Genomic DNA, 61,818 nt, shown 5'->3' with positions numbered 1-61,818 from the left:
TTAAATATGTATAACGACTAGATATGCGTTGGTTTGTTTTATTCACCGATAGATGACTCTATGCACATAACATGTATTATACCATATATATATATATATGAAATATACATAGTATATTAAGTTTAGTCCCAAGTTTGTAAGGGTTAAAAATATTGATGCTAAGAAAAAAATTTTGGTATGGGTGTTCATAGAATCTTCTAATTAATTAAACTTAAACTTTATAATATCATTTAAGCTAAAAAATAATAACGAAAATATATGAAAATATTTTTTTGATAAAATACTTTTTAGGTAAACGAATGGATGTTTTTACTGTACCTGACAAAATTAATTTATATAAAAAATATAATACCAATTTTCTTAAAAAAATAATAAAAAATTAAATGATGATACAAAATAAAAATAAAAATATTATGCGCATAGAGTGATCTATTGGTGAATTTAACAAACCAATGTATTTTTTTGGTTGTAACATAATAAGCCCTCTGGAGGAATAGTTCAAACTACCAAATGGTGAGTTCGAATATGTGTATAAAATTGTTGTTCTATTATGTATCTGTATTCTTTGATAAATACCTATTATGCGCTTAGAGCCATCTATCGGCGAATATAACAAATCAAGGCATATCTAGTCGTTATAAACATGCCTGAACCCTCTGGAGGAGTAGTTCAAACTACCAAAATGATGAGTTCGGATACGCATATACAAATGATGTTCTATTAGGTACTGAATTATTTGCTTTTACATTTTATAATTCCAATGGATTTCTCCGACGTCTATGGGAAAATTTTGAAAAAAAATCTTGTTCTTTTATAAACAATAACATTCTAATAGATATTTGCCTCTATTTATTACCATGAAAAACTCCGCTAGGTACATGATAACATGGAGAACTAAGGTGATGTTTACTCCAACCAATTGTAGATGGCACTACTTGAAACAACTTGTTATCCTTGTAATGGCTAACATACATGGACGTACTCAGATTTAGTACAATGAGGGAGCAAAACAGAAATTTTCGATTTAGAAGGAGCAAATTACATATTTTTGCCCTAAAACTTTTTCAAAAATTTAACAGTATTTATGCATAAACATATATATTTTTCAATCAAATAAATCAATAGAAAATACAAATCCAAATGAAGCAGCTGCCCTGACTTGTTCTATCCACGGTACGTCCACATCTATGTATCCAACTGTTAAAAATTCAATTAACCCGTCGGCAGTGCCGTCAATCGTTCGGTAATCTTTAGTTGCGTGATGAGAAACTTGCCAAATGCGTCAAATATTTCGCGCGTTAAATATTCTTTAAAAATTCTAAATCAAAATAAATAATATTATATTACTGAGTACGACAACTAACGAAAGTACACGACAACAGGCCCGATAATTTCCGAAATTAATATGTTTTTGTTTATACTTTTACTCTGATGAGAGATATTCTCACAATTTCTAAAGGACTTGAAAAAAAGTATATTTTTAAAAACTGTAAATAGGTTAAAAAAAATCTGAAAAAAAACATAATTCGAAAGTAGATAAAATTATATGAAGATAGAAAATGTTGCAACCACATACATCATTTCAAAATTATTGATATAATTGTTATTTATGTTTTAAATCAAGCGTGAGCTAAACAGTACAGTAAAAAAAGATATTTTACTTTAAAAAAAAAAACCTAATGGCAGAAATTTTTAGAGGGGTGATTGGTTGAATTAGTCTGAAACTGAATTTTCGTATTATTGGTGGTAGAGGAATATACAACCCCGTGTCAATACAGGGGTGAGTTGGTTTTTATAAGTTATCTTTGTTGTTATCGCACGTACAGTCAAGCTATATACAACGTGTTCTGTTATTAACTGCAGAAACCTAACTCCCCAAAATAATCAAGAGCAACAAGAAAACTCTTTTCCAAATTTAGATCTGAGCCCTAATTTGGGAGCTACAGGTATGACAAAAATTGATAAACAATTTATCATTGGACCTAAGCAAACAAACCACACCCATTGTCACATAGTTTGTTTGTTTACGTACAATAATTTAATGTTTTTGCAAAATAATACAATCAAATTGAATCATGTTATAATTTTAAAAAATCCTTACCTCAGTTGAATATTATTTAAAAAAATTTACTAATATCTACTGATTATCATTGGTTACTGGTTATCGAATGATAGTCTGTGAATAATCAAATTTATCAATTTTGATTGTCTATCGAATGGTAATAAAGTCAATAAGTCAATAAACGAAAACTACCTCTCACATTTGACCTTTGACCGGCCATTGTCATTGACCATTACCATTCGATAGATAAGCAAAATTCCAAAAAATAATAAAAACCAATTCAGCTCTGTATTGACACGGGGTTGTATCTTCCCCCACCACCAAGAATACAAAACTCGGTTTTTGACTCGGGACATGCTCCCAAACACCCACTAAAATTTCAGCCATTAAGTATTTTTTTAAGTAAAACTTATTTTCGGGTCTTTATATTTCCTGTAGTAAAATGCTCATAACTGGAGTGTTGACGTTCTAATATATTATGACTTTATAAAATGTTTGTTGACAATCATAAAGATAGATCACAGATCACGTTAATATCTAATGTCTAATAATTAATGTTATTTTTATAAAAAAAATCATTTTAATTTATAAAAGTGATTATCGCGGTTGTAAGTTCATTAAATTCAAACTTATTCTAATACAGTATTTATACCATGTATATGTGAAATATATCAAGGTATACTAAGTTTAGTTTCAAGATTGTAACTAAAAATCGAAAAGATATATCAAGCTGAAATTTTAATAGCGTACTAAGGACGTAAAAATGGTGTGTTGCGTTCGAAAATGAGCAACATAGGTCAATTGGATCTTGGATCTGTAGGACCTATCTTGTAAACCGTTACTGATACAAAAAAAGTTTAAATGTAAAAAATGTTCCTTTTAAAAAATAAACTTTTGTCTGAAACATTTTTTCTTAAACATCACTGTTTACCCGTGAGAGCGCAAATTATATAATAGGGGAACATGGGGTAATGAGAGCCCGCGGGTAATGGGAGCGAGTCCAAAAGCGAGTCCACTGTTATACAAAATACAAAAGAATGATGTCCCAGGTATGCATTAAAATATATACGTTTAATATTGTATTTACGTTTATTATATCTCTAAATCTATGTACGACTATTGAAATTTTGATGGATTACGAGAGGAAATTTTGAAATTTTATTTTTTCGATTCAAGGTTAAGCGGGTAATGCGAGCTGTATGGCAACAGTTTGAAGTGACGATAATTTCCATCCCACCTCTTTTTATTCTTGCACGTCAATGCCACTCGCCTCAGTTCAAAAAAGATGGACCGCCGGGAGTTATCTTCACCTACTCCCATAATGGTTGGACAAACGAGACCATTTTGTCACCAAATGTTCCTATTGTTATTTAATTCTTTGGTATATAAGATTAGATTTATTTGTGACTGATTGAAATCAAAGATAAGACTACTCTAGACTGATTAAAATTTTAATGGCTCCCCTTCCACTTATGAGACATTTATTGGCTCCTATTTCCCGAACGTTCGGGTAATTGGAGCGAAAAACACAGTTCAGAATTTTTTAAATTTTAGCCAAGCTTTACTTAAGTTTAATATTTTTCTGTGATTTTCTGGTAACCAGATAAATACAGCTTACGTTCATAATAAATAAAAATTTAAATTATAGAAATTATGAATTTTATTAACAATATTCCTTAGATGGTGCCAATTCACCCATGCTCCCCTACTTGTTATATGGGAATATCAGTTATGTGTTTGTGACATGTATGTATGTGTGGCTATCTTTCTTTACTTGCATGACGTAAAAAACAAACGATTGCGTAATCAACACTGTCTATACATAGTCTTTCAATAATAACTCAGTCAATTGTTTGTTTTCACTTGTTTTTTATTTGAATTTTTACAAATGTTCTTTATTTATAACAAAAAAATTTATTAATGATTTCAATGTGTCACTAATTATGATTTATTAATACAGAGTGTGTCAGGACTAACGGTAAATAATTACAAAAAAAAGTAAGGCTTAAAGATACGGACTGCAGGCTCCCATGCTGACTCACTCGCCGAATCCGGACGTCTGACTTATATGTATAAAAAATTATAAATATTAGTCAGTCTCCGCGAGTCAGTGCTTGTGTATCTACTGTACCACTTTCACTACTGTATAGTATATGTAATGAAGAGGCGGATTTAAAAACTTTGAACCCGTAGGCTGTTTCAAAAATTAGCGCCACCCGTAATAAAAATCTGTCAGTAAAGACCTTTTTTAGTTATTTATTTTTTAGAACCTGTAAACTGCCGTTAGTTTCCTGGCGGAAATATTTAAAGTAAGAATAAGTCTTAGAAAAGTCTGAAATAGTCTTAAGAACTATCTGAACTTTTCGGACTTTCTAAGACTTTTTCAGAGTTTTATAAGACTTATTAAGACTTATTCTTTCTTTAAATATTTTTCCACCAGAATTGTTCGGGGTAGTTCTCCGGCTGAAACTATAATTGTTAAATAAGAAAGTATATAGATACATTCGTGGATACATTCATTTTGTCATCGTTACTAACATACTTGCCGTTTTTTGAACTTCTTCAGTCTTCAAATTGATTAGATTGTTTAAAAACGATAATTTACTGGCAAATTGCTTTAGAATTCTCGCCTCTTTTGAAGTTCAACCACAAGTCTGTCTATAATTACTAAATATTCTGTCACTCTGAATGTTTTCCAATCAGATAATGAATAAGTAATGTCTTCGGTAGATTCATTTGTTGTGAACTTTCTCCTCCGTATCCTCCTTGTGTCCTTTTTCTCTTGAGAGTTCCAATGCTTGCTGTTCATTTATTAAATTAATTAAAATTTTCCCTTTTATGATTTAGACTGCCATACATTTGAATAACTGTATAAATGTCAACGTAAACGGACTGGAATTTTTTGCACACTTACTTACCTCGACGAGTAAGTAAGTGTGCTTACGCGCGGCTCGGCGAGGCCACGAGGCTCGGGGCTCGGCACGTCAGTGAATACTGGCCCCTACGGCACATGTTTTTTGTGAAGAAAACTGAATTAATGTTTCTCGAGTCATCAATAAAAGGAGCAAATTTATCACAAAAATGAGATATACCGAGTAAATATCAGTTTAGTCAACAAGTTCAAATTGGTGAAATATAGAAATAATGGTCGTAAAAATACGTGTGATAGCTGGTTGAATTCGGAATGACGTCTAGAAAAATATACCAGCAGCGTTTTTCAGCACAAAATAATGTCCAAAGTTATAAACATTTAAAGATGAGAAAAAATTTCGTCTGTAGCCAATATTTCATAAAATTTTCATATTTAAGAAATTTAAAAAGAAATTCTTAAAAAGGAGGAAATTTTCAATAAAAAACTCCCACTCTCGGAAGTCTATTTCCATTATTTATAATTTTAATTGAACGCTGAAAATTAGTCTTTTTGCATTGGTTTTGCAAATAAAAAGCCACCAAAAATTTATAAAATCGGTATCACTGTACGAAATAACACAAATAAGTTTGACAGATATATTCATAGACATCTGATAATAATAAATATAAATACTTATTATCTATGGATATATGATACCCAGCTGTCTACACTGAACTAACTGATGGTCTATGACTCATACCGCTATGACATCACAGTAGCGCTTTCCCGCGTTTTAGGTCACGTGATATACAGTTTAAAAATATAGTTCCGAGAGTTTTTTATTACAAATTTCCTCCTCTTTAAGAACCTTTTTTTAAAATTTCTTAAATATTAATATTTCATGAAATCTATCTTTAGTTGTTTATAACTTTTGCAATTTATATGTGCTGAATAACGCTTCTGTCATATTTTTTTAGACATCATTCCGAATCCAATGAGCCATCACTCGTATCTTTACGATCGTTATTCTATATGTCACCAATTTGAACTTGTCGACTAGACTAATGTATTCTACTTTCAGAAAATTTAAAAAGAATTTGTTTTATAAAATTCTGTCTGCCCTTGTTTCCATTGTGATAGTTGCTGTCATGACCTTTACAGATTTTCATTCAGATTCTATGCGAAGCAAATGAATTTTATCATTTGTCCACTAAAATCAAACACAAAAATTTTGTGTGTGTAGAGGAAACTGGTTTTTCATGAAATATAACTCACGAATCTAATATTAAACATAGCAGGGGATCTTAGAAGCAGCTTCGCAAACTAACAAATTTTCCAAATCTAAAATTATTAAATACTAGCTGACCCGGTGAACTTCGTTTCGTCTAACTTTTGATCAGCTATTATTAATATTAATTAACCTGAAGCTCCAATTCATTAATAGCTATACTATGCTTAGCCTGTATAAAAATGTAAAAGCAGACTTGGTATCATAGCAAGATTTGAAAAAACGCAAAAGTTATAAGCATTCAAAGATTGTTGCCCGTCTCTTACTTGCAAAACTTCATTTTTAAACCTATCTTACTCTTTGTTTAATTAGAAGTTTTAAACATTCAATTTTTTTGTACTACTAAAGATTTTCAAAAATCAACTTCATTTTTCTACCCAAGCAGTAACGCAGTGACAATCAGAATCCTTCCTCTAAAGCGATAAAAACAAATTTAGGCATCATCAAAAACACAAGATTGATGCGGAAATTTTTTTTTCGTGTATGAGGAGTTAAAGATTTGGCAAAAATATTTAAGCTTTTTTTTTACTATCTCTCATTTTAAGGTGTAGGAAATCATTTATGGGTGATACTACTTTGAAGACAGTACCTATATTATACCATAGAACTCAAATCTCCCCTATATTTTTGTTGATAATTGAAAAATAAATTTAATTATAAATTATTATGTTAAAAATGATAATTCATTCTTAGAATTAAGAAATGTAATATCCAATTTTTAATCAAAATCAAAATGCCGTATTTCATAATTTTTAACACATTGTTATTTTTATTAACAATTTTAACATTTATAATATATTTATATTTAACATGGAATTATAATTATTGGAAGGAACGTAATATTCCATTTGTAAAGCCATCATTGATTTTTGGTAATATTAAAGATCAAATATTGATGCGAAAATCATTTAGTGATGTATTTCATGAAATTTACACGTAAGTTGATTTTCATTACTATGTGGGGTGTAATTTAAACTATGTAGGGGTCTCCCATAAGGGCCGCGTTTGGATATACCTAAAATAGTAAGTTATCACTATAGAGAATACAATTCTAAGTAGAAAAAATCAACCTTGAACGCTTCAATGTTAAATGTAATACTTTATTTTGAGACTTTTTGGAATACCTTTAATCAAATAAATGCATCAAAGTAAAATTTTTATAATAACCAAAGTTGTTAAAAATAAATTTTACTATAATTTATCATCATTCCAATTTTTTACTTTATTATATTATAAATATAATAAAGTATTGCGATCGAAAAAAAAATCGATATCGGGGTTTCAACGGAAATACACGTTTTGAGGGTCCCTGATTCCAAAAAAGTGGTTTTTAAAAAATGTTGCGTCCGTATGTCGATATGTCTGTAATCAAACTGGACACCCTTCAATTTTCAACCGATTTTTCTCAAACTCGGTATGTAGGGTCTGTTTGGTCATAATTCCAGACGATTTTTTCATTTTTTCACTAGGCCTTTTATCAAGGGTACTTCCCTCTAGGCCAAAACAGGATTTTCGGAGTTTTCTCAAAAACGGCTCTAACAATTATTGATTAAACTTGGCACAAGGCTAGACCTAGGCAGCAAAGGATTGGTATAAGTCATATATCCGGGAAAATTCGAGAAGACACACAACCTAGGGAAAACCTTTCCAAATACAGGAAAATGGAATTTTCTAGGGAGAGGCTGAGGACACAGCAGTGAAACTTCGTATCAGGGCTTATATCAACAAGGTCCTAGGTTTGATATAACTCCCCTCTGGGAGCCCTCCCCCTGGAGCCGTGAAACTCGAGGGGATGAAATCGTCAAAAGTGGTCAAATCAACCCTACCCAAAATTAATTAAATATAATTTAAAATGCCTTTTTAAGTAGCTTTTGTAACTTGGTAATCTTTGCTTAACCTCACCTTTACCAAACTACATTCTTCTAAATATTATATTAAATCCAATAAATACCTAAGCCTGTTCCTCATTATTTGTTTTTAAATAATTCTTACAATTGGCTGCTTTCAATAAAAATATTACAAGAATAATATATCAATTTTATAATATAATAAAGTCTTGTCTGATGTTTCTGGCCGTTTATTCTATTTATTAAGATATTTATGTTTAATGTTCGTTAAATGCAAAATTCAATCCAAATTATCGTTTTAAAAAAATTCATTAAGAAAAAAAAAAAATAATTTATAGAAATTTTAATGATTGCAAATATGTTGGATTTTATTTATGGCGAAAGCCAGCACTTGTGATTCGTGATCCAGAATTAATCAAAATGGTTTGGTCAAAACAATTCTCAAATTTTTATAATAATGCATGGTACTTAAGTGAAAAAGTTGATCCATATTTCTCAAAATCACCATTTTTTGAAAATGATCAAAAGTGGAAAGAATTACGTCATCAATTAACTCCAACATTAAGTCCTGGAAGGGTAAGTAAGCTACAAATAATTTTCTTTGTTTACTGTAGTGGTACATTTTTTACTGTTAGTTTAAACTTCGAAAAGGAATTTTTATTATTTTGTTTTTTATGTGTTGACTCATGCAAAAAAATAAAATATCGTCTAAGAAAGAGATGGTATAAGATCGAAATTTTATTGATTAATAAATACGTCTATGATAGCTTGTCTTCCAAAAATTGTTCATGGCTATTTTTAATTAAATGATTTTAATCAATTCTTTTTTTCATAATGGTTTTTTGAAGGCAAGTCTATCTCATTATTTTCGTTATTAAATTATCTTTCTCCTGGTACCAATTTTGATTGGTTAACAGATCGGTTTGTTACCTATAATTGACTTACCTGTTCATATGGTATGAACAGATCTACACTGATCTGTTATCCATTCGAAATTGGTATCAGATTACGAAAATAATGGTGTAGAACTAGTAATAGAACTATATAATTAAAAATAGCCATGAACACTTTTTGGTAGACAAGCTATCATAGGCGTGTTTATCAATCAATAAAATTTCAATATCTGGATGACCGAGCTTTGCTCGGTAATCTTAAAAAGACACAAATTTTATCACTAATAGAAGACCGTTTTAAATGTCTCCACACAAATACCAATTTAAATCATTAACTACGATATACACTAATAGATGTCAGGAAGAGTTATAATTTGCATTGTATTTCATTAACTACGATATACACCAATAGATGTCAGGAAGAGTCATATTTTGCGATGTATGTTTCAGTTTTTCATGAAAAAACGAATAAAACGACGTTTTTTTTAAAATGAAACCTTGTTAGATCGACTTATCGCCCCAAAAAACCCCTACATACTCATTTTCATGAAAATCGTTGGAGCCATTTCCAAGATCGTTGATATATATATATATATATACAAGAATTGCTCGTTTAAATATATAAGATAAAAATATGTCTCCTATGGTTATTATTAGATGGGTGTAGGTCGACCTTATGCCGTCTGCTTAACTTTCATTTACATGTAAAACTATTTATTTCTTTCTAGATTAAGTCATTGTTTCCTGTTTTTCTCCAAGGAATCGATGAATTACATAACTTTATTAAAAAAAATGCTATTAATGATAAAAATGAAATTGATTTAAGAGATTTATGTAGTAAATATACTACAGAAGTTTCCACGCAAGCTTTTTTTGGTGTAAAAGCTCATGCATTTGATAATGAAAATTCTGATTTTTTGAATGTTGGCAAATTAATATTTCGTAATTCTGTTCGTTCATCTTTAGAATCTATATGCATGATGTGTGATAAATTATTTGCGCATTATTTTCGAGTTAAGTAAGTACACGCTTCTACGCTTTCGAACACTGTTTTAAAATACGACGTATAATGTTTTAAACTTGTTAATATAGCCTAATGTTTAGGCCAAAGTAGTGACATAGACTATATATATATATATATATATATATATATTGCCTATACCAAGGCAGGATAATCCTCATTGACAGAATTTAGCTGAGATGAATGATCAGTTAATTAATAGGTTCTGGTATGTACTGCAAGCACTGTTCAATACTTTTAGGCTAGGTCAGGTTATGCCGTCATAAATAATTTTCTTATCTCAGTGTTTTGATCACGTGATCAAATCGACAAATCAGTTTTATCTAATTATAAATATAAATTAATTATTCATATAACCATTGAAAAGTCTTGAGTAAAATTTTTTTATTAATAAGAATTTTATGTATTAAATTCATTTTACATAAAAATATAACATTTTAACTAAATACAAATTTATATATTCTTATTATAAGTAAAAAAATTAATTATTAATATTTAATTACAACAATTAATACAGATAACAGAGAATTTTTTCTTGCACTAAATTACAGGAGTAGGTAATTAAAAAAACAAAATGTTCAGTATCACGTACTGAATATAAATGTACCAAATTTTTACAAATTTGGAGGGTGGACATGCCGCCTTTTTGAGTACCGCTATGTCAGTAACCGAGCACTTGCGGTCAAACATGCGGTAAAAGTCTTTATTGTAGATAATTAAATTTCTTATACTCCAATCATCTTAGAGTTTCACCTTGGAATCTAACGGAATAAGCTGAATGTTTGCACAATCTTTATTTTGATAGTAGAAATGTTGTCTCACATACAGTCCCGGGTACGAGTCCTTAGACATTCCAGGTCAAAGATAGTGAAAAGTAGTTTTTTGTGAATATCTCGTTTCTTTTGCCTTCAATCGCACTACCATTTATTATAAAAGTTGTAGAAGATTAAATTTTCTACAAATTTTGTCTGAAATTTTTCTTTGTACGTTGAACCGTTTTTGAAATAATGGGCGCAGAAAATGAAGCGCTGAACTTAACGTACTTCAGTGCTGGGTCAATATTTATAAATATAAGGTAATAAATAATTATTTAAGTAGCATTTACTGAATAATTAAGGAAAAAACCGCATAAGAGACTGGGATTCACGATTGACCCCGTCGATTATACGGTTTTTCCCTTAATTATTCATTAAATACTACTTAAATAATTATTTAATATCTTGTTTTAATAAATATTTCCTAGCATCGATGTACGTTAAGCGGAGCGGTTTATTTTCTGCGGCCTCTATTTCAAAAACGGATTAACGTATAAAAAAACCTTTCAGACAAACAGTATCGTAGCTATGCGTTCCAGTGCAGGGTCAATATTTATAAATATAATGTATTAAATGAATATTTAAGTAGTATTTAATCGATAATTGAAATCGAAGTGAAAAAATAATAGACAGGGTCAATCGTGAATTCCAGTCTATTATGCGGTTTTTTTCCTTTCTCTACAAAAACATTATTTAACAAAAGAGAAAAATATATAAATATCTTCAATAAAGAATATCATCAAGTACACGATTGCAGTTAATAAGCCAAAACGTTTTTTCTCAAAATGGCGACACTTCCACTGTTCAAATTTGTAAGGATTTGGGTATTTACATTCAGTACGTGAAACTGAAACCATTTAAATAACAAAAACACCTTATCAAATTTAGTGCATTATGGATAAGATACAGTATACTGTGCCTCGTTCCGTTTTAAGCAGTTACCAGTATAGCTGACTATGCGCTATGTGCATGAAGCCAAGTGGTGCCAACTAGTGGAAAGTGTAGAACTATTCACCCGTCATGCGGCCATTGTTTTTCTTTGTATACATTGAACTGCATGTAAAAAGAGCAGAAAGTTTTTTGCAATACTTGTTATAATTATTATATACTAACGCCAAAAAAGGTATTGTAATTATTAAATAAACATTCGTTAGCTATTTCAACTCATTCTCAATAAAAATGTGTATTAAATGTAGTAAAAAAGGTATTGTAATTATTAAATAAACATTCGTTAGCTATTTCAACTCGTTCTCAATAAAAATGTGTATTAAATGTAGAAAAATGAAATAGCATTATAGTATTTAGATGTGTGTTAAAAAGAGTACACAATATTTTACAACCACCATGTGGAATTGGTATCATGTTTTAACAGAAGTGTAACAAGGATACCAAATACACAAATATTAAACACTATATATTAAAGAGAGATAACAACTAAATAAAGATAACATTATACACAAAATGCACTAAAAATCTTTATTTTATACTTGAAGATTGAAGTCGATTGAATATTATAAAGTATAACGTTAATTATTAAACAAAGACACATATATTAACATCGTTATATTTTGTGTCCTTATTTTGATTATAAAAATTTATTGAGAAAATAACATTAATAATTTTAATATCTAAACTGAGATTAAATAGGTAGAATTCGAAATATTTACCAAAGTATAATACTAGTATAATATAAATACATTATACAATATATACTACATTTTGTACTCTATATTAAAAGTAATTGTCAATGTATTTTCAATGTCGGCGCGCCACGTGTACTGCCAAACCTAAGACCCTCCCCCTTGCACATAGCGCATAAAGGAACGATTTCGCAATATACTGGATTGATGTCATACTTTACAGTGGTCGCAATGTAGTGATACAGTGTAGGAAATTCGGAATATACTCACCAGTCATTATCTATCTCTATGAAGCAAAAAGTGTAATTATGCCTTAAATTCTAAGCAATAGTCAGGGCCCGATTTAGCTATTTAATCGCTCCAGGCAAAATATAATATTTGCCGCTCTTTATACTCATACCTACAATAACAAGGTTTAGTCTAAGATCCGAATTAGGGTCGACCTTCACCCATCTGCTTACCGAATGAATGTTATTTTTTATGAAGTATAAAATGTTAACAAATATCCCTGTAATGGGTTGCCTAAAGAAATGCGGTCAAGACTACTTTTAGTGAAAATATCAAGCGTAAAATTTTTTGAAATTTTTCTCTTACTTGCATATCTAACGAATTTTGGTCATAAAACAATAGTAAAAGCCTTAAGAAATATGCAGCGACTGAATTGTCGATCTTTTCATTCTCTATTATCCCATATATACAAGTTGAAAATAGTAATTACGTGCATCTATTAATTCATTGACTCGCATATCTAAATAAAGATAATTTTGTTACAAATACGGTCGCATATGATTGGGCACAAAATATTGGTCAAAAATAATGTTTACAAGCTTTCCAAGTTTTGATATTTATATTAAAAATAGTCTTGACCATATTTTTTTAGGCAACCCGTTACAGGAATATTTGTTAATATTTTACATTTCATAAAAAATAACTTTCATTCGGTAAACAGATGGGTGAAGGTCGACCCTAATTCGGATCTTGTACTAGTTACCTTGTTGAAATTCGATAAATAAATTTAATCGAGGAAAATGCTTGGAACGAAAAATATTAGTTTCAAAGGGACGCATCTTATACCGACATGGAATTCGATCTAAGTTTTCAGACTGTTTCGGAAAAATGTTTAAAAAAAAGTTACTTTTTTAATCAATAATACCTTTCAAATTTAAAGTGTTCATCTATCAATTAACAGTTTTTGAGTAGAGTGAGTTTAGAAACCTAGGCCAATGGTGTTTTTTCAGTGATTTATTTAATTTATAAATTATAATGAAATTTTCCATACAATCCCAGTTTTCGGAATAGCCCTGGTCTTATTGAGTCCCGATTATCGAAATTACTGTATATAATATTTTACGGATTTGCCGTCCCAAATTTTTGCGGTTCGGGGCTGTTTGCTGCCTCCCCCCTTCCTGAATCGGGCACTGGAAATAGTAGTGAAAAGGGAGATTGTAGTCTAAAAGACAAACGGTATTATGTTTGCATTTTGGCAAACCGTAATGAAATTGATTATTTGAAGTTGTTCATCGAACCTTTACTTTTGAATTACGCTAATATCTTCTTGTCTCATTTGACTTATAAATTTCTTTTTTTCTAATATAGAATAGTAAATGAAAAAGCATTCGATTTTTTCAAAAAATTGGCAGTGGAAATAATGGAATATCGTAAAACGAATAATAACTGCCAATACAATGATTATTTTGAGCATTTATTAGGTTTACGAGAAACCTACAAGGAATATGGTATTTATAAATTTTTTTAAAACAAATTCTAAATAAAATAAACCTGCCATCTACGAATTTACCTTTCCAAAGTTGTTAATTTGCATCTTCCCAAAATTCCAAAAAGTGTACAAAAAATACTAATGGAAACTACATTTGCCCTCTTTAGAAAATAAAAAAATTTTCTTCAATTAATATTTTCTTTTTAACGATTTTTAAAGGTTTATTTTATATTTAGAATTTCTAAATTGTTTTTTCAAAATTTCCTCTACAGAAATTTATGCTTTTTAGAGGATGTGAATAATATTGCCCGGCAATTAATTACCGTATTTTTCGATAGTGCCGATACTACAGCGAGTGGTATTACAATTGCAATGTTCGAAATTATAAGACATCCAGAAGTCTATAAGAAATTACGAAATGAAATTGATACAATTTTATTAAAATATAATGGGCAGCTGACAGTGGAAGCGATACAAGATATGAATTATTTAGATATGTGTATATCAGGTAATATTATTATCGTGGTAACGGCCAGAAATTAGAAAGATTTGTACCAAAAGATTGTGTTAGGCACAATATTTGCCTAACAATTTTTTATTCCAAAAAAATTTTATTACTCAGACGGCCTGCAAAATTTAAAATTGCGTGGCAGGTTTAAAATACATGAATATTTATTAAGGTAGTTCCTCCGCGACAGTCCAGTCAAAAAGTTTTGGACTAATACTATCATTCAGTGCATTAACTGTGCTGTGACTATTATACATATACCATAAATTATTTTCACAAGACTGTAGTTACTCACCATTATATCTCCTATACGTATACACACACACACTATGATATATACCTTTACCATTAGTTTTTATATCCTCTCCACAAAAAAACATCGCTAAAACGAGTTATTTATTTAAGTTTTTTATCGAAGCTATATGGTAAATAATTTTTGTTTTTTTAAATATATTTTCTAAATATAGTATTCTACATTATATTAGTTTTTCATAGAGATGGTGAACGTCATTCATTGATAAATAAATATAATATTTGTAAATTTGTGTATTTTTATACGCTTCTCCCATGTACACGTACAAATTGCGTCACTTTTAATTGCTAATATCTCATATATGACATGGTAAATCATCTTTTAATTTTAACAGCATGTGTATTATGAATTAAATATTTTATATTCTGAGTTTTGAGAAATTCTTGAAATATTACTTTCGTGTAGGTACTAGCGTTATTTTCAAATAAGAAGATAATAGAAAATGTAAAAAATCATTTTGTACCATTTTCATGAAAAGAAAAGAGTCCTTATATCGGAATATATGGAAAATTGCAATTTTTACGCTAATCAACAAAGTTAAGATATTTCGATACCGTAAAAATGAAAATGATACAAACAATATAAAATTTTATTTATCTATTAATCACTCTTTTATTCGTCTTCAAAATAAAAAATTCAGATCAATTGTTTGTACGCTTTCTGAGAAATGTGCTCCTTTTTTTTGGTAAACTCACTGGTTGCGACAGTTTATTTCTCAAATTTCAGATTTTTGGTAACACTATCGTTGTGGTATTGAAACCCCTTAATCTTACCACAATGGGGAATATTCATGAAATTTAAATTTGGTTCAAATATTTTTCTTCCGTAACTTTTATGACTGGACATTTGAACTAAACCATTATTTTAGTAATTAATATCTTTTTAATTACATAAAATGAATTAATAAAACTACAAATTCAGTGAGGACATTTAAAAATTTCTAAAACGGAAATTCAAATTGTTATTCCGGCGTGACATCATAGTACGCGCTTGTCAAATTTGTTGACATACTGTATGATATTAATTACTTACATTTTATATGGTATTTCTTTAAATTATACTATTCTACGGCTTTTTATTAGAAAACTTAATAATAACAAATGTAAATTCTGTGTTGTAAATCCATGTTTTTAAAGTGTAAATTATACATTTCACTGTCACCAATTGACAGGTCACGTACTTATACGTCATCAACAGAGAGCGCCAAAAAACTGCGTTTAAATATCTCAAAATTATTCTGTATTTTAAATATTTTTTACACTTAAATACATCATTTTTAAGGATTATTTATATTTTTTACTTTGTTATAACAGTGTAAGCAATGAATTAAACATATAAAAAAATACATGATTATTCCCTATTAGTCGCAACCATGAAAAGTGAAATTTACATAATTTAAAAAATCCGCGAAAAATGTTTCGAGTACGGAACCGAAAACTCTCATTTGATACATATCTCAGAATACTCTCCTTGAAATTACCTTTTTCGTTAAAGTCGTTTTCAAACTGAACCGATTTTGAAGATCATCGCCAATTTTTTAGTTTTTTTCAGGTATGGAACCCCAAACTCGTTCTTGAAACACTCTTCCTTAAATTATATTTCAAACGAAATAACAAAAATCAAAATCGGTTTATCCGTTTAGGCGCTACGATGCCACAGACAGACAGACAGACAGACACATGCACATAGCGGTCAAACTTATAACATCCGTTGTTTTAGTTCGGTGTTTAAATCATTCTAACTGTCAAATACTACGCATACTGCCTATTTTAGTGTTTTACTGCAATGAGAGGAACTTCGCTTATTATATATCTTACTAGGCTTTTTGCTCATATTATGCCTATATTTTTTTAAACCTCATGATAATAGTATCTCCTTTCATAATTTCGATTGTCATAAACATCTAAAACGCAGAAAATGATCAAGCTTTTTTTAGAAAATCATCTAGTTATTACAGCCCGTTTGAGGAAATTCAAGGAAATACGTATTTGTAGAAATAATTGGAACGTTCTACCATACGTAGGTTCGTTTGATGAATTCTTCGAAAACTTTGCTATATTTTATTGTTTAACACAAAGGTACATTAATTGTTACAAAAAATAAAACAATCTTGATTTCTAAATATATTCACAGCCAATATATTTCATAATAATTCAACATCTGCTTCTAACCAAAGAGTTTATATACATAAGAACGCAAGGGGTCTGTTAGCCTGTAATGGATGCGATATGAACGAGAGAGGAGACTACCAGTGAGTTCCCCTGTGCCCTCTTGTCATAGTCATATGTTATAATCATATGATGATTTGTATTATTTTTTGTATGTAATGGACAAGGGCACAGGAAAACTCATTGGCAGTCTCCTCTCTTGCTTCGCATATCGCAAGTTTTGAACCCTGGCGTTTTATATGTATTTAAACTCTTTGCTTCTAACACAACATTGTAATGGCGTCCGTTCACAACGACTGTCCTCTGAGGACTGATTTGTAATTTTACAGTACCCGTAACTACTGCACTTTTACATTTAACTGTTTCCATAAGCCGAAACCATGTACTATTTGTGTTAGACTTATTCGCATTCTACTAAAAACGACCTTCAAAGCTACTTACGGTATCAAGGTTATGTTCATCATCTAGGCTTCTACAGATCATTAAACGACCATGCCATAATTGAAAAATTCTAGCAGTTTCGGTAAATCATTCTTGCAGTTTACTTGTTTTGTCTTCATTTTAGTAAACCCTCAAATGCCCGCCAAGGTAGAAAATTAGACACCCGTATAGGTCTAAAGATATTCCAAAATTTTATTTAAATTATTTTTTTTAACGTTTCAGAGGCGTTTCGTTTAAATGTTCCATTATACTTTTCGTTACGAGATTGTACAGTTCCAACTGAATTTCCAATGCCCAAAGAAGCACAAAGTGATGGTAGCTTACTTGTAGAACCAGGTACTACAATAATTGTACCAATGCATGAAATACATCGTGATTTGAAATATTTCAACGATCCTGATGTGTATGATCCTGAAAGGTTTTCTGATGAACGTAAAAGTACCATTCAAAAGGGTACATATTTTCCGTTTGGTGATGGACCACGAATGTGTTTAGGTGAGTAAATCCAAATGGTAAAACCACATACAGTGTGATTTTTATGTAAATTAGTCGAAGTTGAAATGAATGTTCTTTGGATCGCTAGACAAAACTATCAATAAATTACAGTAGGGGAAAGTGTTACAAAAAGATCCCTCAAGATTAGCTAATCTCTCGTTGTTTTAAATGAACCATTAAAATCATTTACATAATAGATTATTATCGGTAGATCAAATTAATTGTTAAACAAACACTTATGGCTATATATAAGCTATTTGGTGTTTCGTAGCAAAAATATTAATTTTACTGCTTTTGATCTACGGTAATTTCAACGTAAAGTTTCTTTTTCGTGTGTTAGTTTTCGTCTACTGGTTGTTTTTCTCTTGGCTTTTGACTCTTAATAATATTATAACACGTTTTGATAGGCGTATAATGAATTTTAAGATCAGTTTTTATGACGAATTTAAACGTTATGTTATGTCGTTACGGGATAAAAGATTCTCTTTATATTGCTTAAAATGATCACTATTTTACGTGTAAAATTGTAATAGGTAAAATGATCCCCCATCATGTGGCGGGTCTTAAATGCGTTGTTTTAGATTATTTTAACAGTGATTTTTGTGTTTGGACCAATCGTTCATGTTAGGTAAAAAAATTAATTTTGGTGTCAACTGTTGGTAAAAAATGCAATGGGATCATTTTAAGCACCTATTCTTATAAGGTCAGTTAAATATAATTGAATAGTTCCAAAAATTTGAACAAATCATAAGAAATTGGCATGCAAATTTTGCAACACTTTAATAAAGAAACAAATAAAATAAAATTCAAACCAACGGCACTCTTACAAAATCGCGCTCTTAAAAGCATGAAAATTAGAAAACATTTTCATCTGAAATCGTTATGATAAGTAAAATCAGCATTAAAGTCGAGCGACCTCTAACATTAAAAAGTTTTCCGCAGGACGAAAAAACCTGTGTCTACCTCATTTGTCAAATTATGATAAGCAGTTTAAAAGTTTGGTGTGAATAGACGAAAATACATACAATTTTAATATATTTTGCGGTTATAATTTCGTCATAAAGTATAACAATATAAAATATATTTTTGAAAATTGCTAATTACTTTAGAGGGCGCTATTTTCAATTTAATGTGACGTCTAGTCTATAACCAGCGGACGATCAAGATGCCTTTGACGATACCTCATATGATAAGTAGAAGATATGAGAGAACAGATGAACATCATGCATACCGGTCAAACACATAGCCCTCGCCATAGTATAGTCGGGGTAAAAATATTTATACTTTGTACATATCTCGAATAGTTTGGCTATAAATTACATTTTTTCTTATCATTTAGGGAGATCATTTTGGAACACCTTCCCTTATGTGTGATCAACTCAGATTTGTCTGGATTGAGGTTTGTAGATGAAATGCTGGATTCGCAAACTTGAGTGTTTTTCTAAGAGAACAATAATATTAAGTCAAAAACGACTTTTTTTTTACATATTTTGCACAATTTTATTAACTTTGTTAATTAACACTCAGAGCATATTTTGCGTTGAAGAGTATCTGGGCTTTATTAATGCATGGATCCTTACTCCTTTTCTGTTAGCTTTTACCCAAAGTTGTTAAATGCTTTCCCGTTTGCAAAATTGCTAAAGTAAATCGCATTCAATCATTGATCACGAATCACTTAATATTTTCTTATAATAGCTGCGTTGTGTGGAAGAGACTTCGTGAAGCAAAGAATACTACCCACTTATAGAGTTACTAAGAACTATGTGACCGATTACTATGAGCGTTCTTTACTGCTCACAAGCGCTTTTTTTTTCTCAGCTAAACGTAGCGAATATATTAATTGTTTTGAGTGTTTAAAATTATAAAAAAAATTTATTTTTAGGTAAAAATTTTGCAATTGCTGCAATAAAACATTTTATTATTGCGTTGGTTCAAAACTATGATATTAAATTCAAACCAAATTCAAATTATACATTAACACCAAATGTTGGTATAATGTTAAATGTTGTACTTTTTAAACAAAAATTTATGATAAATTTTGCAAAACGTGGTGAATTTTATGTTGAATAAATAAATTTTATTTTTTTTTAATATGCTTTTATTTAATTTGACTTCACATTTTTCCGAAATTCCATCATTGGTAAGGTATACCTATACGTACATTCTTGATAGCTGCATTGCAATGCTTTTAGAAAATTTAGCTATTGAAAATGCGTTATGTCATTAACTCATCCGATTTGAATGAAAATTGATATCAAAATTAACTAAGCAAAGTGTATAATATGTGCAATAAATTTGAAAAATATATAAAAATATGCGACACCGATATTTTTCTGGAGATTATTGCATAACAACTGCAACTGAAAATTTTACTATTCGGCACAAAGTGACTAAAATAAATTGTTGGCAATATTAGGTTAGGTTAGGTTATATTGCAGTGGCGTCTTTACGACATTTTCTTAGGGGGGGGGGGTAATAACTTCCATTTTCTCTAGAATGGTCCAGAATAAACCTGTTTTATTTGATTTCCTGCACCAAAACAGATATTTCATAACGAGAACTAAGACAAATTTTATGACTAAAGAATTTTGTGAGAAAACGTTTTTGAGTCAAAAAAACTTGCTTCCGGTATACCAAGTTCTCTGAATTTTGGAAAATTAAATGCGCGGAATGGGAAAGTCGGAATTCTCGTAACAGACTTGGAAGGATATTTAAATCTGATTTTCGATACAATAATTGAATTATGACTCTGGGAACTAACTACTACCGAAGATTTGATTTTGTTTTCTCTTTAGGATCCATCTATTCCATTGTTTTTGTCAAACTTCAAATTTTATTTGAGACCCGATTTTCGTTTTTGTTTCCTGATTTCTGGGGGGGGTAGTTGCCCCTATTACCCCCCCCCCCCGTAAATACGCCCTTGTTATATTGACTGTCCACGAAGGACACACTTAGGCTATAGAGCCCATTGTGATACCATATATGTGTTTTACCACCTTTCCGCTGATAATTTCATTTATCAGCTCTTCAATTTCAGAGGCTGAGTGCACTTCCTTCATGCATATACCATACACTACACCAGCCCATCACAACTATTAATTTAATTAATTTTGATGCGACGGCGGGAATCAAACCCGCTACCCTAAGCATACCGCAGACGGAATTGATTACGCCTTAACCAACTGAGCTAATAGGGCGACTGACAATATTAGTGACAGAATAATTTTCTGAATTTTAGTTTCCACCTTACGGATATTAAGAAGGTACTCACTTCCAAGATCCGTTGACTACGTTTTACCCACTCCTAACTTTGGGACCAAGTTCTTAGTAAAGATTCAAAGGGCGTCGTATTTTATAGCGACGGATCTATGTTAAAAAGTAGGGTGGGTTGTGGGATCTTCTCAGAAAATCTCGATCTGCGTCAATCATTTCGACTACCGGATCACTGTAGCGTGTATCAAGCGGAATTGATGGCTATTCATGAGGTATGTGAATATATAAGACTGAACACCCTTAGGTACAGGGACATTACAATCTTCACCGACAGCCAAGCAGCCCTAAATCCTTCACCTCAGTCGATCTAACCTCAAAGGTAGCACAGGACTGCCGTACGTCTTTAAATGAGCTGGCGGTACAAATGAATGTAAACCTGGTATGGGTACCGGGACACACAGATATTCCATTAAATTGTGAAGCCCACGAGCTTGCTAGAAATAGCCCAATGCTTCCGGACACAAGCATCATTAAATATCCGGGAGTTCCATTTGCGAATTACAAGTTGCTCCTCAATGAGGATATCTTTAAAAATGTCAATTTAAGATGGAGGGAGGAACGTACTTGTGGTACTATAAGACGGGTATGCTGAACGCCTGGGAATGACAGTGTATCACGACTACTGCAGGAGCTGTAACAGTGGTGAGGAGGAGGAGACAATGTCTCATCTTCTCTGTTACTGTCCAGTTCTTGTCATGAAGAAATGGACTTACTTGAGCCAGCCTCTCTTTGACGACCTCTCCGACATAAAGTTCGTCGACGTCAAAGCACTCCTGCTGTTCTTAAACAGCTCCAAATGGTTCATGCTCTAAGTGTGTTCCAACCCAGTACAGCCACTCTAACCTAACCTAACCTAACCTAACCTTCCACTTTAAGAAACAAATCTGTATTTACAAAGTGCTTTTAATCAGGCCTAATGTAATAACGTATCTATGTGAGTGTGTGTAATGTATAAGCCTTAATATTTTACATACAGGCTGGGACAAAAGAACCAATCCATTAGAAATATTTAATTAAAAAAAAAAAAATTCTGAAATTTTTGTTTAATATAATGTAATACATAAAGCGTAGGTATAATGCACCCCGTTGGTATTTTCGCATCATTTAACTTAATTCTAAACGGTTCAACTGGAATTGGGATTTAATCCGAATATTGAATGTAAAGAAATCCTCAATGCACGAGGTATATTTTTGGAGATAAATTTAGATTAAAATCAGGATTCATAAATTTTTTGTTAAATCGTAAATAGTAAACGCATACTTTCTAAAACATATACATCTCTTCAATTCTATTTTACTTCATTCCTGTCAAAAATATAACGACATATTTTTTAAGGTTCACTTTTTTTGGAGATTTGGGATATTTAAATTTATCCCTACTTACAAAATTCGACAACACGATAACAGAAAATCATACGCCAGTAAAACGTCCATCAAATTGGAGGGAAATAATTGAATTTTTTAAGGAGTATAGCAGGGACTGAGTAAATGTGGTGCACCAGGACTGTAGTGGCTCTGGCTAATGGACGTAATATCCAAAGTCGGAATACTTCTTGAATAAATTTATGCGGAAAAATGTGAATGAAATGAAATGGTTGCACTAACCTTTTGAACGCCTACTCCGGTAATAATCTTCAAACTTCTTCTGGTTTCACCCACGTAATTTGGATAAAAGGATGGATAATTATAGGATATTATAGTGAACTAGTTTGAAGTAGTAACTTGATAAGTAAACCGTTTACCGAACGTTAATTATACGTACGAACTAATAACACATATAGAAGATGAGGACGCACTGTCCTTGGTATACAGACGCACTATCTGATTACACTACTGTTGTACAGCACAAAAATGAGGGACACACTGTCCGCTTTAAATTCACAATGAGAACGAACTGTTCACGTTGACTGACTCTCGATAAGTGTAGAATTGCGCAAAGGGCAATTACTCAAATTAAAAGGAGACAGAATATCTCCGTTCAAAACAAAAAAAATAGATTTAATTCTCTTTAAACAAAATCTGTGTAAACACCAAAAACCAGAGTCGGATTTGAAGATAAGTTCAAAGTCCGAATTCCGGCGTAAACATTCCCCCCACCTTAAAACACTGTTTTAAAATTAAGTAAAAAAAAAGAACTCTGTAACTTAATAATAAAAAAAATAAAACCAATAAATAAATAAACTGGTAGATTCAAATTTAGGATCATACGTCCTTAACACTTATTGAGTCGTATGATTCCGTTTGTGACATCTTTAAAGAATTATTGGGATGGTAGGGGGCACAGCTTCACCACTGGTCTTTTATATACTCCATTTTTGGTTTTGACCGTGGCGACGCGAATAATGTTATCATTTCCCGGAAATACCTCTTCTATTACACCGGTAAGCCATTGAAGTGGCGGTAAATTATCGTTTTTAATTAAAACTAAAGTACCCGGAGTGACAGGACAGGTTGGAGTATTCCATTTTTGTCGCGTTTGTAACTCGCCTAAATATTCTTGGTGCCATCGTTTCCAATACGATTGGACCAAACTATCAAGCAATTCCTTTCTTTGTAACTTATTTAGTGGCTTATCAAGTACATTATATGCGGGTAAACTTTGTAAAGGGGTTAACGTTAAAAAATGAGCCGGGGTTAACGGCAAACCCTCGGCCGCATCTGAAGATTGCCAGACTAATGGGCGTGAATTTAACAAGGCTTCAATTTGTATAAGCACGGTTGAAAATTCCTCATATGATAAAATTTGCTCCCCAATAACTCTAGTTAAGTGAGTCTTAACTGATTTTATCATACTCTCCCAAGCTCCTCCGAAATGGCTCCCAGTGGGTGGATTCAATCGCCAAATGATACGTCGACAAGACAACTCTGAATTTATAGCTGATTGGTAGAGATTAGATTGAACAAATTCATACAACTCATTTAAATATCGTTTAGCACCAATAAAATTTGTACCTGAATCAGAATAAATTGTAGAACACGGCCCACGTCTAGATAGAAAACGCTTGAACGCAGCTAAAAAAACATCCGTACTTAAATCTGATGCCAATTCTAAATGAACCGCTCGGGTTGTCAAACATGTAAAAAGACAGATGTAAGCCTTTTGGGATCGTACTCCACGATGCCTACTTAACGTTATATAAAATGGACCACCATAATCGACACCGGTATAAGTAAATGCCTTAGCTTGAGATACTCTGACACTGGGTAAATCAGCCATAATTGGTGCGTGTGAACGCGGTTTAGTTTTAAAACAAGTATTACACTTTTGTACACGAAAACGGACCGTTCCTCTCGCGGCTAAAATCCAATATTTTTGACGCAATATGGACAATAATAAATGAGGTCCGGCATGTAAATTGAATCGATGATTATAATCGATTAATAAATCAACAAAATGATCTCTTTTGGGGAGTAGCATGGATTGTTGTTGGTCGTAAGCAATCACCGCATTGACTAAACGACCTCCTACCCGAATAATGTTATCCTGTATGAAAGGATTCAGAAAGCGTATTTTCGGAGAACACAGTTTGTCATTCTTCAATAAACGAAACTCTTCTCGAAAATGAACACGTTGAACACTAGAAATTAAGTAATTCTCGGCTTTGGTTAAATCTGTAGCTATAATATTTTGTCGTTTTGGCAATATTCTAGCGAATCGCAACACAAATACGGTTGATCGTATTAATTTTAACCAAGAACCGCAACGATTAATTAATGAATAAAGAGGATGCTCTTCCTCTTCGAAAACGGGTAACGAAATTGTCTTAGCCTCACAGACAACTTCTTGCTCAATATTTTTTGTAAAGGGTTTTAGAGGCCACTCTGACCTATCACGTGAACACCATGATGGTCCACTCAACCACAACGGATGTTCAAGAAATTCTTTCGGTGATAATCCTCGAGACGCACAATCCGCTGGATTATCGCTACTAGAAATATGATACCACGACGACACATCAATTAAAGATTGAATTTTTGATACACGGTTAGCTACAAAAGTCTTCCACTTATGGGGGGAACCATTGATCCAATTAAGCACTACCATTGAATCGGAAAACGCAAACACATTAGTAATATTCACTCGATTCGAATATTGGGCAATAACACACTTCAAAAGTTTTGCTAATAATAATGTCGCACATAACTCTAAACGAGGGATAGTTAAAATTGTTTTAACTGGAGCCACTTTGGATTTAGCACATAATATATGAAGTTGTATGTGACGGTCCGGATCTATAATCCTGGAATATATAACTGCGGCATATGCTTTGGACGATGCATCGCAAAATGCCAACAATTCTAGCGAAGAACCCGTTTTAAATCCAATATGACGTGGAATTTTTATTTGACTTAAGTCGTTTAACTCATTTTGAAAGACTTTCCAAATATTTTGTAAATAATTTGGAATAGGTTCATCCCACTCAAGTTTGAGTAGCCACAATTCTTGAATTAGTAATTTCATATGTAAAGATACCGGAACAAGCAAACCTAAAGGGTCCCAGATACGCATTACAGTTTTCAAAATATGTCTTTTTGTACATTCTAAATTTTCAACACTAATAGAAAAGCTTAGAACGTCGCTATTTGCTTGCCACTGCAAGCCAAGCACCCTCAAAAACTCCGTAGGGAATTCCAGAATTTGATTTGAACGAGCATGATCAGGAATTTCATCAGATAACTCACGTAAATTAGTCGCCCATTTTACTAGTTCCATGCCTCCTGCTCGGAATAAACCGACTAATTCACGATGAATGTTATGCGCGATCGACTTTTCGGCCACAGAACAAATTATGTCATCGATATAGATATCACGTAATATTATCTCGGACGCTAAAGGAAATTTTTTCGCTTCATCGTCAGCTAATTGGCGTAAAGTGCGTAAAGCTAAGTAGGGAGAACTCTTAACCCCAAAGACAACCGTGGTTAATTGGCAAATTTGAATAGGTTCTTCAGCAGAAAACCTCCACAAAATACATTGATATTTTTGATGAGGAGGACACAATTTAATTTGTCTATACATCTGTTTCACATCTGATGTCATAGCAAATTGAAATAAACGAAAATTAAGTAGAATGTCAAAAATATCAGTTTGTAATTTCGGACCGGTATATAAAGTATCGTTTAAAGATATTCCATTATCGGTTTTCGCAGACGCATCGAAAACCACTCGTAATGGTGTAGAACTGGAGCTAGCCTTAAAAACCCCGTGATGAGGAATAAAGTAGCCACATGATTTAGGATGTAGACCACTTATGGTCTTCAGATGACCTTGGTCGAAATAGTCACGTATAACTTCCATATATTGTTTTTTAAACAAAGGCATAGAGGCGAATCGTTTTTCTAAGTTTTGGAATCGTCTTAAAGCAGAAGTATAAGAGTCTCCTAAATCAGAAAAAATCTTTTTAAATGGTAAAGCTACCTCATATCGACCACTTACGTCTCGCTTAACAGACGCCGCAAATAATTTTTCGCACTCTAAATCGTCTGCGTTTAACACGGTACCGTTTGGCACTTCCTCTATATCCCAAAATTGTTGGATGAGTTGATCCATATTAAGGGGAGAGTTAACACAACAATAAGATTGAATAATGTTATTAGTGACTTCAGCTTTCGCTTTACCCATAATAATAAAACCTAACGTCGAATCAAGGGCGACTGGCGAGTCCGGACCTGTGATTCGAAGTCCTTTCAGAATGTAGGGCACTAACTCGGCGCCTATCATTCCATCAATCTCACTCGGTCGATAAAATTCATCATCTGCCAAACGCAAATTTTTAAATGTATCACACACTTCACTATCAATCACACAGGTTGGCAACTGATCCGTAATTTTATCAACTATTAAAACATCCATCGTGTATTTATTGTGAATATCATATTTACTATAAAATTTTAATTGAGCTTGTCCGTTGACGTGTTTTTCGGAAACACCAATTCCTGACACGGTCAGACACGCTCGATTCACTGGTAACTTGAGTCTTTGACAACACCTCTGAGTTATGAAATTGCATTGACTTGCACTGTCAATCAAAAATCTAAATAAAAAATTTTCTCCAAAATGAGATACAACATGTACTTGAGCTGTAGCCAATAATACAGTATATTTCGATTGCACTAATTCTGATGTCGAACACAAACTCACCGGAGGAGATGGCTTGGATTCAACTGACACACTCGATGTGGAGGGATTACCCTTTAAAACTTCTGAATTATCTTTACCATTGGCATCTGACTTATGAGGAAAATGTAAAAGCGTATGATGGCGTTTTGAACATTTACGACAGCTCGACTACAATTCTTTACCCCGTGATTGGAATGCAAACAGTTGAAACATAAATTATGCGCTTTAACCACATGGACTCGTTCCGTAGGCGTTAAAGACATAAATTTATGACACTTGAATAGTTTATGATTTCCCTTACATTTTGGACAAATTAATTTCTCATACGTATTATTACTCATAACATCGGATGAATTTGAATCGGCACTAATAGCAAATGAATGCATCACCGCCTTAGAATTTGCTTGCTTACTGGAATTAGCTGAACCACTAGTTCGACTCAGTATTTTCGCTTGGGTTTTGATAAAAACGGAAAGTTCATTGTAAGTGGGAATGACCCCTTTAGCCAATGACTGTTCAAATAACTTCTGTGTATGCACATCCAATTTTTGTAAGGCAATTGTCATTAAAATAAAATCGGATAATTCTCCCACCTTTACTTCCTTTAAAGCGTTAACGGCACTATCAAATTTTTCAACAAATAAGTTTAAATTTTGACCACTTTCCACTAAAAAAGGTTTGAATTTCAAAATTTGATCCAAATACATAAAGGCTATCTGCCGTGCATCTTGATATTTATCAATTAATGAATCCCACATAATTGAATAATTTTCAGGTGTAGGAGGTACCCCACTACATAAAGCGAGTGCATTGTGAGTTAAACTTCCTAATAAATAATGTAATTTGGAAATACTATCCAATTTTATGTTTTCATGCACCAATGATTTGAAAGTAGCATAAAATATAGGCCATCTTAACGGGTTGCCATCAAACGGTGGAATCGTAATTTTAGGTAGCCTAGGAGAAACTGTATCCCCAATCGATTTCACCGATTCATTTACTTGCTCGGATTTTTTCAACTTAAGAGAATCAGCCACGGATTTAATGTGACAAAACAATTCATCAATAACATTTAATTCTTGACAATTTGGCTCAAATTCAGGATCTAGCTCTAAATTTATTAAATTTATATCATCAACTAGGAGCTTAAACTCATTACAGGTCTCGTTCAAAGTCGAATATCTGATAAGAAAATCATTCACAATTGTCTCATCCGCAATGTTTTGACTTTTATCAAATAATAGCTGTACTCGTTTGAAAAGGGTTTGCTTTTTCGAAGTTAAAACCTTCAATTTTGATTTTAATTTAGCTTCAGCCATTATTGTCAATAATCAGTGACAGCAGGTGTACGTAAACAAGTAATACACAAATAGACTAAATAGTATTTTGTAAACAAACGATTAAATGGTTGATTTGAAATAAATATTATAAGAATAAATAAAGATTTGAAATAAATATTTCGTACACAAAGATCAACACTTTGATTATCATGTAAACAACCAATACGTACTCAATAAAGTGTGTGTTAACTTAAATACAAGTAACCAATTTTAAATAACCATTTACTTTACTTCGAAATAAATATTGTAAAAAGTATTTATTCCATCAAAAACTCAATAATGCCCAAATCTACAGAAAAATGATAATGATAATAATACTCAAAAAATATAAACAATAAACACCGACTTGAATCCGTCGAAAATTTTGAAATAGTGAAACAAAAATATCTGTTTATTCACTCAATAAAACAGTGTTTTAAGTAACTACTGCGCATATCATTGGTATGTAATGTTGTCTCACTCTCACGTTGTAGACATGCGCACACGATAAAACTATCTAGCAAGCTTGTTTGCTGGCGAAAACAAGTTATATCATTAAAAATATCTTTTCGCGCGTTTTTTACACGTTTTTTACTCCAATTTTTTTCTCAAAAATTCGACAATTCTCCTCATAAATCATGCAAAAACGTATTCCCCAGGCTCACAATCCGGCTCGAAGGACCAAAAAATGTAGTGGCTCTGGCTAATGGACGTAATATCCAAAGTCGGAATACTTCTTGAATAAATTTATGCGGAAAAATGTGAATGAAATGAAATGGTTGCACTAACCTTTTGAACGCCTACTCCGGTAATAATCTTCAAACTTCTTCTGGTTTCACCCACGTAATTTGGATAAAAGGATGGATAATTATAGGATATTATAGTGAACTAGTTTGAAGTAGTAACTTGATAAGTAAACCGTTTACCGAACGTTAATTATACGTACGAACTAATAACACATATAGAAGATGAGGACGCACTGTCCTTGGTATACAGACGCACTATCTGATTACACTACTGTTGTACAGCACAAAAATGAGGGACACACTGTCCGCTTTAAATTCACAATGAGAACGAACTGTTCACGTTGACTGACTCTCGATAAGTGTAGAATTGCGCAAAGGGCAATTACTCAAATTAAAAGGAGACAGAATATCTCCGTTCAAAACAAAAAAAATAGATTTAATTCTCTTTAAACAAAATCTGTGTAAACACCAAAAACCAGAGTCGGATTTGAAGATAAGTTCAAAGTCCGAATTCCGGCGTAAACAAGGACAAATATTGAACTTTTTTCCTTTTCTAAATACAGTGCAACCTCGATATAACAAATCTGAAGGGAACCAGTAAATATTCGTTATATCAAGTAATTCATTAAACTGAGGTTTGTAATATTGAGGTTAAGTTGGTCTAAAATTCGTTATAAAGAGGAAAAAAGTGTCGGAACCTCTCGCGACATGAATTACATACTATGGAGCATACTAACTGTCATATATTGGTGGGACTTTATACGTTATATAAAGGTTTTGAATTGACGAATTTCGTTATTTAGAGGTATTTAAATTTTTTATTATAGTTGAAAATTCGTTATAAAGAGACTGTTCGCAAAAAATATTCGAAATGTAGAGGTATATTTTATATTGACTCTTATGGACAATTCAAGGGGATTGCGAAATAATTGTTAAATCGAGGAATTCGTTATATTGAGGTTCGTTATATTAAGGTTGCACTGTAGTTTTGAATTTCCAAATGCCATGATAACAGTCCAGTTTTAGAGTATATTGGAGTTAAGCATCTTTAAACTGATTTCTTAAAATGAAAACGATCAAGGATAACAAAGTACCTGCAAATTTTATGTATTGTTAATGAAACAAATAGTGTTGCGTTTTTTTTAAGTGTATAAAATTAAAATGGCCCATCATATATATCGTGTAAAACATTCCTGGGGGCTGTGTCCTTGATAGAAATTTTACGTGGATAAGTCTATTTCCTATCGGTAAGTGTAAATATAGTAGATCTCATACTTTCCAACTTCGTTAAAATGTGCCAACCATGGAGGTTATAAAAAAGGAGAACGATCGCAATAGAAAATATTGTCCCCAAAATATGGACAAAATAAGTGAGGCGCTGGGATCGCTAAGTTGTCTCATTAAATGCGGGCTGTTGTGCGATAATATACTACTTACCTACGACAGCGCGGCTGGTGGCTAAAAATGAACTATAAATTCTACAAATTTTCAGGGACAGGTGCTCTAATGCTTTAGCACATAGCGATCGTTCTCCTTCTTTATAACCATCATGGTGCCAACAGAGGTAATACAGTTTTTTGTCAATATAGTAGATATCATATTTACCGACATCGTTCACTTATGCACCAACTAAATGAGACCTACTACAAACGTATCCCCATCAAAAAAGATGTAAAATTACTAAAAGATTTAAGTTTTGGACGATGCTTTTAAAAAACGATGGGTTTTGTAGCGTAGCTCCAACCTGTATGATGCGTATTATATCATCAAACAGTAATGTAATAATGTTTATGTATTAAAGCTCACATGTAAGCACTTCTTACTCCTTAACAACATATTTCTAATTCTCTTGTAAATGGTACAAATACTTGAAGCACTTAATGAGTCTATACGTCTACTCTGTATATCTGTTTACAATCATCACTAATCGATTGATACGTTTAAATGTCATTATCATTATCACTGATAATATATTGTGTTATTACTCATCATTACATACATGATTTATGAATGGAAGAAAAAAAATATGTACTCCGTAAAATGTGTAACGCATGATTAGCATGACATATGACATGCGATATATTGCATGACTGCTCGTTTGGCTGGATTATTTCAATTTTAAAAATAGAGGCTACCGCTTTATACTACTACCAAATTACCGTGTCTTGTTGGACGTTGGCTGACATGGCATTCTATGAATGAGGATTATAGGTCATGTAAATTTGTTTGGAAGTCGATAAGTTCTGATCAATAAACATTTTTCTTTTGCGTCCTCTAGATTTTTGCCGATAATTTTTCCGATAAGTACTAATTGTTCTATCGACTGCTGTCTTATCACATGACCCAAAAATTGCAATTGCCTTAATCTATTGCAATTTTTGAGTCATGTTTCAATCATTTTTGTAGGTGAATTTTTTAAATCGGTGCAGTTGTTTTAGAGTTTTTTAATTTTAGATACCTTAGACCATTATTGAAATTTTCGTATATGTCAAATTTTTTTGAAAATAAAATACAGCTTTGGCTATACGTTTTGAATCAAACTGACATTTTCAGATATTAGCGTGATAAACAAACATCGAACAAACAAACTCGCCACCTTTATTGAACTACTATAGATTAAAGAAGATTATTTTTTTCAAAAATAAATGAAAATAGCAATTACTTTCTATTAAAAAAATTTGAGATCATGGTTGATACTACCCGTTCTTATAGGAGCAGGGCATTGATTTTATGTGCAATCGATAGAGCATGGGAAATTATCTATGAGGTGAGCTTGGTTTGTTAAAAAAGGACGTTTACATGGTTTGAGTGACCTTGTATAATTCTACTGAATAAGGTAGTTGCCTGATGTCGAATTTGCCACATTACGCATAAAAATGTAAAACTAGACTTGATACCATGACAAAATTTGAAAATGAAAATAAAACTGATTAAAAACGAAGAAGTTATAAGCATTCATAGAATATTGCTCATCTCCTTTTAGCAAAACAAAGTTTTATGTATATTTTATATGCAATCTCTATGGTGATATCGGACAATGACGTCATTAACCTATATCTTCGTCTTTGTTTAATTAGGAATTTTAAACGTTGATATTTCGTGTACTTTTGAAAATGAAGTGATAAAAAATATTTAGTCAAAATGCCTATTGAAGTAAATTATTCAATCACTTGACTATAAATTATTTAGTCTCATCAATGAATGTCTTTACTCGGTAGTCGTCAATAACAGCTCCGATTTTGATGATTTTTTTTCAAAATGATTCTTTTTGTATATTATTTAAAATCAGAAACATTTAAGTTGGGAAAATAAACTGGAGGGGGTATAGGCAATGTCCCGACTGATATATCAACGCTCATCCTAAATCGCTAATGATAGAAGTTTGAAAATTGGACAGATTATTGATGAGGATGTAGTTGTCATTTAAGAAAAAATTATTTGAAATTCATTCCCTAAAGTTGTGAAATAGAGGATGAAAGTTTGTATTCAAATATTTACTTAAACCTTATTTGAATTCACTACCCAACCGATTAAAAAAATTCTTTCACCCATAGAATGCTACATTATCGGCAAGTAACATGGGTTATATTTTATTTAAAAAAAGTGAGGGTTCCGCACTAAAAATAAAAATCCATTAAACCCATTCCGATTTTAAAAATTCTTTCATCTACAGAAAGCTACATTTGCAAGTGACATGGCCGTATTGTCTTTTCTAAATAATTTTGGATTTGCATTAAAAGTTAAAATCCATTAATTAACCATTAATCCATTAACAAAAGTGAAGGTAAGAGAGTTGAAAGCTCTAACTTGGATAACTTCCAGTGATTTTTATTGTTTAAATAATATTTGTGCAACTTATCTAAAAAAAAAAAAACAACTCTTGCGTGATTTTTTTTCCACAAAAAATGTATTTTAACTTAATAATAATAAAAGTGGATTTTAACTCTTGGTGGGAACCCTAACTTTTTTGAAAATAAAATACAATCCATGTTACTTGTTGATAATGTAGCATTCTATAGGTGAAGGAATTTTTAAAATCGGTTTAGTAGAGGACTCAAAAACGAAGATTTGTATATATTTTCATAAAAACTTTCATACCCTATTACACCCTATTGGGAGATAAATTTCGAAAAATCCTTTGCCAAATGACACCTAGTTACAGTATAAAATCAATATCCTCTCGAAATTTAGAAATTTTATCATTTAGCGATTTAGGCTAAGCATTGATAAACCAATCGGGATGTTTCTTTTCCCCTCTCCAGTTGATTTCCCCCATCTGAAAGGGTTCAGATATTAAAAAATGTATAAAAAGAAACATTTAAAAAAAAATCAAAATCGGAGCTGCTATTCAGTACTCCCTAAGAATGGTTATTTTATGTATTCCTTTATGCGACTAATTATCTAATCATTTGCAATCATTATGCTTATTCGCTCCGTAAATTAGTTTTATTTCAGGGAGTTATCATGGTGACGACACACACTACTTTATTATTATAATTGTATTGATGGATTTATAAGACGTTGGAATGTATATATTTTTATACCATGTATATATGAAATATATATAGTATATTAAGTTTAGTCCCAAGTTTGTAACACTTAAAAATAATGATGCTAGGGAAAAAATTTTGTCATTAGTGTTCATAAAATCACCTAATTAGTCCATTTCCGGTTGTCCGTCCGTCCGTCCGTCTGTGGACACGATAACTCAAAATTGAAAATAGATATCGAGTAAAAAGTGAGGTCAAGTTCGTAAATGAGCATCATAGGTCAATTGGGTCTTGGGTCCGTAGGATCCATCTTGTAAACCGTTAGAGATAGAACAAAAGTATAAATGCAAAATGTTCTTTATCAAAAATTAAACAACTTTTGTTTGAAACATTTTTTCGAAAACATCACTGTTTACCCGTGGGGGCGCCAATTAGGTGGAAATTTTATAATATGTACTATACTTGATTATCAGTTATGTATGTGTCACATGTTTGTATGTGTTATGTGATAAAGAAATCAACACTGACTATGCATGGTATTTAAGCCCATGACTTATTGCATACAAGATAATAATAAGTCAATAGTTTCCTGATAATAACTCTCCGTCGCTAGGATTTATTACATGTTCTATTGTAGTTTTAATTCATTTATTCTAGATTAATGATTATTTCGTAAATTTTTCTCATTTCATCCAACATTAAAATGTGTTGCAGTTTTTCAAAAATAGTAATAAGTTTTTATTAATTCATAAAGTATGCTGTATAGGGCTATCTATAGAGCACATTCGGTAAAATGTGTAGTAAATCAGGTAAAATTCCAAGATCTTGAACGCACATATAAGAATTTTTTTTGTTTTTTCCCCTTTTGTTTGGTCGGTCTATCATGGTCCTCTCTCTCTGAATTATTTTTATTTATAAAATTAATTTTTTCCTATTTGATGAAGCTAAGGAAAAGACCTTATCATGAGAATTGTTTGCAGAAAATAAAAAACTTTTTCTATATGTGAAATATAATTTCAGTGTATAACAAGCGTTTTAAGTCCCAAGTCGTAGAGTTGAGATCCTTGAAAAAACCACCACTTCAAAGTTGTAAAAAGGACAAAAAATCAACAGATGATGTAAAGTTTCTTGAACATTTAAATTGCAAAGAGAAATTTTTCTGAAAACAACACGCAAAATTTGTTTATTCAAGGTACGGAGTTGTGCAAATACTCGAATAAAAGATAGAGGCAGTTAAAAGTTAAATACTTCCGATATCCCTCTGTGACTATAAGATCGCTAAATAACGAGTTGTTTGTTGATAAAACCACCCTTTCAAGGTCTAGTTCCGCATAGTATATTTGAAATTTCTCAAGAATGGCTTTTATTTCTGCTTGCGAAATGAAATCGCTATTTCGGATATCACCCGAGTCAATTAATTCGAGTAGTCTTTTTAACTGAGAGACCCAATTTAACTTAATCGGGACAATTTCGGAAGTGTTGGTTAAGTTTAGAAGCCTTTTGTAGCATAACTTTTGAAACTGCTCGTCACCCATGCGCATAATTTTATTTTTACCAAGAAAGAGCTGATTTAGTTACTTTTAGAGATAAAGGTGACATGCCTGTTTCATGACGCACAACATGATTTGGCGTATTCCTTGACAGCTGGAGAAGTTGCTTAAGAATATCTCACTTGGACGAATTCAACTATGGATAGATAACGAAGACTCCATACTGGGGCGCAATAGAGTAGGATATTCAATACGCATGAATGGTAAAGCTCTATTCGAGATTTCCAAGAAATACACTTGGAATTGGTCAAAGTTGTCATTACTGAACAGATAGCTGCCTTTCTCCTTTGTACTGAAGTCTCCAGCGCCTGATGGAACAGGGAAGTACTTGTGAAAGCTAAATCATTATTTCAACCATAGTTTATACGAAATTCATTAGCTGTAGCTGCTTAAACATTATTATTTTTAAAACCTTCTCCAACAGTTAAAACACGTTCATTTTTCGTAGAGTCCTACATTTAAAAAAATCTCAAACTGTCAGCTGTCATGCTGTCTTTACTATTTTATTGTAAACATTTTTCCACACAAACAGACAAACATTAAAATCTTGCGTTAACTTTGGGACACCCTGTAAATCAATTAACCATTAAAATAATTTAGATAGCAATTGATTGAAAGAAAACAAATGTAAACATATTCTCTCTAGGTAGCTTATTTGTAAAACGTTATCTATATCTATTTGTTACGTATAGGTAGCGTATAGACAGTGGTGGATTTACACTAGGGGCAGTCGGGGCTAGTGCCCAGGGCGGCAAATTTTCTAGGGCGGCAAAATTTGGAATGTGAGAAAATATTTTCTATACAATATATAATTAACTAATTCTTTATTTTTCAAGAAATATAATTTATGCATTATGTATCAAATCAAAATTTTGTATATTATAATATGGGAAATTTAAGTGAAAACTATTAAAATAGTTTAATTAATTTATTTCCATAAAGGTTTGCAAAAATAAAATTTGATATTTTTATTTTCTGGAATTGATAAATTAATATAGTTTTTTTGAAGAATTAAAAATATTTTCAAATTATGTATGTCTTTTTGATAACAGAAACTTTAATTGATCAATGAATTTTCCTAAAATTGGAGAATTATCAAATAATACTAATTAATTTTAATTTAAAAGAACAGTAATAAATAATATGTAATACATAATAAATTTTCTGCAATTAATTAGTTATTCTAATTTTTTAAAAATAAGATATCAAAACTATTAAAATAAAATTTCAGTCATAGGGCGGCATTTTCTAAAGTGCCCCAGGGCGGCAGAAATTTAAATCCGGCCCTGCGTATAGAGGCTTTTAACTCAAGCTCACGCAAATGTTTGTGACATAAAACCAGTTAGTTTGATTATTAATTATTATATTCTACATACATTTATTATTCACATTTAATTGTATTGAAAATATAATAGTTTATAGATCTTATATCTCTATTCGTTGTGTGCAAGGCCGAATTTAGCAATGCGCGTGGAAATACATGTGTATTTAATTTTTATATCTTTTCATTTAGTTTTTACGCAATAATTTTATCATCCATATAATAATATTGCCTATATTGTTTAACAAATAACATTTCTGTTTAAATATATTAATAGACCTTTTCATCGATTTGCTTATGTTTCGGACAATTGTCAAAAAAAATTCAATCTAAGAAAGTTAAATATATTTTATCTTTTTCAAGCAGCGATTTTTGATAGAAGGATAGAAGATATAAAATATGTCTTTACTTGATTAAAAACAGTCCGAAACAAAAGAGGATCATTTTGTAAATGAAAAGCCCTATTTAGTAACCTTGTCGTCCGGGTAGTTTGCGTGAAATCCGGTAGTTGTGATTTTTTGCAGATTTGTTTATGATGTTGGTCTAATGAACGATCCAAGTTTGTGACCTCAAGCGCCGAACGTAACTTTGCTAAAAATCGAAAAAACCGTGAAATTTTCGGCTTTTTTCATATTTGGGCGATTATAACCCTAAATTAAAAGTTTTTGATGGTACCTTTTCACAAAGTTTTTAAAGTAGACCAAAATTGCTATAATATTTGCATAGAATTGCCTCTTTAGACCCAATAGTTTCCGAAATGAAGCCTTTCAAAGTTACTGGGCTATATAGGCATTAGGCAATACTTCATTAAATAATATTATTGTTTAAAAATTTAGGCAATTTTATAACATATAAGATGAAATAATGATGTGAAAGTTAATGATAAAACGAAAACAAATATAAAAGTTATCATTCCACGCGATAAATTCAGTTATGCACTTAATGAATAATTCATTATACAATAATGAGCTTTCCAATTATACTATATTAACGATAAAATTACATTAAAGAAGTTGTTTACGAGTTACCACTAAAAAATTTTTTTACCAAGTTTTAAACTTTCTTACCAAACAATGAACAGTCGTATCTTTTCGACAATATAAGTAAATGAAAATAATGTAGTCCACGATATGTAGCTCAAACTGAGCAATCATTTGCATGTAAGTTGCAACAGTTGTATAATGATTTCTGCAAGCAAATATCAATCCGATCATCTGGTTAGGTTAGGTTAGAGTTGGTGTCCTGGGGTGGAACACACTTAGACTATAAGGTCCGTTGTGATACCAAAAGGGTTGGCCCATTCCCGGCCACTAATCCACGAACCATTTTAAGCAGTTTAAGAACAGAAGCAGTGCTTTGACATCAATGGACCTTAACTCAGAGTGGTCATCAACGAGAGTCTGGCTAAAATAATTACATCTCTTCATACCAAGAGCTGGACTGTGACAGGGAAGATGACATCGTCTCCATCTGCTCCACACTGTGGCAGCTCCTGCGATAGTTGTGATAGGCTGTCCGTTCCAGGCAGTTGTGATAGGCTGCCCGGTTCAGCATGCCTGCCGCCCAGACAGTGTCCTGTAATAGCCGCAACAACTTTGCTAATAGAGGCCCTTGGAAGCGACATAAGATCTTCGTAACGCCTACGATTGTATTCAGACCATATCTGTCTTATCGAATCACAAGTACGTTCCTCCCTCCATCTAAGATTGGCCCTTTTTCCCGGTATCCTCTGAGTCCCGGTATCCATTCCAGGTTTACATTCATTTGTTCCGTCAGCTCGCTTAAGGACCGTGATACCTTTGAGGTTACATAAACTGAGCAGAAGGATTTAAGAGCTGCTTGGCTGTCGGTGAAGATAGTAATGTCGCTGCACCTGACAGTGTTCAGTCTTATACATACACATACCTCGTGAATAGCGATCACTTAAGCTTGATACACGCTTCAGTGATCTGGATGCCGAAATAATAGACGCAAATTGAGATTTTCAAAGCAGAGCCTACAATCTATCCTTCTTTCTAACTTAGATCCGTCGGTATAAAATACCACGCCCTTTGGTTTAACCAAGTTCTCATCCCAATCTCGCTTAGAGGAATCATCTCAGGGTGAGACCAGATTTAGCCTGGAACTGCCGCGCATTTCTCTCCAAAGAGGTCAGTTTGCAGGAGGTGCAGCATTACATCAAGTTACAAGTGCTTTACATGGTGTTGTCTGTAGACATCCCGAGATTAGTAAGGATGCTACTCGTTGGGATTTACCTAGTACTTTTTGGCGGATTTCCTTTTCTAGTGCTGTCCACGATAGTAGTGACCCATAGAATAGTATGGGTCTAATGAACGCAATGTATAGCTAGTGAATCATTTTGGGGTAATCGTATCATATACTTACAACACAAATTGACATAAAATATTATTTAAAAAAAAAAAATTTTCCAAATTAGTGACAGACCCATAGGTATAGTCCAATTAACCAACCTTCCAAAAGTTAAAGAGTCATTATTTTTGAACCACTTTGTATTTTATATGTAAACTCCTATATACAGGGCTGTATATTATAAATTTAAAAACTGGTTTGTCATGGATATCTCTAACAGTATAATTCTGTGGAATTTAAACAATTCAGAAAGATTATTAGCATATATGCAAGCGATGTAGATGCTTTTAATAAACAGTGCGGATTGTTATGAAACCTTGAAAAAGCATTTGATTATCAAGATTCTATAAGCAAAAAAAGGTCAATGTATTATAGTGCAGGCTCTGGAGGGGGTTGAGTGTGCAAAATATGAGTACCGCATTTTTCCAATTGATTCTTGATCAGAAAAGCTTACAGATTAATATTCTGGATGTTGCCAGAAACCCCATTGGCTCAATTGTTGCATAACCCCCCCCCCCCCTCTACAGAAACAGTTTAATGACATTTTTTTTAATCAAGTAAAAATTACTCTTGGTTCTATGGGTCATTTAACGTCAAAAAGGCTCTTTGTGATTTTTTCGTAAGCTTCTTCGTTTTTGAGATCTTAACAGTTTAATGTTTGGAAAAACTCCAAAAAAGCAATTTAAAAGCTGAAAAACAGGACTCACAATTACATTTTTGAGCTTATCAAAATTCTAAAATAATGTTTGAACATCCTTTATGAAGTTCTGAAGAGTAATTACACATTCTGTAATTCTAAAGCTTCAACCTTAAGTCTTTAAAGATGTTATAATTCTTATTAATAACAGTATGCAAGACTGAAATATTTAGTATCTCTGTCTTACTTATTGTTAATAATGGAAAAAAAACATCTTCTTAAGAATTGAAAAATGAGCCTCTAGAATGAAGTAACCTGTATTAGTCTTCAGATCTTTATTAAAGGATGTTCAAACATTATTTTAGAATTTTGCTAAGCTCAAAAATGTAATTGTGAACTGTTAATATCTCGAAAACGAAGAAGTTTACGAAAAAATCATAAAGAGCCTTTTTGACGTTAAATAACCCATAGAACCTAGAGTAACTTTTACTTGATTCAAAAAATGTCATTTAACTGTTTCTTTGGAGGGGGGAGGGGTATGCAAAAATTGGACCAATGGGGTTTCTGGCAAGATTTGGAATGTTAATCTATAAAGCTTTTTTGATTAAGAATCAATTGACAAAATGCGGTACTCATATATTTTGCACACTCAACCCCATCCAGCACCCGCTTTATTAAGGAAAGTTTAATAAATATACATACTTTGGGTTTTTTTACTGGATTTTGATTCATAGTTTTGCTAACATTTATAAAACTTAATTCATTTAATCATGTAATTTTTTTTAAATTGAAATAGTGAATAATTCAAAATTATTTAACCTAATTAAACTTTTAATAATGCATCCATTAATATTTTATGTGATTTTATTAATGTATAAAATGAATTTTGTTAAATCGGATTGTGAACGAATTGTAGATGAGACTAGTTCAAGAGTTAAATGTTATCATACACCATTAAAAGAAATTAATGCTGTACAAAATCCGGTAAGTTTATTTATTTATTTATTTATTTGATTGGCCGATAAATGGCTTATCACTTATTACATTATATTGTACAAAAGTGTTTACGCTCTTGCAAAATTCAAAATATAGAACAAAATAATAATCTTAAGTAGCACAGAAATTTAACCAAAAAAGAAAATAAAAATAGAAATATGTTTTCTATCACTTTTTTCTGTATTTAATTCATAGGTTTGCTTTACGCTAAATAAGTAAACAAATCGATTGTTTGGTAATTTATAAATTAATCGTTTCAAAATTTATAGTTTTAAAAATACGGAACCCCGCAGATATAAGAATTTCGTTCTTTCGAGCGGGAATTATTAATCGAACAATAAATTATTAGCATTTGGTTAAATTTTTCGAGTCTAAAAGGTGGGGAGAAGTTCAACCTGATCAATCGAATAATTTAGCTTTCTGAAGATTTTCTTCTTTTCTTGTCGTATTGGAGATAAATTGAAAAATGCAAAACTAACAAATACGGTCGGGGACGTGAAGATTATACTATACAAATATGCAATAAAAGTTGCCTATAGGAAAACAAATATTCATTTCTGTATTTGTTTTAAATTGGAGATTAACATTAAAAGCATATAATTACGGAACACTGGTTGTATAAGTATTACTTCATCGATTTTTATTTCGAAGAAAATGTCAAAAACGTGGTCAAAATTAAATGATGTTCTGACAATATTTGTGTTCTAATATTAAAAAATGTAAATAAGACGAACAGTGATAAATTTAGTTAAAATATGTATGGCTTAATAAATTATGATTTAATTATTTTAGGAAATATTCGCTGATTTGGATGTAATAAATGGAAAATTAATAGATTTACCAAAAAATGCATTTAATTATCCAAAATTATCAAGAGTGAAAATAATAAAATCTGGTATACAAACAGTGGTTACAGAGACATTCAGCAATATGCCATCTTTAATTTACCTAGATCTCAGTGACAACAAATTAAAATCCTTACCAGCAAAAATGTTTGAAAATAATCCACAATTACGGATCTTAAATATAAGTAACAACGAAATTTCTAGCATACTTAAAGATACATTCATACGAATGCCTGATTTAATTGAATTAAATTTAGCGCATAATAATTTAACAGTTATTAAAAATATTTTTACATCGTTAACACAATTACAAGAATTGAACTTATCTTGGAATCGAATCTATAAAATTGAACCACAAACATTTAAGGAAAATGCTAATTTAAAGAAAATTATTAATAATTTTAATCCAATCTCTGATTTAGAAGAAAACACATTTTTACCATACGAATGGGGAGTAACGAATAAATTTTTAATCGGTGCCGATAAAACTGCAACGATTACCGAATTACATATTGGTAATTGTCTTCTATCAACTTTAAAAGATCATTATTTTGTACATTTACGTCGATTGAAATTTTTGAATCTCGAAACAAATCAAATCACTGATTTCGAACGGAATGTTTTTCGAGAAAATACGAGACTAGAATATTTACGTTTAAGTTATAATGAATTGAGAGAATTACCATCGAATGTATTCGATCGATTACGAAATTTAAAAACATTATGGTTGAAAGCGAATTTTTTAACCGAATTACCGATAGATGTGTTTAAACGTAATACGAAATTAGAAATTTTACAATTAGGTTACAATAAAATCGCTCAATTAAATGAAAAAATTTTTCGATATTTAAAAAAATTACAAGTATTAAATTTAGAAGCAAATCAATTAAAAACGGTACCAAAAAATATTTTTGAATTCGTAGTTGAGTTGAAAGAGCTATCATTATATCGAAATCAAATAACATACCTCGAACCTGGGATATTTGATAATCTAATACGTTTAAAAAAATTATCTTTACATCGGAATCAATTGAAAGAGATCGAGCCGAATATATTTTTCAATTTGATCGAATTAAATTCATTAATTCTAGATACAAATCCTTTAACGAAAATTAAAATTGGAACGTTTAGTAGTTTTCACGATGGATATGCGGATGAATCCTCTCGAATATTAGAAATTAGTATGCAAGCAGTTAAATTAACAGAATTATCGCCCGATGCATTTGCACCACTCTCTCGTTTAATATCATTGGATGTCGGATATAATTACATCGATAAAATCGATACAGATTTCTTTAAATTCATGGGTGAAACTTTAACCGTTTTAATATTGAGTGGAAATCGTTTGGCTGAATTACCATCAAATATATTTGATTCCTTAGAAAATGTTATTCGCCTAGATTTAAATCGAAATCGTTTAACAAAATTAGATCCAGAAATATTTCAAAATATGGTATCGTTAGAGAAATTAGATTTAGCAAATAATAAATTTAAAATTATTCCAACTAATTTATTCAATGTACCACGATTAATCGAAGTTAATCTAGCAGAAAATGAACTTACGTATTTAGCATCAGATATATTCGAAGGTGAAGATTGTATTGTTGAACGATTTTACATTCAAGAGAATAAATTAACATACTTGGAAAGTGATTTTTTTAAACGATCGAAATTAAAATATTTACGTTTTGGTAGAAATCCTTGGCAGTGCGGATGTTTAAATGAAATCATGAATGATATTTATCGACTGAATATTGAATATCCGCTACGTGAAAATTTCGACGGTACAAATCCATCGTGCGTTGTAACAGATAATAATACATGTGTGCGTGAATCGTATTTAAGTGAAGATTTGTATAAACAATTTTTTTCGATTCAACATAGTAATTTAATTTGGTAATGAATTCCTAATAATTAAGGCATATTTGTATTTATTTAACCGTAACATGAAAGAAAAGCATATGCGTGTACTTATGTACGCGATTAAGAGGGTATGCTTTTTCGGTAATAACAAATATAATAATTTATAAATAATGTAAACATATAATACAGATTACAGTTAACTTATCTATTATATTCATAGATGACACTTAATCTGTCATCTACCTATTCTTGTCTATTGTGAATGATATTTCATTTATTGACTAACTTCATGGTGTTAAAACATTTGTAATTATCTTCAACAAGTAGTTTTTGTGTCATCCTGTGCGCGCGCATCATGAAAACTCACTCTCATTATTTTTCCATAATGCGCCTAAAGAAGTATAACTAAAAAATGTAAGATTTGAACCAGGTTTACGCTGTCAACCAGGAATGGAGATATTGGAATTTGACGAACAATTTTTAATTATTAAATAAACAAAGTTTTGATAAAATTTTTCTAATACCCGTAGTTCTTGCGGGGAAAATCATTAACGAACTCAATCTTACTTTTTAAATTCTGTATACGCTATAAAAATTTCAGTTTGACATCTCTTTTCGTGGTTGAGTTATCGCGTTATCAGGCGGACAGCCGGAAATAAACTAATTAGCTGATTTTATGAACGTATATACCAAAATTTTGTTCGTAGCATCAATATTTTTAAGTGTTACAAACTTGGGACTGAACTTTGTATACCTTGATATTTTTCATATGGTATAAGCAAAAATTAGATAGACACCAAGCTGAATAACTGGTTGAAATACACACTATTTTTGTTAAAATTTAATATCCCATGCTCGAAATTAGGATTGAGAAAAATATACCTTGGTGAACCTCTCGATCTTAATATACCACCGAAACCTCTCTGACACCTGAACCAAAACGCTAATTGATTAACTAAGGCCACTGAACATTCTTTATTAGTTGGGACATTTCAACTGGGTTCCATTTTCGCTAGAAATCAACAAAGATTCCCTCATTTTTTTATGTGCATTAAGTCTAGAATACAACAAGCATTATGGCATTCTTTTGGACATGAATGGGGAATAAATTGTAATTACTGGAATATTGAAAAAAAATACATAAATCAGGAACTGATTACTGAATCCGTTACATTGATTGCGGCAAGCCAGATGCAATAAATTAATTGGAATGTATGCAAAATGCAATAAAAGCAATTTGCAATAATTATGTATTTAAAATATTAAAAAATTTATCTCATTTTCATTTAAAATCGAGTATTTTGCTCACACTCGATTTTAAAACATAAATAAATTTTATTTTTCAAATGGTGTATGTGGATGAAACTTTTTATATCTTCATATAATTTTATCTATTTTCGAATTAAGAATTTTTCGGATTTTTTCAACCTATTTACAGTTTTTATACCATGTATATGTCGCAACCAACTAGCTTATAATTAGCCATTCAATTAACAGCCTAGCCTATTTACTAAACGGTGTCTTTCAACTAGCGGCCTAAATATATTCAGTCATTCAATAAAACAGCTAGGCAAATGTCTTGGATGGATAGCGTTTAATTATTCGCCTAGATATAAGTTGCTCATTTCAGGTTGTGAACACGTGCAGTACTGCACCTAGCGAGAAAACAATATGGCTTCGGCAAGCAACAATGTTGTAGAGGCAAGTGACAAAAATAATGATAATTTAGCTGTGACTGACTTTTAAATTTAAATTTAAATTTAAAACATAAAAAAAGCTTAGGGGACCACGAGTCTGGAAAGCGTAGGACGGCTATGGATTATTACTAAATAACAAGATGTGATATTTTTTATATTATAATTACTTAAATAAACAAGTTAAATAACAATTGGTGATATTTTTTTATATTATAACATCTTAACTCCTTAGCTATTTGATTTGATTTGACAGTTCTATTTTTTTATTGAACTGACAAATTAATTTTCACAAAAGTAACTAAAAAATATATTAAAAGTATCGATCAAGATTTTAATAGACCTTTTCATTAAAAAAGTGATTACCTTTTGTTTCCGACAGTTTGTTAAAAAACTAATGTGATAAAATGAAAAACAAATATCTTGTATCTTTGTCTAACTTATTACTGACTGTACGAAACAATAATGAATCGTAATTGAAATGAAAAGGTCTATGCATATTTAAACTACGATAATATTGACTTATATACGATAATATAAGGTTTTGAAGAAATAACTTCCAAATTTTCTTTGCTTAGTCCACTGTTTTATTTATAAATTAATAATTTAAATTATTATTACAGACATGTTTCGTCTAAACTTAGACATTTTCAATGTGAAGTATAATTTAATGTTGATCGCTTTTTATACAGCAATTTTTTGTGACGTATTCATATGGAATGTGTACCAAAATTAACAAGTTTAATTTTTGTTTTCAAGAAACATTTACAAGGTGAAATACCTTTGTGTCAAATTAAGATAAAAATTGTTAAAATATTAAGAAATTAGATAACAATAGATAAAAATGATTAGAGTAGATAAAATATTTGCATAGAATAAATAACAGTTTTGAGAAGATAAAATTAAATAAAATAGATCACAGATAGGTTAAAATAGTTAAAAGAACAAATAAAAGAATAAATAAATCGATAAAAGAGTAAATAAAATAAATAGGTAAAAGAATAAATACAATAATAGATAAAAAGATAAAAAGAAGTTAAAAATCTATGATCTTTCCGTTAAAATTGAGTTTAGGTACATAAAATAATAGGTTAGCTATCGGATTATGTCGAAAAAGGTCGAGTAATAGTCTGTTTGGTCATTAAGTAATGTTGATGAACCTCTCTTGTGTTTATAAATCTCGATAGCCTCCCATAAATTTAATTTTTGACCCTTTTGTGCAACATGTAGAATTTCTATTTTTTGATCCGGAATGTGGCCTTCTTGTATCAGATGATTCGCAAATGCTGATTCACCCGTCTTCTTCCTCCAATATCTCCAATGCTCACTTTTTCTCACCTTAAAACTTCTCCCAGATTGACCTATGTAAACACCAGTACAATCTTTACACCGTAATTTGTATACCCCAGATTTGTTTAATTTGTCCTCTTTTTGTTTATTATTTATGATAATGTCGCCCAGTTTTATTGGTGCCTTGAATGCAACATTAATTCCTAATTTTTGAATTTCATTTTTAATTTTGTCCGATGTGCGTCCGTAATACGTTAAAACTTTAAACTGTGTGGGTTTAGTAATGACTGTTTGGTGTACTGCATTTAAAGCGATTTTTCTTTGCTGCTTTTTTAATATTCGGTCTACCATTGTTGTTTCGAATCCATTATTAATTGCAATGGTTTTTATGGTGTTAATTTCTTTTTGGAAATTTCCTGTGGACAATGGTGTAGTTAGAGCTCTATGAACCATTGATTGGTAGGCAGCCATTTTTTGATTAATTGGGTGTAGAGAATCACTGGGAATCGTGATGTCCGAGAATGTGGGTTTCCTATATATATCATATTCCAATTTGTTGCCTATATTTGAAATTTTTAAGTCCAAGAAGTTGATCTCGCAGTTTAGTTCTTTTTCTAACGTGAAGTTAATTTTAGAATTTAGGGTGTTAATGTATTCTAAAAAATTATCCAATTGTCTATCTGTACCGTCGAAACATATAATTATGTCATCCACATATCTGTACCAGAATTTTATGTGTTGTCGGGCCCGGTTCGAGTTTAAGATAGATTCCTCAAAATTGTTCATATAAATATCAGCTAACAAAGGACTGAGAGGTGATCCCATGGCTAGGCCAGCCGTCGCTCTATATATTTTGTTGTTGAACAAAAAATAATTTTGTTTTAGGATAGTCCGTAACGCTCTTGTTATTTCAGTTCTTTTAATCGGATTGACGTTCTTCTTTTCCAAAAGATCCGAAATAATGGCTATGCATTCTGGAGTTTGTATGTTTCCAAACATGTTACAAATATCTAGTGAAGCCAATTTATATCCTTTTTCCATTTTAAAGTTTTTAAGTTTTTCTGTTAGTTCTATTGAATTTTTTACACTGTGTTTATGGAAAAGATCTAGTTCGGATTTTAAAATAGAACCTAGATGTTTCGACAGCTTATATGAAGGACAACCAATGTATGACACAACTGGACGTATTGGTGCTGTGTCTTTATGAATTTTTACTAGTCCGTAAAGTACAGGTGCTCTCGGATTCATATCTGTTAACCGATATTTATCTGCTGCACTAAAAAGAGATTGACAGTTTTGGATTATTTCTTTTATTTCTTCTTGGTATTTATTTGTTGGATCTGATTTCTCCCTCTGGACTCGTTCTTTTTCAATAAAGTCCGCCACTTTGTTGATATATACTTGCTTTTTTATAATTATAGTTGAACCACCTTTATCAGCTTTGGTTAAGATCAGGTTGTTGTCTTCGATTTTTGTTTTTAGCGAATTTATTGTTTTTGATATTTCTTTGTTGCCAATTTCTGGTGTCATTCTTATCGCTTCTTTAATTTTTTCTTTTGAAAGATTATTTGGTTGATTTTTTAGTGAAATTTCTGAATCAACAATTAAAATTTCTTTCTTATTTTTGAAATTTAATTTTGGTGCGTATTGAAGGCCTTTGTCCAATAAATGCATTTCTTGTTTGTCAAATGTCACATCCGTAAGATTTATTGTCCGTTTTGTAAACGTGGTGAGTGGTGTAAAATTGACACTTTGACTATTATTGAATTTAGTGTTTGATAGTCTGTCCAGTTTGTTTTTTTGTTTAATGTATATTTTATAAATGTACTCACTTATTTTTGTTCTAGTTTGATCATCTAGCTGATCAAATTCAAGACGATGTAGTTTGAAAACTAACTCACTGTGTAATATTTTGACATAAATCATTACGTTATTTCTTTTCTCAAACCAAGATTTGGCTTCTTCCTTCAACCATTGTGTTTTCGCTGTTTTTAAATTTATGGGAGGCTATCGAGATTTATAAACACAAGAGAGGTTCATCAACATTACTTAATGACCAAACAGACTATTACTCGACCTTTTTCGACATAATCCGATAGCTAACCTATTATTTTATGTACCTAAACTCAATTTTAACGGAAAGATCATAGATTTTTAACTTCTTTTTATCTTTTTATCTATTATTGTATTTATTCTTTTACCTATTTATTTTATTTACTCTTTTATCGATTTATTTATTCTTTTATTTGTTCTTTTAACTATTTTAACCTATCTGTGATCTATTTTATTTAATTTTATCTTCTCAAAACTGTTATTTATTCTATGCAAATATTTTATCTACTCTAATCATTTTTATCTATTGTTATCTAATTTCTTAATATTTTAACAATTTTTATCTTAATTTGACACAAAGGTATTTCACCTTGTAAATGTTTCTTGAAAACAAAAATTAAACTTGTTAATTTTGGTACACATTCCATATGAATACGTCACAAAAAATTGCTGTATAAAAAGCGATCAACATTAAATTATACTTCACATTGAAAATGTCTAAGTTTAGACGAAACATGTCTGTAATAATAATTTAAATTATTAATTTATAAATAAAACAGTGGACTAAGCAAAGAAAATTTGGAAGTTATTCCTTCAAAACCTATTATGGAGTTCCACAAAGTAAAGCTCTCTACAATCAATTACGATAATATAACTTTACGCGACTGGTACGTTAAGTTCCTCACGTCAGACTGTGAATACTGAGACTAAACATCAGCCAGCCGGTTAATTAAATGTTGTAGGCGTTAGGTTTAGTAGGCTGTTAATTGAACGGCTAATTAAACTAGTTGGTTGCGATATATGAAATATTTCAAGTTATACTAAGTTTAGCCCAAGTTTGTAACTAGAGCTTAAAATATTGATGCGACGAACAAAAATGATTACTTGTATTTTAAAATAATCAGTATCTGTATTTAATATAACTGTTTGTGATAAAACATTTGCTTGAAAAATCACTTTAATTTCAACATAAACGAATTCATATTTCAACATAAACCTTTTTCATGTGAAATTTATGGTAAAATTGATAGAAGCAGTTTAATTCAACCAGACCAAATTTATACTGGAGAAAAAACAGCTTTTTTATGTGAATTTCGTAATAAAACTGTTACTATAAGTAAATTCGTGAAAACTTATAAGTATATTTTTACGTTTGTAAGCTCCGCTGCACAAAAATCCTTGTTTCTAGCAAAGAAACTTGCTGCCATCAAAGAATCAAATTACAATTACTGACTTTGATGAATCCAGTCTACATTGTGATAAAGCTTGAAGCATTTTTATCGATAAAAGTTTTTTTTGAGTTTCAAGTATATGCCAACTTAAAACAGACACCCTGAATATGGCCCTGTCTATTTATAAGTAAAATTCATGTAATAAGAATGTTTAATTGTAATTACAGTGAAATATATGAAAATTAAACACTAAATAAAATTGAATATTAATTTGTACACCTAGGTTAGGTTAAGTTAGGTTAGATTAGGTTAATTCATCACAACCATTCATTAAATTAACTTTTGTTTTGACGGCGGGAATCGAACCCGCTACCCTAGGCATACTGCGAACGGAATTGGTTACGCATAATCAAATAAGCTACTAGGATTGACACCTAAAATTGATTACGCTTTTGAAAATTTTTGCATTTAAACAATGCATAGCAATCTGTAACAATGCAGGCCAGCAAATGGCTTCTATAGACGAACTAAAATAAAGAATATCCATTTTCCCCCCAATTCCCTCGATAAACTTTTGTATTATATAAATAATGTATGTTATACTCGTTGTTAATTTATTGACGGTTTGAGCGCAACTTTTACTATGAAAAAAGGAATGTGTTAAGGTAAGACGAGCGCCAAGGCAAGTTTAGACTTGTGTTTTAAATTATTTGTGTCCTATTTTCAACTTTGATCATAAATTTTGTTATAACTTAATTACTCCAGACGAAAAATAAGAATAAAATTGTTCAATATCTGCCTTGGTTTTCCAAGTATTGAATCCGAATAAAGAAAATTTATAGTTTTCGATATTTTGAAAATTACTCCAGATATCGAATCCAGAAAATTGTATTCTTACTTTTATTGTCAAGTTATAACATAATTCATCATCAATAATTCATCATACTAAAACAAGTGATAACAAACAATTGACTGAGTTAATTGTTGAAATACCATGCATAGTCAGTGTTGATTTCTTTATCACATTACACATACAAACATGTGACACATACATAACTGTTAATCAAGTATAGTACATATTATAAAATTTCCGCCTATTTGGCGCCGTCACGGGTAAACAGCGATGTTTACGAAAAAATGTTACAAACAAAAGTTGTTTAATTTTTGATAAGGAACATTTTTTATATTTAAACTTTTGTTCTGTCTCTAACGGTTTACAAGACCCAATTGACCTATGATGCTCATTTACGAACTTGACCTCAATTTTTACGTCCTGACCTTTTTTCGTTTTTGAGTTATCGTGTCCACAGACGGACGGACGGACGGACAACTGGAAATGGACTAATTAGGTAATTTTATGAACACCTATGACAAAATTTTTTTCCTAGCATCATTATTTTTAAGCGTTACAAACTTGGGACTAAACTTAATATACTATATATATACATAGTATAATAGGGAAAAGATATAATGAAATACCCATTTATTAAAAAAAATAATTATTTATTAAAATTTTACTTTTCTGGCCCTTCTATCAACAAACTCTTTTATAAGGTCATCCAAGTCGATGTTTTCAGCAATTTCGTTTTCAATTGAAAAATTAGCAAATTTTTACAATCTAGATTGAGATATTGTTGATCGAAGATAGGTTTTTATCTGCTTCAGCTTTGAAAATATCCTCTTTCCACTAGCAACCGTTACAGGTATAGTCAATAATATTCGCAATGCTATCCATACATTTGGATACAGTTCTTGTAAGTTGCGATCTTTGATGAAATTTAAAATAAAAATAGGAGTAACCACATTTTGATCTGGTAAAAAGGACTCACCAGTTCATCAGGCTTACGAGTTCATCACACCACATACAACCATCTATGTCTGATTTAGAGTCTACAGTTAATTTTAATTGGAGATCACCACAGAGTTTGACAAAGTCGGGTTTTTCCGGAATATGTTTAATATTGTACAAAAGATTCGGGTTTTTCCGGAATCTCTTTGATATTGTTCAAATACCAAGATTACGAGTACTCATTTCACTGTTCGAACCTTTCATTAACTGGAATTCATGAGGTGTCCAAAAGACCGTTGAAAAATTCAACCTCAATGTTTTTTGCAGAAGTTAGGGTCATTGTGTGCAATTTCACCAGCTTGGTGCTTAACACATCGAATTCTTATTGTATCCCTAAAAACACAGGTTCAATTTCACGAGACACTTGAACATCAGAGTTTCAATGGCCAAAGTAATTAAAGCATCATGGATAGCACTAATTTGATAACGGACTGCTTTAACACTGCATTCTTGCTTCCCAACGTGTCCCACTCAGCTTTTTTATAGTATATAGTCCCAAGTGATCGGTTAGAATTTTCCATCGATGAACAGAAGCTGAAAACAATGTGAACAACCCCTGAAGTATTCCAAACAAAGTGACTGATTTTACGGATGACTTAGCGGCATCGCATAGTACTAGATTGTAGCTATGGCAGTCACACGGTACATAAACAGCTAAGGAGCTTATGTTGAGAATTCTCATTTGTACCCCAATATTTTTTCCTTTTGAATTCGCCTCGTTGCCGTAACCCTGATCCCTACAATCGTCCAATTCCAGTTCGTATTTATTTAAAACATTAATAATAACTTCACTCAGTCTTTCACCAGTTGACTCACTGACAGGTATACATTACAAGAAATGCTCTTTTACGGATATTTTTTTTAGAAAGTAGACATGTATCACAGGTTAGTAAAGTTTAATTATTAAATAATATTTATTAAATGGCAATTATTATGTTGTAAATACATGCCAGGATATTATATTGTATATTAAGACATTAATAATCATGTTCTCTCATTTATTATCCTTCTTAACCTTCTTTGAGAAGTGGTTCTCACTCTGTTGCTAGTTCCAAAATAAATATTCAAAGATACTGCGTTTCATTTATGTGTTGCCAACATTCAGATTTTTTCGCTTAATTCAAAGAATTTACGAGTAAATAGACCTCGAACTATGAGCGATACGAAACAAAGGGACGGCTGTGCACCCTTTTTATCAGGTGCCCTCAACGATCGCCCAACCGCACCCTACCGTAGCGCCGCTACAGACTTAAATAATCGAGCCACCCCGTAAAAATACACCCCGTAAAATTCAGAATTGATTTAGACTTCAGAAAACGAGCCTTTGTCCTAGCGCTCGTACACCCTTAACCGAGATATATGTATCGAAATACTTAAAATATGAATAGGAACATAGGCAAGAAAAAATTTAGTAGATTTTGCTTTAGAAATCTTTTAGAATAAATCAAATTTCTATCTTCAATGATTTTGTTCTCGACTTTTCCTGTCGGTTAGAACTTTAAGTATATAGCTTTTTTTTATTATTATTTATTTATTTGACTCTAAAAATTATCAATTGACAGATTTTAACTATCATACATATAAAAAAAAAAAATTAAACAAATTGTTACTCTAACTTCTCCTTCCTTACGCTTAATATTTTTTTAATAACTCTAGCTATATCCTTTTGCTAAAGTTCCTCTTTATAGTCCATCATTTGAATTATATCTTTACCACTTTTCAAATTAGCCCTTATCTCACTCAATCCTTCACAAAATAACATCAAATGCTCCTCACTTTCACTTTCACTGCATATTGCACATATTTTATTTCCTTCTACATCCTTTGCACTGTCATAATTCCAAACTCCAAGCCTAAATCTTGCCAATTCCCTTTTTTCATTAAGGTAGTACCTACACGAAAGTGATATTCCAAGAATTTCTCAAAACTCAGAATATAAAATATTTAATTCATAATACACTTGCTGTTAAAATTAGAAGATGATTTACCATGCCATACATGAGATATTAGCAATTAAAAGTGACGCAATTTGTACGTGTACATGGGAGAAGTGTATAAAAATACACAAATTTACAAATATTATATTTATTTACCAATGAATGACGTCCACCATCTCTATGAAAAACTAATATAATGTAGAATACTATATTTAGAAAATATATAAATAAAAATAAAAATTATTTACCATATAGTTTCGATAAAAAACTTAAATAAATAACTCGTTTTAGCGATGATTTTTGTGGAAAAGATATGAAGACTAATGTTAAAGGCATATGTCATAGTGTGTGTGCTTATATGTATACTAGAAACAGTAGTGAGGAACTACAGTCTTTTGAAAATAATATATGGTATATGTATAATAGTCATAGCACAGTTAATGCACTGAATGATAGTATTAGTCCAAAACTTTTTGACTGGACGGTCGCGGAGGAACTACCTTAAGCTCCAAATTAGTAATATAATGCGCTCCATCCTAATAGTGGTTAATTCTGGCGAAAAATTGCAATGATTTTTTCCCTCTAATATCCGTAAACATTTTTCCGTAGGCATCATTCTCAATTTTTTCCTCTACTATTTTCATAGTTTTTTGTAGCATAGTTTCTTCATATTCTTCACTAATATTTATGCCTAATTCCTCTAACTTTATGTCCATTTTGGCTCCCCAGCTTTTATGCTCACCGTACTAAATATTCGCTACACACGCCCTTAGTATATAGCTGTATAATCATTGTTTCAAATATTTCGTATAACGGTAACTCAATTTATAAAGAAACATTCCTTACATACCGCTTGTGCGAAGAATAATTAGAATTCTCTGTAAAAATAAACCACATGAAGTTAAAAAAAAACCTTGGTAACCTGAAAACACATGTAGAGGTTGACCTATATTTGTCTATAAAATTATTAAGGATTTTCCATATCCAAAATTCACATCTCTTTTTTAATCCCTCAGGGGATGCATTTCCAAAATCCCTTCTCAATGCCCACTTCCATCATTTAAGGGACTGGTGTACAAAATTCCATTCTTCTAGATTCAGCTTCTAGATCAATTATTATATATATAGATAGATTTGTGTTCTCAGAAATACTAAGAATTGCCAATAATAAATAAAATAAAGTGAGGTAATTAGATGATAATTAATTTATTTGGCGGTCGCTGTTAACAAATTCACACCTACCACGCTTGCTGGCTTAAAGTTTTCTCTGAATGGAAGGATTTTTAAATTTTCCAGTAACAGTATCCCTCAAACCAGGCCTCAGATCCAAAGGTTAGGAGATTTTTCGATCGTCTTGATCTGCAGTCAATTGTACAACACTCCGTATACATGAAAAATTCTATCATTTATTTATATAACAAGTGAAAACAAACAATTGACTGAGTTAATTGTTGAAATATCATGTATAGACAGTGTTGATGCGCAGTCGTTTGTTTTTTTGACGTCACGTAAATAACAAAAGATATTCACTTTTAAATAGACACACACACAACTGATATTCCTATATTAATACATACTTATAAAATTTGCACCTAATTAACGCTCTCGTGGGTAAACAGTGATGTTTACAAAAAAATGTTTCAAACAAAAGTTTTTTATTTTTTTATAAGGAACATTTTTTACATTCAAACTTTTGTTCTATCTCTAACGGTTTACAAGATGGTTCCTACGGACCCAAGACCCAATTGGCCTATGATGCTCATTTACGAACTTGACCTCACTTTTTACGTCCTGAGTACGCTGTAAAAATTTCAGCTCGACATCTTTTTTCGTTTTTGAGTTATCGTGTCCACAGACGGACGGACGGACAACCGGAAATGGATTAATTAGGTGATTCTATGAACACCTATACCAAAATTTTTTTCGTAGCATCAATATTTTTAAGCGTTACAAACTTGGGACGAAACTTAATATACTATTTATATTTCATATATACATGGTATAAAAACAGATAAAGGAAAAAACTATTATTACCCGATTCTTGTATGTATGTATGTATGTATATTTGTTTGTAAATTTCTTTATTGCCTGGTATCTTCCATACGTGTCAATGGAGATTAAAAATTAAGGTATCATTTCATTATATTTGACTTAAAAACACAAGTGTTCTTAGATAGGTTTTTGAAAAAAAAGTGGCGAATTTTTGGAACGAAGTAGTAATACGTTAATGAAAAAAAAAAAAAACAAATCCTATCGAGTAGGGTATCAAAATAAAGGAAATTAAATGGAGATTACAAAAATGTATATAAGTTATAAGTATATATATATAAGTGTTCAAATTTAAAAAGGATTAATAAATTTGTTTAAATTAAAAATTAATAATTTAATAAAATAAAAATCTCGAGTGCGTTAAATAAAATCTGAAAAGAAAGAAACAAATCCAGTAGTTTACATAACGACTTTAACAGCCGGTACCCATTTAAATCTAGACCGGTTCAAATTTTCTCAATAATGGGCCACGACTGTTAAAGTCGCTATGTAAACTACTGGACTTGTTTTATTTCTTTTTAGTTTTTAATTAATGCAGTCGGATTTTTTATTTTTTTTTTAATTATTTGTTTTATTTGTACTAATTTGATCGTCTCCCCATATTAAGAGCTAATATTTGGTGGAGGTATTAAGGTAGGTCCAAGGAACCTCCTATATGGTAATCTGACGCGCTCGAGATACTACCCAAAATTCCCCTCTTGAGGATTTTCTAGTAATAGTTGTTATTTCCCACTTGTTTTAAATAAACAGTTCTTAACTAAAAAAGTTACAGATATAAAATAAATATGTTAGCGCGCATTCCTGATAGATGTTCACAAATAAAATAGAGTTATATGCGGTCCGTCCGTCCGTATATTCAGAAGTTTATATAACATAATATCCTAGCTTGCAATAAATCACTTCGTCTATAAATGTAATGTTCGTCAGTTTTGTGAATCCTATAAGCGACAGTTGATCAAATCACTACCATGCTTTTACAACATATTCGAACAACATAGAAATTTTCTCGAAAACAATATTATATACATTGCATTGCGATCGTACAGTTTTCTTTCGAATACTCTCGTGTGTACGAATTTATTTTTTTTTTGTACATAATATTATGATTCATATTACAAACGTTATTGTTAACATTTTGCCGCGTGATTTAACGTTTTATTTAAACGCGCGCGTGTGATTATATAACAAGCGTGTATGTGTAATTGTTTTTTGGTTTTAATTATTAAGTTTCGTCTGAAAATTTTTATTCGCCTTCTGAATAGAGATATGTGTTTGATTTTTATTGTGAGATAAATCGAGAAAGAGAAACTTTTAACGAAAAAAAATTTTTTTTTAGAAAAATTCTTCTATTTCATAAAAAAAATGTAAGTTTATATTTCATTAAAATAGTTTTTTTTAGTTTAAAAAAAAATATTTTTTTTCATGTGATTATGTTAGAAATTTGATGTACATATTTATTAAAATAATTTTATGCGTAAATTAGATGAAAATTCAAAATATCCCAAAACTTTAGAAGAGCCGAGTGATTATAGAGTATATATTATAATTCTAAAAAAAAAAATCCTTAGAAATTTTTGAATCCATTGTACCTTTAACGAGTTAGATTCTTTTTAATTATCGTTGAGAATTTTTCGATTAAAATTAATGAAATTCTTTCTAAAAATTAAAATTGAAAAAGTTGCTTAGACGATAAAACGGAGTAAATTTTATTATCTATAACTTTGGTTAAAATGAAAATTTAAATTTGATTTTGTTAATTATCGTTGGTACACTTGGAAATTTTTCGAATAAAATTAACAAACATCTTTCTAAATATTAAACTTGTTTAGAAGATTAATTAAGTATACTAAATTTTATTCTCTACAATTATGCTTACGATAAAAAATTCAATTTGGTTAATATTTACTAAAAACGATAAAGTTTTTACTCGTTGATGGCATAAAATAGCATTCAAAAAATTGCAAAATCCCTTTTTCGTAAAATGAAATGTATTGGAAAAAATTGAATATATCATTGTTCATCGTAAGTGACCATTTTACAAAATTTTATCCCACTTCCAGAACTACTTTTTAAGAAACAGTAAAGTTTATAAAATAGAAAATTATTATCATGGAGGATTTATTATTGCTAAATCTGCGGGAGTTTTTCTTATGACCAGATTGCCTATTGTGAGGGTCGTAATATAACGAATTAATTGAGTTGAAAAATCATTGTTTTTTTTTCTCCACAAAAATTATTCAAGATAAACTTCTAAACATATGTTTAGAAAAGTGAAAATATAATATATTAGAATTGTAAGAAAAACTAGAAAAAAAGTATTAAAAAAACGTCGTGACTGATATGATTTTTAGAAGTCAGGTCACTAATTTTCTGATTAAGTTAGTTATTGTATTTAATATATTACCTATCCATTTTACTAATCGAAAAATTCCAAATTCTGAAAATATATTTAGATGATAAATTTAAGTAAAACTTGCTATACCTTTGTTTATGAGAAATATTTCCACTCAATTTTTATTAATTAAATCGAATTCTAAATTTTCGCATTTATTATTGCTTCAAATTTGTGATAATTTTTGTATTTTTATTTTTTGTAAATCGTTACTGTTTTGTTGGTAATGTTTTGCTTATTTATTTTAATTTTTTAATTTTTTGTAAAATGTTATATGAATAAATTTTGCTACTGACGATGATTGCATTGCAATCGAAATATCGATATTCAGCGAAGTACGTTGTATGTTTTTTAATTGTATTTTTTAAATAGAATTTCTTAATATACAATTTTATTTCGAGTATCGTGGTATTTACTGTAATTTATGTTTTGAATTCGTGTTTCTCTCTACCAATAGAGACCCATTAAACCATTCGAAGACTACAAGACAAATTTGAATTGTGCACTTTCAAAGAATTAATTAATTTCCAATCATTAATTTGAATGGCGCGGTTTTATAGAGCCCCAAAAATTAAAATTCAAATTGTTTGAATCATTTATTCGTATAAAGACCTATATAAATTTTCAATTGTGTTAGAATATTGTAAACATAATAGAAAATGTGATTTTTTTTCAGGTTTAATTAAATAATTCTCCTTCATAAAATTAACAAAAAAATTTTTGTATAAAAAATGTTAAAAGTTAAATAAAAAAACTTTTTACTTTTAGGATATATTATAGATTTGTGGATATTTTCTGTAAATGAAAATCAGAAAAAGAAACTTTTTCTTTTCTTTTTCACACCGGAAATAGAAATATTTTATTTCTTTCTTTAATAATATAAGCAAAAATCATGTTGAAAAAAAAACTTTTGTTTTCAGTAATTTTATTGAATAATAATAATGATATAGTCTGTTAGATAAGTCCACATTGATTTAGGATAATGCGGGAAAATTCAGTGGTGGATTTTTGATAATTTTCCAACAAAACAGCCTCTCTCCTTTAAAAAAAAATCTATTAATTGGTCAAATACAAATGCTGCAAATTAAAAAATTTATCTTTATTTGAAACATTTTTTATAAATTGAATTTACTACATTTTATAGTCTTGGAAAATAAAATAAAATGCATGAAATTTTGAACATAATTTTTCAATATTTTTTCTTTCGATTGCAATTACTTTGATTTGCTTTAATTCATTATAAAATGCACAAATATCTTACTAAGTTGACAAATAATACAGATGTAAATTTAATAAGATAGTTCTCTCGTTAAAGTTTTAAATTAATAAAAACAGTGTGCGATTATCTTTAAATCATGTATATGCATTCTCATTAATGCCCTTTATGTGTACCATGCATGAGTTTTCTTCGTGGCGTTTTCTATGGTAACGATATACTTCTTTATTAATGATTGTTTGGAAGAACATATAATTCTATGGATTGTATATACGGTTAATACATTCAAAAATTTAATAACATTTTGAAATTTTTAACAAGTGTTGCTACTATTTATGCAATTTTGTCTCTTATTTTCACAATCTCTAATGCAACAAAGTTAATTAATTATTATTTTTCAATAATTTTAATCTGACATTTGTTATACACTTTACATGTAAAAAATGGAATAATATCAACCACCTTTTACTCCAAAATTATTCAATGGAAGCGCTGGCGTCAATTTGATTTCCCTACCGTGACTAGGCATTGAACGGATAAGTAGGTAAATTTTTGAATACCCCTTACGATTTTAAATTTATAAATTTTAGCAGTTAAAATTGCGAGTTTGGACTGATTATATGACGAATTTCTCGAAAACTCCGGGAGGCAACGGTGATACCGTTGCAGCAGGTACCTCGGAGCTGAATTCTGATAAGATATTCGTGATCAATGACCCCAAAAATTTCCCGGAAACTCCACTAGATATCGAGGAACCGTTTACCCTGAGTACCAGGTACCTCTGAGACCCGAAAACCCCCGCGTGACAAGTTTGAAATCATTGCCATCACTATCAACCGCATTGTGAATTTAATATTAACAGTCAAATTAAAATGTAATTATAAAATGCATATTAATTATGCTAATTACATATTTTTAATTTCTTATAAATCAGACTAGGTCACAAAATTTCCTGACGATCTAACGAGTCGAATGCCAAAAACCGCATTCAAATAATTTTTTGTGCTGTCATTTCTGGATTTCGAGCTGTGAACCTTAAGTCAGTGTGTTTACCGCCGTTTATCGTATAATTGATTGTCAATCTTTGGAGTTTGTCATTGAATTGTTTTTTCTTCTATGCAAAAACATAAGGGATATAATGGTTAGTTTGAAAATCAAGAGTGGAATAATGTCATCTTTTAAAATTTTGGACCAACAAAAATTATCTTGCTTGAAATTAACTAAATTAAAAGTAACTAAATCTTTTTTTTTTTTTTCTTCAAATTTTCGCACTTTAAAAAAAATAAAAAAGGCGGGGGTGGAGCGTTATAAACTGGTCACGATATACATATATTTTATTAATATGGTAATCAAATTTTGACATAAAATTATAACATAATGATTTTGTCATCAAGAGAGTACCTATGTATATTAAAAATAGCTATTCCATTATGAGAAAAAATCTTTGTCAACAGAAACGTTGGTGTGTTTGTAATCGTAAAACATACATAAATAAATAAATAATGGGGTTTAACCTCCGTTTCTCTGACATTCACGCCCATAACAGAAGCCACCCACATCATTATTTGTTAATCTTTATTTATTAAACTACAGCCATATATACAAGTATATTTATGATGTGGGTGAAGTGAAGTCGGTTACTTCGTTCTTATCCAAGCGACGACAATGTGATCAATTTTACCGCCCCATTAATTATAATTGCTCACAGTGCCGTTGCCTGGATTCAAACCCGCAACCTAATTCTAAGTAGACAAACGGCTAATGACTATCGCCTTAGACCGCTCGGCCAGTTAGGCTTATAGTCGTAAAACATCTTGAGTCAAAATTTTCAATTTTTGGCTTTCACATAATTTTTTTGGCATAAACTTGCAAACAAAGCGATAGCCAAAGCCAAGCCGAATCAAGTGTAGTTCTGAATCCGAAACCATGAGGAAGGATTTTTAGATTTTCCATACGAACTGTTGCTCTTCCTTTTTACCTCCGAAATTCGTTTTATTTTTGTAGCACTGTAGAGACCAAACATTTTTTGCCGATTTTGTCACTAAAAACGTAGCAGTAATGAAAATTAAATATGGAGACAACTAGACGTCATATTGTGAAAAAGAAAAAAATGATGGTAGGCGAACTGGTAAGGGAAATATCATTGAATCGGTATTTGAAAATAATAACTAAAAAGTGGTCGGTCAAGTGAAATTTACAAAATTTAAAAAACTCCCGATAAAATTTTGGAGTACGGAGCCCTAAACTCGCACTTGAAACGTATCTAAGAACACTCTCTATTAAATTACCATTTTCCTTAGAGCCTTCTGGCACCTAAACTCGCACTTGAAACAGAGCTAAAAACACTCTTCATTAAATTATCTTTCAAACGAAACAGACACATATAGCCGTCAAACTTATAATACTGCTTTTTTTTGATTCGTGGCTTAAAAATAAAAAATTAAATTAAAACCCTCAAAACCCGACAGTGTGTTTAATAAAAACTGGAAAAACAAATCCAGTAGTTTATATAGCGATTTAAACAGCCAGTACCCATTATTTCGAAGACTTAAGCTTCACTTTACTCTATATTTCAAT

The 61,818-nt window shown here is 30.9% G+C and overlaps 3 protein-coding genes across 3 annotated transcripts; 2 read left to right on the top strand and 1 right to left on the bottom strand.

The window, feature by feature from the left end:
- Positions 1–6,992: 6,992 nt before the first annotated feature.
- Positions 6,993–20,480, top strand: LOC123293118 (cytochrome P450 9e2-like). Its single transcript, XM_044873833.1, has 8 exons — positions 6,993–7,137; positions 8,387–8,624; positions 9,670–9,959; positions 14,014–14,153; positions 14,424–14,642; positions 17,787–18,059; positions 19,942–20,106; positions 20,476–20,480. Exons 1-8 carry the CDS (start codon positions 7,097–7,099, stop codon positions 20,478–20,480), a joined length of 1,371 nt encoding a protein of 456 aa, XP_044729768.1. The 5' UTR covers positions 6,993–7,096.
- Positions 20,481–22,436: 1,956 nt separating this feature from the next.
- LOC123293117 lies at positions 22,437–28,772 on the bottom strand. Its single transcript, XM_044873832.1, has 3 exons — positions 27,636–28,772; positions 23,698–27,564; positions 22,437–22,460 (listed from the first exon to the last, which is right to left on the bottom strand). Exons 1-3 carry the CDS (start codon positions 28,770–28,772, stop codon positions 22,437–22,439), a joined length of 5,028 nt encoding a protein of 1,675 aa, XP_044729767.1.
- A 12,955-nt stretch (positions 28,773–41,727) lies between these two features.
- On the top strand, positions 41,728–45,442 carry LOC123293116 (insulin-like growth factor-binding protein complex acid labile subunit). Its single transcript, XM_044873831.1, has 2 exons — positions 41,728–42,544; positions 42,623–45,442. Exons 1-2 carry the CDS (start codon positions 41,813–41,815, stop codon positions 43,625–43,627), a joined length of 1,737 nt encoding a protein of 578 aa, XP_044729766.1. The 5' UTR covers positions 41,728–41,812; the 3' UTR covers positions 43,628–45,442.
- Positions 45,443–61,818: the final 16,376 nt, after the last annotated feature.

Source organism: Chrysoperla carnea, chromosome 2 (assembly GCF_905475395.1).
Source record: "Chrysoperla carnea chromosome 2, inChrCarn1.1, whole genome shotgun sequence".
NCBI lineage: Eukaryota > Metazoa > Arthropoda > Insecta > Neuroptera > Chrysopidae > Chrysoperla > Chrysoperla carnea.
The sequence above is the reverse complement of the archived record's forward strand: the minus strand, read 5'-3'. Positions and strand labels throughout refer to the sequence as shown.

Coding starts and splice junctions, on each gene's coding strand:
- LOC123293117 (XM_044873832.1), bottom strand. CDS start 28,772: ATGGCTGAAGCTAAATTAAAATCAAAATTGAAGGTTTTAACTTCGAAA. Junction 27,565..27,635: donor GTTTGCATTCCAATCACGGG/GTAAAGAATTGT, acceptor TTTCCTCATAAG/TCAGATGCCAATGGTAAAGA. Junction 22,461..23,697: donor TTACCGGTGTAATAGAAGAG/GTATTTCCGGGA, acceptor TCCCAATTCCAG/TTGAACCGTTTAGAATTAAG.
- LOC123293116 (XM_044873831.1), top strand. CDS start 41,813: ATGCCATCTTTAATTTACCTAGATCTCAGTGACAACAAATTAAAATCC. Junction 42,545..42,622: donor AATTAGGTTACAATAAAATC/GCTCAATTAAAT, acceptor CAATTAAAAACG/GTACCAAAAAATATTTTTGA.
- LOC123293118 (XM_044873833.1), top strand. CDS start 7,097: ATGCGAAAATCATTTAGTGATGTATTTCATGAAATTTACAC. Junction 8,625..9,669: donor CAACATTAAGTCCTGGAAGG/GTAAGTAAGCTA, acceptor ATTTCTTTCTAG/ATTAAGTCATTGTTTCCTGT. Junction 9,960..14,013: donor GCGCATTATTTTCGAGTTAA/GTAAGTACACGC, acceptor TTTCTAATATAG/AATAGTAAATGAAAAAGCAT.